At 32.4% G+C, this 72,089-nt stretch overlaps 3 protein-coding genes across 4 annotated transcripts; 2 read left to right on the top strand and 1 right to left on the bottom strand.

Moving 5' to 3' along the window:
• The first annotated feature begins 32,878 nt into the window (after nt 1–32,878).
• On the top strand, nt 32,879–36,683 carry LOC120075807 (BIIDXI-like protein At5g11420). The gene is made up of 3 exons (XM_039029482.2): nt 32,879–33,166; nt 34,669–35,166; nt 35,770–36,683. The coding sequence occupies exons 1-3, from the start codon at nt 33,091–33,093 to the stop codon at nt 36,300–36,302; spliced, it is 1,107 nt and encodes a 368-aa protein (XP_038885410.1). The 5' UTR covers nt 32,879–33,090; the 3' UTR covers nt 36,303–36,683.
• Nucleotides 36,684–42,081: 5,398 nt separating this feature from the next.
• Nucleotides 42,082–45,724, top strand: LOC120075377 (GTP-binding nuclear protein Ran1A-like). The gene is made up of 8 exons (XM_039028714.2): nt 42,082–42,183; nt 42,274–42,343; nt 42,700–42,756; nt 42,858–42,975; nt 44,267–44,356; nt 44,550–44,729; nt 44,819–44,896; nt 45,481–45,724. The coding sequence occupies exons 1-8, from the start codon at nt 42,181–42,183 to the stop codon at nt 45,548–45,550; spliced, it is 666 nt and encodes a 221-aa protein (XP_038884642.1). The 5' UTR covers nt 42,082–42,180; the 3' UTR covers nt 45,551–45,724.
• Nucleotides 45,725–45,738: 14 nt separating this feature from the next.
• On the bottom strand, nt 45,739–53,633 carry DNMT2 (DNA methyltransferase-2). 2 transcript variants are annotated; one of them, XM_039028712.2, is made up of 10 exons: nt 53,467–53,633; nt 53,264–53,374; nt 50,964–51,057; nt 49,862–49,980; nt 49,654–49,776; nt 47,063–47,396; nt 46,866–46,960; nt 46,683–46,748; nt 46,519–46,583; nt 45,739–46,011 (listed from the first exon to the last, which is right to left on the bottom strand). In XM_039028712.2, the coding sequence occupies exons 1-10, from the start codon at nt 53,539–53,541 to the stop codon at nt 45,930–45,932; spliced, it is 1,164 nt and encodes a 387-aa protein (XP_038884640.1). In that variant the 5' UTR covers nt 53,542–53,633; the 3' UTR covers nt 45,739–45,929. The 2 variants fall into 2 exon arrangements, with proteins under 2 accessions (XP_038884640.1, XP_038884641.1); XM_039028713.2 differs by having other exon boundaries at nt 50,964–51,019.
• Between the last annotated feature and the right edge of the window lie 18,456 nt (nt 53,634–72,089).

Genomic DNA, 72,089 nt, shown 5'->3' with positions numbered 1-72,089 from the left:
TCCAAAATTGATATCCCAACACAGCAAGTTGTCACTAATGAATCTATAACACGCCAGAAGTGTGGTAGACCAATGGGTTCCAAAGATAAAAATCCTCGAAAACAAAAAATAAATAATAGTTAAAAAGATTTAGTTGATGATGTAAATATCTATGAAGAAATCCTTAACATGACTAGTGAGAAAGGTGAAATACCTAAAGATAATAATGAGATTTCAATAAACTATGTCGTGATATGAAAAAGATAAAATCGAACTAATGTAGTTATTGACAGCATTTTTGCATATAATGTATTTTATCTGAATATGAGGATCATGAACCAAAATCTGTTGAAGAATGTCGACATAGAAAAGATTGGCTTCAGTGGAAATAAGCAATCGAGACATAATCAAATACACTTTCAAAACGTCAGGTTTTTGGACCAATAGTTTAAACATTAGAAAGTGTCAAACTTGCGGGGTGCAAATGGATATTTGTGAAAAAAAAAATGAAAATATGAAGTCACAAGATATAAAACAAGACGAGTTGCACAGATTTTTCACAAAGACCTAGTATTGATTATGATGAGATATATCCTCCATTGGTGGATGCAATTATACTAAGATATTTAATTGGATTGAATGTGTATGAAAGTTTAAATATGCATCTTATAGATGTAGTGATAGCATATTTATATGGATCTCTTGATAATGATATTTATATGAGAATCCCGAGGTTTAAAGTACCTGAAACATATAGATCAAATTCCCGATAATTGTATTCAATAAAATTACAAAGATCATTATATAGATTGAAACAATTAGAACAAATGTGATACAAGCGCCTGAGTGGATATTTGTTGAAAGAAGGATATCAAAATAATCTAGTATGTCAATCTATTTTTATAAAGAAATCACAGTCAGGATCTGTGATTATAACTTATATGTCGATGACTTAAATATAATTGGAACTCTTGAAGAGCTGTCAAAGACAATAGAATATCTTAAGAAAGAATTTAAGTTGAAAGATCTCGAAAAAAAACAAAATTTTGTCTTGGATTGCAAATTGAACATTTAACAGATGGGATATTTGTTCACTAGTTAACTTATATGGGAAAAGATTTGAAAAGGTTCTATATGGACAAAATAATACATTAAATATTCCAATGGAAGTCCGTTTATTGGATATAAAGAAAGATATATTTCAACCTTGAGACGATAATGAAGAACTTCTTGGCCTTGAAGTACCATATCTTAGTGCAATTGATGCATTTATGTATCTTGCTAATAATACAAGACTAGATATTGTATTTTTAGTAAATTTATTAACTAGATATAGTTCTTCTCAACAAAAGACATTGGAATAGAATTAGCATATACTCCATTATCTTAGATCTCAAACAGGTTATCTGTTCATATGGAGGAATTGTTATATTATGGTGATCAGTGGAACGGACCATAACAACCATTTCCTCAAATCATGTTGAAATTATTGCAATTCACGAGACTAGTCGAGAATGTGTATGACTTAGATCAATGACTCGGCAAATTCGTGAAACATGTGGCCGTCTTCTAATAAAAATCTTCCAACAATATTATACAAAGACAACACAGCTTGCATGACCCAAATCAAAGGAGGATATATTAAAGGAGATAGAACAAAGCATATTTCACCGAAGTTTTTCTACACTCATGATCTAGAAGAAAATGACGACATCACTGTGCAACAAATTTGTTCGAAGGATAACCTGTCAGGCTTATTTACAAAGGCTTACCAATCGCAACTTTTGAAAAATTAGTGCACAATATTGGAATGCGGCAACTTAGAGATCTTAAATAATATTTTCGTGAGGGGGAGTAAATATATTGTATTCTTTTAAAAGTATATATTATATGAAATATGTAATCTTTTTTCTTTACTAAGGTTTTTTCCCATTGGGTTTTCCTAGGGAAGTATTATAAATATTATAATATAGATGTCCCATGCAGCCATGTGTCAATTTCCATGTTATCTATGTTTCTTATCTATTCATGCTTGGTGCACATGTAAGATCACATCCTACTTGTCAAGTTGCCTATAAATAGTGTCATTTAGTGAATCTTGAAAATAATACACTTCAAAAAATCTCACTTTTAATTTCCATATTATCCTATTAATATAATTTTAGTTATTTTATTTTATTATTTTATTATTTTATTATATTTTATTCACATCCTTATTCCTATTGTACTCTTCAAATTTACAACAAAAATCACACCTTACTTTTAAAAAAATACCTTTTTAAGACCCCAATTTAGCACTTTAAAATCAAACCAAATTCAATACATTATTTCAAAATCTCGGAGGAACTAGGAAGAACTAAGATATGGAGTTCCAAATATGGCATTATTTTAGGGATACAAAAATATGTAAATACGTGTTTTATAGAATGAGAGGAAACTGAAAAACTAAAATAAAAAATTATAGATTAAAGCTTAAATTGTGATTAAATAAAATCCAGAGATGATAATTAAATTGATTAAATAAAAAGGTACTATAATTAGTGCGTAGAGAATTTCATTACGAAAATCCAATTAAATTTACTGACTTTAATAAATAAATAAATAAAAACATCAAAATGGATTTTTAAACCTAAAAATTAGGCATTCAAATTGGATTATTAGACGACAAGTTCGGGAGAAGTCATCAAACGTATAGAAACTAATTGAAAATTTTAGACATGTTTCAAAGAATTTTTAAAATAGAAATTTTTTTAAACTACCATTCCACTTTAGAAATTTTTTATAATTTCTGTAAAATTTATAAAGAAGAAATAATTAGGAATGTGTTGCATTTTGTCAAACATAGCTAAAACAACTTATTAACTAGGAAGTGTTTATTTTTGTTTTCCAAAATTAGTTTGAAATGGTTAAGATTTTGAAATTATTTATTTGAGCCAACAAATGGCGAAAATAAAAGGGAAAGTTAAGATTTGTAACTCGAGGAAAGAAAATTTCTTTTTTAAAAAAAGTCAAACGGTGTTTGAAGTTGCTGACTTGTGGTCCAATTGTAGCATTTCGGTCTTTATGAAAGACTCAATTTTGTTCCATTCAAAACCTATAAAGACAAGAAATTAATCCTATTTTTACAAATAGTTAGGTAGTACTTATTTAAGTGTTTAATTTTAAAAATAAGTTATTTTAGAAAAAATTAAAATATTAGATAACCACTCAAAATAATTTTTGAAGAGTATTTTCGATAATTTTTATCAAAAATATTTAAATAAAAATGAGTTTTTTTAAAAAAATTCTCAAGTTAATCGAAACGGGTCCTAAATCTATACTTAATCCCATTTCCTTCCCTAACTAACGTAGGACTTTGTTTGTATCTAATCAATTATTTGTGGACATAATTTTCCATTAGGCTTCTTCAACTCTTTGAGGTGGACTTGCCTTCATTGGTTTCCTTTTGATCCATTCGTTCTTAGTGTATTTCTTCTCTAAAACAACAACGATAACATATATGGAGTGCGAACTTAAACTTCTATCTTTTGCTTGATAGTGTATGTGTCTAGACTAGTTCAACTACATTCATGTTGACTATTAAATACGAAATGTTTGAAAAACAAAAGCAATTAAACAAATGTTTAAAAAAATAAAAATTTCAACGTATAACAACATGAACATAATTCAACATTAGTCAATAATTGGTATTTTTTCTTTTTAAAATTGGAGGTTCAAATTTTCATATTTCATAGATAAAAATAATTAAATTTATAATTTATTTAATGATGTTAAAACTTAAAATCGAAGTGAGAGAACAATTATTTACTCAAATGTTATAGAAGCATTTATATAAAGTCAAGAAGGTCACTCTTCCAACATTCATCTTATGGTCTTTAATTTTTTTAAATATATATACATATATATAAGATTTTTTAAAAAAATTATTGTTATAGTGATTTTATTTCAGTAGTATTGGCATGTGTTCCTATCCATTAGCTTTGAGGTTCAATTTTCTATACCTGTGATTGTTGCGTTGAAAAAAAAAAAGAAGAAATTATTTTTAAAAAAAAAAAAAACACACGCACATTCATCTTTATAGTTGGTTAGTAAATACCCAAACTAAAATATTAGGACCACTTAATAGAATTAAATTCAGTTTTAAAAAATAAAAATAAAAAAAGATTCTAATGAAATTCTGTTTTTCCTTTCTTATATTTTTTTTCAACCACAAAAAAGGAAAGAAAAATGGCTTAACTGCAAACTTGATTGGGCGCATAAATGTGTGCACGTGCAATTTGCCTTCTGTCATTTTCCTTTTCCATCTTCGTGGTTTTAAGTCAAACCAATACAGCCATCCGACCGAAGAGTCGCCGCCGAGAGCGACGGAGTGGCCGGAGTACTTCCGATCCGCCGCCACCATCTCCGAGCAAGTTGAATCTGGAAATTGACAGTACTGCATGTGAAAAATAAAGACCCATATTTTTCTTAAATAATAATGACCAACTGTATAATCTCCCTCCTTTGTCTGGCCACTGCTTTTTTTTTTCTCTCTCTTTTTAACCAGTTGGTTTGATTTCTCTAAATTATCCATCCCTTTTCAATTTATCATGTGTTTTGTTGTAAAAATAAGGGAGAAAGAAAGGATTTTTCACTTGATCAATAATATGGGTGTGAGAGAAGCTGACATTGACATATATATATAAGTTGGAATTTATAAATGGGAAATGTCAGTGGGTGGTGAGGCCAAATCTCTCAATTTATGGCTTTTTTTCCTCTTTACTGTCAATATATTTGCTGCTTTTTTCTTCTTTTTTTTTTTTTTGAAATTAATTAATGAAATAAATATTCTGTTTTATAATGTTAAAACTCAACCACTATTGTGGTATTGAATAATTTCTTCTATTATATGAATATTGATCTAATATTATATCAAAATTTCATACCAACTGTGAATCTGTAATTTTCGAAATAAATGAACGATTGTCCAGCATAATAGAGGAAAAACTCGTACCATTGTGGTGCTTGAGTACCAACAACACCGACGATCAAGTCGATAATCGTTTAGAGAGATAGAGAGTAGAGAATTCGAGATATATTTCAGCGTCCCTTAAATGTCACAAGCTCTTTCGATTGTATAGAAATAGGTTTTGTAACGACCCTTCGCTAATTAACTTTTTAAGTCATTAACCAAGTCATTATTAACTGTTGTATATTATTGAATTAATTTCATTAGTGACCCAAATATGTGCAAAAAACGTTTGGGCATAATCTTTACCTTCATAGGCTCGTGCCTTCTCAAACTCTATGGTCGTCCCTATAGATTTGCTTCTTTAGGCATTATGGAGCTTTATAGTTGACCTTGTGAGTTGATCTCCACAACTTAGTCAGATAAACTTAGGACTTGATGGTCGACTCAAGCATAATCTTTACTTGTATAGGGTCCGTTTTCTCAAGCTCTAAGATTGTCCCTATGGATCGGCCTCTATATTTAGACATAATGGGGCATTATAACCAGCCTTTTGAGTCGATCTTCACAATTTAGCCAGATAAACTTATGACTTGATGGTTGATCCTATGGATCGATCTCCATACTTAGTCAAATAAGTATTTACTTTTTCACCCACAAAATCTAACATCCACCCTAAATAGAAATATCGAAGAAAAAATTATGAAAAGATTTAGAACTATTTTACTTATATAATATATACATATATAAGAACGATATAGTATTTATCAAATCTCTTTTGACAAACCCCAATCAGAGCTTCAGCTTGTAGAGAGAGAATGTAATATGCCTCAACTATATATATTGTCTAGGGGGATGTATCTTTCTTTTGATTTGTTAGGCCCTTAGAGTAAGAGATTTTTTTAGCCTCTCACTTGAATATAGATAATATATATTTTAACACCTAGCTATGCTAGTATAATTTAAGGGATGAAATTAATCATAAAGCTCCTCGCTTAAACATAAAGATAAATATCACATCTATAATGAGTTCTTGTCCATTACTTTATGTCTAGTTAGCTATTCTACCTAACACGATCACATAAGAGCACTTGCTTGTACTAAGTTTGATGTGCTCATTTTACCTGACTTTTTTTTTAATGAATACATCAATGTCATCTAATTTAGTGTACTATTCATCTCATCCGTCTACAAAAAATAGTCGCTTATTCTATTAGATATATTTACATCTTGATTGTGAGATTGGATAAATGTTTTTTTATTGGACCACTCAATGACATTCAATTTATGTAAAGTACAATTTACTAATAATTATTGCTCTTACATAACATTTTATCTACCTTTTTCTGTGGTGAAAACTTCTATAATATAGGAGGTTGATGCTAAAGGATACAAATAGTCCAATCAAAATTCTTCTTCTTTTTTTCTTTTTTTCTTTTTTTCTTTTTTTTTTTTTTTTTTGTATTCTACGTCATAGTAATTCTTAAGTTGAAATTCAAAAATTTGAATTCTAAAAGAAAATTACATATGTTGATGTGTGATTTTGAGGACATTAGAACAATATGAAAAGATAAAATGGCACTTCGGACAAGCTCGATCTCATACCAATACACTCCAAAGATCAAATTAGAGTTATGTTTAGATGGGCGTAGTGAGAGCTTTAGATTAGATTATGTAATTTAATAGGGATATTCAAAAAATCCGATGACTTGAAAAAAATCGATCAATCCAACCCAATCTAACTCGTGCGGTTTGGATTAGGTTATCAATTCATTTGGATTGGTTTTGGTTCAAATAAATGAAAATTTGATAAGTTGAGTTAGTTCATGAGTTCACTTAATATAACTCAAACCAATCCGAATTTATTATTAATTCTAAAATATTTTTTTATTACTTATAACACAATCATTTATACCTATATTGATTTTAATTTTATTTAATTTCAATATTTTTTAGATAATTTATTTTTTCAACAACTCTTAAAAATAGTTTCTTTGCACTTTAGAAAGAAAATTTTCACTATATAAATTGAAATTGAATTGTTTATCTTAATTCAATATATGAAAATAATTAAATTAGATTTTTACATATTTACGTTTTGCTTCTTTTTAGAAGATCCGATTAACCCGAACCAACTCAATCCAAATATTTCATGATTGGGTTGGATTAGGTTCATCTTTTAATAAGGGTTATTTAGATTGATTATTTACCATCGGAATAATTGAGTTGGGTTGTTGGATCTAAAAAGTCTTTCAATCCAACTCAATCCAACCGAGAAACACCCCTATATTTTAATAAAGGTCGATTATACCTAACAATTGGTATTTGCATGGAGCAGATTTTCATCAACATTATCCCCTCTAATTACCATTGGACAAATCAACCTCCAGGACTCTCATCAAGTCAGTATAGTCCAAGACTTGCCCATACATTCACCTCACCATATCCTAATTAAGGTTCTTGGCTGTATCCCCAAGTGATTGAATCATATACAAACTTGTAGCTTAACCTTAATTTAAGTTTAAGTTACCTTCACATCTTAATTTTTATTTTATTTCAAAACAAATAGGCAAGTAGAGATTTGAATTTTTTTTTTTTTTTATCTATTAAATTATGCTCACTACCAATTCAATTGTTGGAAAGGTTAAAAATATCAGATAAGCATGAAAATAGATTGGAAAATAGATGGGATTTAATTAGAGTAATATATTGGGGGAATTTCCAAGTAGGCATAACATCCCATTTGGTAATCTTATCTTCAGACAACCTTACTTAATGCAACATGAACACGTGGGTAGTCGCATCGCCGCTGGATCTAACCAACAAAATCGCGTCGGTTGGCTTGTAAGTCATAAAAAGGCCTTAATGGGCCCAACTCACCCGGTTCAGATCTAACCCCAAAATTGTAAAATGATTATCAAGGCCCCCACCCACTTTGGGCCCGTAGGCCCAATAGTTCGGCCCTTCACCTGACAGCCGCCATTATTGGGATTCCTGACCTTGAGAGCTACGTGTCATTACAGTTACACGTGGCTCCCTTTCTCGCCTCTTGCTATTTCTAGTTTTAAGTAATTTAAGAAAGATTTTGTCCTTTTTATTTTTCTTTCACAATAAATATTATTTCTTTGAAGCAAAAATAAAATAATGGTTCAGATATCCTTTGGTATATAATCCTATTAAATTGTTTTATTTTAGTTTATATTCGTTCCACTCTTCAAATGTTTTGTCTCAATTGACATAATCATATTGAGTATGTATATTGCAAAGTATATCATTAATTTGTTAAAAAAAATATATAAAAAATCAAAATGATTATTTAATTTAAAATTGAGGACAAAAATAAAAACAACTTTAGAAATTTAGAGATCAAATTTGATATTTTGAAAATTTAGGGATTATAAATACCAAAAAAGAAAAAAAGAAAAGAAAAGTTGTAGATTTAAACCTAAAATAACAATAATAATAAATAAATAAATAGTCGGTGATGAGAGAAGTTGTGTACTCAAAATAGCAATAAATATGTGCATGTGTGGGGATTCCGAATCCACAGCAAAGGCACATGCCCATCTTCCATTCAAAATCAAATTGCTATCATATATTTCCCTAAATTTCCTCACAAATTTTAATTTCTATTTATCTTTTAATAAAGAATAATGATTAGGTGCAATCCATCTTCACCTAATTTATGCACTCTTGGTTTAGTATTAGAAGAAATAATTCAATTATTTAAAAAAAATATTTATCATATGATAAAATTTTAATGGACAATTATATATGTTGTAGAAAAATAGATATAATCCAGACAATACTCAATTTTTTTAATAAATTAGAAGAGTCAAATAGAGATAGAGAGAACAATGCATTTGATTGAAGAAATTGATCAAATCGATTGATTTGATTGATTACATCGATACAATCAGTTCCTTGATTTAATTCACAAAATATAAAATAAATAAATAAAACAAATCTCAAACTAAACAAATCTAGTTGTTTATAATTTAAAATTGTCTCTAATACAATTAGCATCAATATATTTTGATTTTCCTTTTTCTGTTGTTATCTATATTTAATTCCTTGGCCATCACTTTGGGGATTCAGGTCTCATGTTGCAATCATTTAAAGGGAGGGGCAAGGGTAATAATATATGGCAGGTTTCTCGTTTCAAGAAAATATAGCTCCGTTTGACAATATTTTATTCTTTGTTGTTATTTTTGAAAATTAAATTAACGGATACTATTTTTATCTCTAAATTTTTTTATTTATTATCTATTTTTTATTAACAATTTAAAAAATAAGCCAAAATTTGACAACTAAAAAAAAGTAGTTTAAAAAAAAAATATTTTTTGAATTTAACTAAAAATTCAACTATTGTACTTAAAAGATGCAAAACATTGTAAGAAATATGATGAAATATGCTTAATTTTTAAAATCGAAAACTAAAAACCAAACGATTATTAAACGGGACCATAGTAATTTTCTTTACATTGTCCAATTTTTTTAATCATATTCTATGTCCCGAATAGGGGATTTTAATCATGCATTTTATTCTTATACTACACATACTTGATTTTTAGTACGATAAAAGACGAGAATTCAAGTCACAAATCTTTTGTTCGCTAGTACATTAATATCCCATATACGTAATATGCAGCTTAAATACTTTTAAAATGTGTTTGGAAGTGATTCTTAAATTGTTAAAATCACTTTATTGCTTTTAAAACCATAATGAAACATATTTTTAATTCTTCAAAACTATTTTTGATTATATGAAAACTGCACTTAAATATATAAAATTTTAATATTAAATTAATATTGAGGAATTAAAAGTGTGTTTTATTGTGATTTTAAAAATGACAAAAGTAAGTATGACAATTTTAAAATCATATTCCTAAATATGTGCTAAATTAACCTACGTATAATTGTCAAAATACTTTTGTTTAAACCACTCCCGGACACCTATAAAGAATCTCAAAATTACATTAAAACAAGAACGATACTTCCCAAAGTCAATTGTAGTCATTAATAAAAGTTGATAACTATTCATTTTAAAAAAATCTTAAAATGTGGAATTGATTTTAATTATACTCATCAACTCTAAAGGTTTCAATTTAACATTCGAAGTTTCAATAATATTCTTGAAATCTTGGGGAAAAAATTTTGTCATTAAATTAAAAAAAAAATTGTATATATTTATGTATTACTTAATTGAACTGATCCAACTCATAAAAGAAGAAATACAGAAGATACGTTAAAAAATAAAATCATAAATAAAAAAAAGAAAAATTGAGTGCATGAGGTTGAAAATAGTGCAATAGTAATAATTATAGTTTGCAATGTATCACTAAAAGAAAGAAAAATAAGAAAAAAAAATTGATTATTAAAAGAGAATAACTCAACTGGCATAATATTCATAGTATAAAAATTTATAAGAATTATTTTGAAATAAACTTACTTTTCAAAATTCTAGAATATAACTAAGACTTAACATTGAACTAAAACTTAATAATGGGTTATTGTTTAATTGGAAAAACAACTTAAATAAATGGATAAAAGTATAGTAAAATAAATCAAATGACAATCCAAATTATAAAAATCAATCCCTCCAATGAATGTAATTCAATAATATAGATTAACCAACTAATTAATCTTGATTTGGGAATGTCTCTTGCAAATATAATGTCTCCATTTATTTGATTATTAGAAAAAATGTGCCCGAAATTGAGATCAGTGTCTGAGCAACAGCCGTGGATCACATGTTGTGTAGTCAGTGGAGGTGTATATATTTATTAAAAATAAATAAATAAATGATGCGCTCTACAAGACATGAAAACGACAATTTGATCCACCGTTTTGGATTTGGATTATTCGGATATGGCCATGAAATTGCAATGAAACGAAATACAAAGAGAGCCCACTTCAGTATAATTTTTCCCCATAACATATCACCATTGAATCTTCTCTCTATTTTTATTTACAAAAGACAAATTTTTACTTTAAAGCAAAAATACCTATTGCATTTTATTTCATTTTATGTTTTGAAAAATTTATGCTTTTACTCTTAGATTTTAATTTAAGTGCATATTTCAGGGTAGTTTTAAAGGTGTTAAAATTACTTTTATTATAGTAAATATGTTTTATTTAATTAAAATTAATTTAATATTTCCTTTTTATAGTTTAGGCATTATACAAACCGGACAATTATTTTACATGACAACCATTCATATTTTTAGTTATGCATATATTCAAATTTTTACCTAATAAAAAAAAGATAGAAAGAAGTAGTTATACTTTTTAAACGGAAAAACTCCATAGACCAAATTGAAACAAATCTTAAATAATTGAGACTACATTGAAAATTTTTAAATCTCAATGACTCGTTAGATTGAACTTATGTCTCTAAATATTTTCATAGCCCAACTACATATCGGGTGGAGATTTTGACTTATAATTTTATGGTTGATCATGTATTACTTAACTAGTTGAGCGATGCTCAATAAATATTCCTATATCTTTTATATGTATATATTTTGTTGTATATGTTTTTATCGGTGAATAGCTCAACTTACTATTCAATCTAAATGATGGTTATTTGACTTAAAAAAAATATATGCAACTTAAATAATGGCTATTTGTGTTTATATTTTTTTAACGTGTTTTTTAATCATTCGTGTTGACATGAAATTCTCACTCGAGCAAGTAAACATTGGCTTGATGAGATAGGTTTGAAGGCTAATTTGACTAGTACAAACAAGTTCATATCGTTGTGGTGTTATGCTCAACATGCTAAGTGAATGTTTATGTGATAGTAGTGCTGAGTTAGGTTTGTGTACTTTTATTAATGGAATGAGTCTCTTCTATTTATACTCTTCTCCACTGACTTGTATGTTAGGGTTTATATTGTGTCGGTATGAAATATCTAGGAGATGAACACGTACCTCAACTCGATTAATTTTTATCTTTTAGAGTTTTCAATATGTGAGAGTGAAGGGTTTTCTAACCTCATGATCAAAAGTATATCTTTTAACTAGTTGACCTTAAAAACTCAACCTAAATATCTTAACCACATACGTAAACATGTGCATGCATCCGCACATATACACTTATACTCTTAAAAATTTAACCTAAATATTTTAACCATATAATGGAATCTCTTAGGTGTCGTTTAGAGCGCCGAGTTAGTTATTATAGTCTGTGTTTGAGGTGGAAATTATTTTAGTCTAACTATAATAGTAAGTGTTTGGGGATGCATACTATTTTAGTATGGATAAAAAATAGTAAACATCATTAAAAAAAAGGAGAGAAATAATGAGTAGAAAATAGTAAACACGATAACAAATAAAGATTTCAAATAGTATTACTATGGTTAATTGTAGGTTATAAACAAAGGCAATCATAAATATAACAATCAGATCCAAAATACTAGCAAATACATCACAATGCAAAGGAATTTGTAAATACTACAAATTTTAGATATATCTAGAATTTATTAGTAATAGACCATATCGCTTATAGGAGTCTATGAGCGATAGGGTTTATAAAGGAAAGATTTTGCTATATTTGCAATTCTTTAAATTATTATTATACACTTAGTTATTAATTTTGAAAGTGCTACCCAATATAATTTTGGATATAAATAGTTATAAATACTATTATTATATTTAGAATTCTAAACATGGAATGGACGACTCAAATTGCGCCCACATAGCTTAAAATTATAGGGGGTTTTCCCCTCATGTTTGACTTATCTTTGGTCAAATAAAATCCCATTCTCAACAGGTCGAAACTTTTTCTCTCATAAAATTCCACTGAAAAAGGAAAGTACTTGAACTCGATAATTTTATTGTCCACTTTGTGCATTTATTTTATAATTGAATGTCATAGCCTTTTTTTCTTTTTCCTAAGAAGTTGAATGTCATAGCTTTAGACATAGCATTATTAAGAAAACAAAATTTAAAACCCATTTTTTCTTCTTATACCTAGGAATGTTTGGTACTTGAATATTTAATGATTTGTTTATCCTTAATAGTTCTTTTAAAATGAAAATCGGTTATTATGGTCCTGTTTGGTAACTATTTTATTTTTTGTTTTTATTTTTTAAAATTAAATCTATGAACGTTACTTCTATTTCCAAATTTCTTACTTAGTTATCTATTTTCAATTTAAAAAACCAAGTCAAATTTTAGAACTAAAAAAAGTAGCTTTCAAAAAGTTATTTTTGTTTTTGAATTTTAGCTAAGAATTAAACCGATGTACTTAAAAAAACGTAAATGATGGTAAGAAATATGGATGATATAGGCTTAATTTTCAAAAATAAAAACAAAAAATAAAATGGTTACCAAATAGACTTAATTTTTTTAAAAAAAAAATGGTTACCAAGCATGACATATTTTTAGTTTAAATATTATGAGCTTCAAATCATTCCATGAACAAAATTTAGGCTCATTATATTTGAAAAGTTTAAATTTCATATAGGCATTAAATTTCTCTTATTTTCCTTTTGATAAAATACCATCGTTATTTTTATACTTTGGTTTCTTTTTATTTTTTTAAGGGAAATTCTTATATTTTTAATTGACTAATTTTAATCTATACACTTTTAATAAATTTTAAATTTATTCATGGTACATTCAATACATCTTAAAATTAGTTTTATACTTTTAATAGATTTTAAATTTAGTCATTTAGAATTAACTTTTATCGAAATTGATTAAATAGAAATAATTATTAATTTCAAAATCTAGATATGAGAAATATACTTACTATTACGTGATATCAACCATGAATTTATAACTTGGAGAAAAGAGAATCTACTAAATAAAGAAAAATTGTTATGATACCGAAGTCGAGGATGAGAAATTCTAGAATGAAGATGTCAAAACTTTAAGGTATATCATATGAAGCTCTAATGATGTATTTATAAGATAATTGATTTAGGGTTCATCGTGAATATAATTAGCGCAATCATTAGTTGGCCTCAAACTCATTTAACCCCAGTCCATTTTATCTTAGACTTGTTTTTCATGATTTTTTCTGGCATTTGACTTATTTCGTCATGTCCAAATTCACCCACAATAATAATCATTTTCATTCAATAGAAGACACTGTGTGAATACATTTTCACAATTTATAATTGTAACATTACAGAAGACTATTTTTTTTTTCTTGAAGAAAACAAACAATAAACTAGTTTTAAGGACTAATTTAAATATTTGTTGAAATTAGAGGGAATAAAAGTCATTATTTTATCACATGATATTTATTCATCCAATACTCGTATTGCTTTCAGGGTAGTGGTTCCTCCATGGAGCATCAATTCTTCGACGTCTGTTTTTAAATTCTAAAAGTAAATAGATTCTCTCCAGATGTCAATCAAGAACAGTAAGGTCCTCCCCGACCTGTCCAAACTCGAACCACTCGATGGAGCGAATTACCATCGTTGGTCCCAAAAATTATTGATCTTCTTCGAGCAACTGAAGGTTGATTATATCATAACTATAGAAGCACTTGTTGTTACCAAGAACCCGTCGCTGTTTCTGACCAATCGAGGTAACCCTCTGATATCGATTCTGATAAATACGAGAAAGAAAACAAAACAGTATATGGCCACCTGCTCATCCATATGACGGAACCCATGTTTGATTTGTTTATGGTACAAAAATCAACTGAGGCAATCTGAAACACAATAGCGTCTCGGTACAGAGGAGATGATGCTGGACGGAAAAAAATACATCATCAAAAAGTGGCAACAATTCCATATGACTGACGAGAAACTTGTTGATCAAATCAATGAATATGAAAACTTGGTAGCAAACGATCTATCTAAAAGCATGAAGATGTGCGAAATTTTTCAAGAAAATGTATTACTTGAAAAGTTCCCCCATTTTGGATGAATATCGAAACCATTTGAAACAAAAAAGAAAGAAAAAGAAAAAGAAAACAAAAAGATTGGACACTCTAAGAGCTGATCAGTCACATGCGCACGGAAGAAGCCAACAGGCTAAAAAATAAGTTAATTTCTGAATACGTGAATTCAATTGGGATAACTTGGTTAAATCTTTTGTTGTTAACAAAGATAAGTTCAAAAATCACAACAAGCAACCTGAAAAGAAGAATTCCTCTCAAATGAAAGAACATCACAAACCTACTGGTGGGAAGATTGAAAATAAAAAATTAATTTGCTATGTCTATGGAAAGATTGGGCACAAATCCTACTAAATGTACATTATTTTCCCTAGATTTAAGATTGTTCTTAATGTGTTTTTTTATCGGATTTGATGTATTTGCTAGTGATTTCCAGGATTTATGATCGAGAAGTGAATTATAATCAAAATAAGCCAAAAATGACTAAATTAAGCTTAAAGGAGTCAAAACCGAGTAATGGATCAAATGTAATGAAGAAAAGAGAGGGAAAATGCAATGTTCCGAAGAACAAGGGAGCGTTGCAATGTTGGGTGTAGCATTGCAACACTACGACATGAAGCAAGGTTTGATGCAAAAAGGCAATAGCTACAAATATAGATGCAGCGTTGGAACACTATAATGTAGCATTGCAACGCTACAGCAATTATAGGACCAGTGTTGCAACATTACTATTGAGGCGTCGCAATGTTGTCTTTCCTTATTTAGAAAAAATATGATAATTTTGTTAAATATTTTGTGTTGAATTTCTCTTCCTCTATATAATTGGATACCATTCTTACCTAATTGAGGGAAGATTCTGACCGAATTGAAGGCTAAAGATCGAAACTTGAGACCTACAAAAGAGTTTATGCTTAAAAGTTAGAAAATTTTAGGGATATTTTGAAGATCGTTCAAGTTCCCAAGGTAACGATCGAGGGGAGCTTGGAGGATTCCTCGGTTCCCTTTTATTTCTCTGAATCTTATGCTTGAATTGATGTATGGAAATATAATTTTGCATACTATGAGTGACTAAACTTGTTTTTGGGGTATTGATGAAGTTGTTATGAATTTGGATTGAATCTAGTTCTTTTCATAGATGTTTGTTGAACACTTTGCTTCGTAATGGTATCATGTTTCATTCTTATTGATTGGCCATTGATAATTGTTAGGTTGAATATTTAATTGAGATATTGAATATTTTACTAGATCTATACCATTAAATGGTCATTAATTTATCATGACCGTAGGATGCGTTGATATGTGTCCCTCTCCCACTTACTATGAACACTTTCCCCATCCATCTTGTTATTGACCCATGCAAATGAGGTCGTGCCTAGGGTGACACGAAGCCGAGCATGAATCTCACGGTGTGAACTCTTGGGACGTGAGAGTTGAAATTTAATATATTGCATATACCAATATCCTCTCACTAAAATATTCTAATATTTTTAGGATTTTATTATACTTACTTCAAATCCGACTAATGAATTTATCTAAGTCCTTTTAATTTTGCTTAATATAACATTTATATTGAATAATTTAACAATATTTGATTTCATTTATTAAACTTTTTTAATAAAATCAATTATTTATTGTATGCTTATAAAATATTTGCCCAATTCACCTTCCAGGCCGGTTCCCAATAGAGGTGTTTTGTTTCTATAAGTTTAAATACCCCTCTTAGACATAACATTTCTTAGACATAGGTCCCTTATGACTAATTATTTTATACAATTAATCTTTTAATTAAATTCATTTTAATCTTATTAAAATAAAATAAAAAGATTAACCTATTCCTAATCTCATTAGAAAAAACATATATCTAGCTTGATTGATTTAAACTATTTAAAATTAATTTGGATCTATGTTTGCATGCAACTCTTGATTATAGAATTTAAACTATCTCATTAAAACTATAACACTTATATTTTAATACTTTATTAAAACCTATAAATTTGCATTTAAAGACCTCGTCTGAATACAAGAATTAAATTTATCTTAGTAATGTCATGCTCAATGCAAATTCGATTTTCATTTGATAAATATAACAATTATATAAATCATTCATGAAAACACAAGCATTCACATACATCATTCCACTATTTATTATAATAGTTTTAATATATAGTATAATACATGGACATGCTTAGGTTAATCATACATCACTAACATAACACTTATATCATGATGCATGAGCATGTTAATTTAACCATGCATCTAAAAATATAAATCTTATATTTAATTATGATGCATGTACATGTTATCCTCAAGGTGTGTATTTTTTAATCTATATGACATACAATATGTAATATGAATTCAAAAATAATTTAAACATACATCTAATACATAATTAAATTAAAAAGCAAAAATTAGACCGATTTTGGCACCCTAATGTAAAAAATAATTAATTAAATTAATATAACTATTATATTAATTTAATTAATTAAAAAATAATTAAAAATATATAGGAAACTAGGTAAACAGCTTCAGCCAAAGGGTCTCGTGCGCGCCGCCTGCTTTCCATCAGCACTACAACATGATGCGTTGTGTCTGTCTGTCAGCATTGCAACACTGCGATATCAATGTTGCAACGTTGATTGGCAGAATGTTGTTGTTCTCCTCGTTCTCAAATTCGAACTTACCCCGAACACCTCTATTTCTTCCTGATCTCCTCAGCAACTGTTGCTTTTCTGATCGACACAGACTTACAAACTCGAAACAAGAGTTAAATTGCCCAAAAAATACATTGACCCTTACAGTTTAATCAAATTAAAAGTCATCTAGTGCGAAAATCGAAAACATCAAATTTTGCAAACCGACATTCATGAAGGAACTCTTATTCAAGAGAACCAGTAAGCGGAAGCAAGAACTTTCCAAGCCCATTGTGAAATAATATAAACAGATTTACAAACATACAAGAACAATTATGCATCTTAAAGAAAATTACAGCATGCTTTCTTACTAAAACAAAAGGAATTGAGAGACATACCTTTGAAAAACTCTTCTTCTGGAAATCTCTCGCTCTCGTGAGCAATCGTTCGACAATATCTCGCTCTCGTGAATAATCGTCTAGCAACCTCTCGCTACACGAACTGTCTGATCCTCGAACAACAACCCTTGACACTACCACTCGGCAACCTTGGTATTCTCATAGTGAGAATCCATGAGGTGTGGGCTCTATGTGAATTTGGTAGAGGGAAGGAGGAAGTATATGATCGAACTACATGATCAAGTGAGTGGGAGAAAGGTTTTGTCTATCGTATAGACAATGGGTACTTGACCATTTAGTATCTCTCATTCTTGTGAATGATCGTCTAGCAATATCACGATTGATCGTTTAGTCTCTCGCTCAATTGTTTAGAGCCGATTGTCTAACAAATATTGATCAATCGCTTAGTCTATCACTCAATCGTTTAGAGTCGATCGTCTAGCAAATCTCACTCGATCGTTTAGTCTCTCATGAGGGCTATCGTATAGTCTCTCATGAGCAAACTATTAGTCAAAACAAAAATGAAGCGATCGTCCCATAAAATGAAAACACTTTTCATTTTATTCTTCAGTTATTAAAACTGAAATAAACCTCCTACTTGCATGGTTAATGGAGAAAATAAATAACCAACTAAACAATTATCTCATAATTATTTTTATTTATAAATAAATATAATAACTAACTTATCATATTATATTTATAACCTATAGTTTTAATATCACGTCATATGTAATATTTAAACCATAGTTATTTTCTCTTTTATTTAATATATATCATATTTATATCAAATCCTCTAATTAATGTAGCTGATACATCAAATCAATTATATCACATATAATTGAACTAATTTAATTATATTATATATAATCAAATTCTCTCTTATTAATTTGAACACTTCAAACTAACCCAAAAACTGATTCTCAACTTGAATCCATTGAGCTACCAAGTGGACCTTATGGACTTGTAGCTTGAAGCTCCAACGATATGTGAATAACTGACTAAACTCTTTAATCACGATATCCATCATCCATTAACTATCGGACACTCTACTAAAGACCAACAGCTACACTCTTCGCACTACAAATATATTTCTATGTCCATTGGTGAAAGATCTCTTATAAAAGATAACCATGAGCGGAAGCACGATCAATCCAAATCCATTATGATAGAAATAAAGGCTTTCACAAACATACAAACAAGTTATGCATCTTCTAACATATTACAGCATGCTTTAGAAAATAAATACAAAAGGAACGAGAGACATACCTGTGAAGAACTTTTTTTCTAAAGACCTCTCGCTCTCGTGAGACTTGGATCAACAACCTTTTGTTGTTGCTACGATCGTCAAGCCAATCTCTCGTTGTCGCTTAGATCACAAATAGTCTTCTCCAAGAATAAGCAACCTCTTGGACACTATCACTCGGCAACCTTGGTATTCTCTGAGTGAGAATCTAGAAGGTGTGGGGATATGCTCCCCGTCCCAGCCTTATTTTCGGTTCGGGGACCCATTTTGGGTCCTCAGTTTGACCTCGTCCCCAGTCAAACTGGGGATGGTACCCACATGGATTTTTGCCAACCCTAGGTGTGGCGCAACATTGTTCAAGCCCTGGAATCAACCCTCAAGGGAGAAATTTATCTACTTACCCTGACATTAAGAAGGAGTGAATTTCATCTTGTGTAACCGTGTTCCCAACTCCCCAATCAGACGAATCTCCAAAATGGTATGCTTATTAAGTCGGCGATCTTGCCACTCTCACCCATAAAAATCAAAGGACCGTCTTCATAAGCAAGAGTTCACAACTCATTCAAGATTCAGGTCATGTCACCTATGGTCATCGTGGTGAAATGTTAGTCTCTATTATTAATGGTGTTATATAATGAGACTAGTCATTTCGTGGTCCGGTCTTATTCTTTAGTATAAAATACCTCATTCATATATCTCTACATGAATGATCAGGATCGGATCATTTGTAGCACTTTACAACAATTATAACATCTACAAATCGGATCGTATTCGTAGTATCACTAGAATAAGGTATCCAGCCTTATCCATCTACTACAGACCATTTAGGTTATCACTTAAACACGATACATTCGTATGTTTCTACATACATGTTTAAGTTACAGATGATAACCTTGGATGTTAGTCGATTGGTTTGTGGGTTGATGCTACTAAATGTCGAATAAAATATCTTATAGTTTATTAAATAAATAAAATTGTTAGTACATTACAATTACAAACTACATGACCCATGAGATTTAGGGCATCAGCTAGTGCTTCTAATTCTTCTTACATAGTTGAATCTCTTGATATGTGGCATGGTAGATTAGGTCATGTGAATATTGCACTGATTAAGGAACTTAAAGAATGAAGACTAATCAATGCATTTGAAACACGTAAAGTTAGTAAATGTTTTGTTTGTCTGTAAGCAAAGTTTATCGAGAAACCTTTTAAAACTATCACTTATAGAAGTACACAATTTCTTGAATTGCTTCATTTTGGATTAAGCTGTTTTCAAAAACACCACAAGTAGAGGTATGAAAAATTACTATATATCTTTTAATGACGATTTCTTTAGATATATTAAAATCTATCTTTCAAAAACAAAAGATCAAACAGGTAGTATATTTTTTTAAATATAAAGTAGAAGTATAAAATCAACTAGATAAGAAGATTAAAAGGTTAAGGTCAGATAGAGGTGGTGAATCTTAAAGAATTTTGTTAATCGAACGACATTATTTATGAATTTACTGCACCTTATTCACCACAACAAAATGGTACACATAACGTAAAAATATAACTCTTAAAGAAACGATGAATGCTATGTTGTTAAATTCTGGATTGTCTAATAACATGTAAGGGGAAGTTGTGCTTTCTACTTGTTTTATTCTTAACAGAGTATCTCACAAAAAACTGGATAGACACCTTACGAACTTTGAAGAGGTTATGCACCTAATCTCAATTACTTGAGGGTGTAGGGATGTTTGGCTAAGGTAGCATATTTTGCATTTAAGAAACATACAGTTGGATATAAAATTTTTGATTGTGTATTCATTGGTTATGCTCAAAATAATGTTGCATATATATTTATGTGCTTGAATGATAGATCCATTTGTGAGTATAGGTATGTCAAATTCTTTGAACAAATATTTTCAATGAAAAAAGCAAAACTTGAATTAGATAGAACATTTAATTATGAAAATGTATCTATTTTTATGTCTTCTTCTTTAAATAATATGCATAAAACTGAAAATAATAAAGTCTCTAATATTATGCTTGAAATTGAAGATGTTAGAACATCTGATAGAATTCATGAAATTGAACCTAGAAGAAGTAAGAGATAGATAACTGAGAAAACTTTTAGTTTTGATTTCTTGACTACTTTTTTAGTTGAAAGGCCAGATGTTATTGATGGGCAGTTTGCATATATGTATCTAATAGATGAAGATCCTAAAACATACCAAGAAACCTTAAGTTCTGTAGACTCTAGCTTATGAAAGGAAGTCATTAAGAGTGAATTAGATTCTCTAACCATGAATTAAACTTGGGACTTAGTGGATCTTCTCAAAGGAAATAAGCATGTTAAGTGCAAATTGATTTTCAAGAAGAAAATAAGACTCGATGGTTCAATTGAAAGATACAAGGCTAGAAGTAGTAGGGTACACACAAAAACAATGTATTGAGTGCTTTGACATGTATTCCTATGTAACAAAATCGCTACAATTAGAGCCTTGATTGCACTAGCTGCCATCCATGGACTTCTAATTCACCAAATGGATGTAATAGCAACCTTTCTTAACTGTGATCTTGAAGAATAAATTTATATGATACAACCTAAAGGCTCTACATTTGCTGGTTAAGAAAATAAAGTATGTAAGCTTTAAAATCTCTTCATGGTCTTAAGTAAGCTCCCAAACAATGGTATAAAAATTCAATAATACTTGAATAAACAATGGGTTCAAGGTGAATTCCTCAGAAACATATGTTTATTCAAAATTGTTTGAAGTAGAGTGTGTGATTGTATGCTTGTATGTCTTTGGAACAAACAAATAGGTAATAAGCAATCCCAAGTTGTTATTATCGTTGTATTTTGAAATGAAAGACCTAGGGGAAGCTGACGTAATATTTGGTGTTAAAATTAGGAAAACTGAAAATGGTTATTCTATGTGTCAATCACACTACATTGAAAAGTTATTAAAGAAATTTGGTTGCTTCGATGATCCTCCTGTAAGAACACCTTATGATGATAGTATAAATCTTAAGAAAAATAAAGGAGTTAGTGTGTCTCAATCTAAATGTGCAAAGAACATAGGTAGTGTTATGTTTCTAATAAACTATACCAGACATGATATTGCATATGTTGTGAGTAGATTGAGTAGATATACACATGATCCTGATAAAGATCATTGGGGAGCTCTTCATCATCTGTTGAAATATCTTAAAGATACAATAGACTATTGTTTTCATTTCAGTAAATTCTTTGTTGTGTTAAGAGGTTATTGTGATGCAAATTGGATAATTGATAATGACGAGGTCAATTCTACTAGTGGATATGTGTTCTTACTTGGTGAAGGAACCATATCGTGAAGTCTGCAAAACAGATGTGCATAGCCAAATCCACTATGGAATTTGAATTTATTGCTCAAGAGTTAGTAGGACAAGAGGTTGAGTGACTTAGAAGTCTACTAGGAGATGTATCATTGTGGGGAACATCAGTACCAGTTTTGGTACATTGTGATTAACAAGCTGCCATAAGAATTGCCAAGAATAGTGTATATAATGGCGAAAGAAGGCATATCCATCTTAGACATGGAGCTGTGAAACAATCGTTAAAAGGAGGAGATATTTCCTTGGAATTTATGTGGTCTGAGAGGAATCTAGTTGACCATCTAACCAAATGACTAATAAAGAAAATAATTTTAGAATCTTCAGTGAACATGGGACTTAAACCCTTTTAATGGTTCATAGCCCTCTATCTAGGTGGTCTATTGTGATAAACTTGATGCTCCATAGTTCTTTTTCTGGGAGGTCTATTGCAATAAACTTGATGATCCATAGCCTTTTATTTGAGTGGTCCTAATACGGACTTGCTAGTACAGACTTGATGGATAAAACTAAAAACTTTAAATGATTTATTGCTCTTCCTTTAGGTGGTCATGATATGGACTTGATGGATAATGATGAAATCTTTATAGCTCAGTATCTGAGTGGTTTATCTTTGACAGACTTGATGACCTTGGTTTTGGTACAGACTAGATGGTGAAATCTTCATAGTTCAGTTTTGAGTGGTTTGTCTCCAACATACATGATGAAGTATTTGACGTGACAATAGAGGTGTGACTGCCTTCTATGAAAGAGTTTAAGGATCTCTTTCAAGAACTTTCACAGTGACCCGAGGTTTATGTGCATGGCCTTAATTAGCACACTCTATATCGTGGAATCAAGGAAAAAATACTTGGAGTAAAACGTGTTGTGGGGTCTAAACTAATGTTATTGAAAGTTCAAGAGGTAACTCACTTTCTCTAATGAAGTTGTTGCTCCGCTTCATTTTGCATTAATTCAAATTGTTAGATATTGGTGTTTAAGTTTGATCTCCTATCTTTGCTCATAACAATTTCTTCAAATAGTTTTTTTTTTTTTTTTTTTTTTTTTTAATTTTGCTATAACAGTCATTTATGGGGATTGTTGGAAATGACTCTTGGGCTTAGGCCCATAGCAAGAGTTAAAAGAATTCCACATTGGAGAACTAAGTCATGCCTTAAAGGGTATAAATACCAAAGCATGTTAGAGGTATCTCCAAAGTGTGGTGGAAGTATAACTTTTTCACCACATGCGCGCCGCCGCTGTCATCCGATCGAACAGGATTTTTAACCTAAAAATTAAACATTTTAATGTTCTCTGGACTCTATTAATCTTACTTCAAATGTTATGTTATGGGCGATATTTTCCCTTGATTCCAATTCATCTTCCGATGAGTGCATGCCTAACTTTGGATGTTGTGTTAACTTCGTGGAGCAACAGGCACAGCAATCAACATCAAGGTCACGTCGTAATTGCTTTTGAGATATTTTTATATTATATAAGTTTGAGTGTTTAATTTTAAAATTTGTATGAGTTTGATGGACCAATTTTTATAATTGAAAGATTAAAAGTATAATTACAATTATGGGGAAGGTTGAAAGTGTGAAAGATTTGGAGGGTAAGGATGGAGTGTGGAGGGCGGTGGTTGGAATCGGGTGGTCCACATGGAGAAGGTAGAATGGGGAATTTAAATGGAAGAGGCCCAGTAGGAAGCAACCACGGACTTATGGAGGTCTCTATGTTCATGGGATTATGTCATTTTCAGTACACTTTCTGGGCCCCACCACTCCTCGTGCTATGTTCCTTTGTTTTTCTTTAACCTTCAGATCTCATCCTTCTTTCTTCCCCCACACCATTTTTCCACATAATTCCACCTCCCGAGATCTGTATTTTCCTTTTCCTTTTCTTTTTTCTTTTTTCTTTTTTTCATTTGTAAATAATACTCAGTTTTGGGCCTTTTGCCACACTCTAATTTGCTCAAAATCGTCTCTGTTTCTTTTTTTTAAAAAAAAAATGGTATTTAATCACTTGTTTTTTATTTTAAATTTTTGTACTTAATACATCTCTAAATTCTAGAATGCAATTTATCGATTGTTTATTTTTTTTAAATAATATTTTCTCCCCATTTCTTTACCATGATGGATAAAATAGATAAATTCTTAAAGATATTTAGAAAAAAAAATTTAAAAACTACATTTTTTTTCTTTAGTTTTCAAATTTTAGTTTTTTTTTTAAGAAAATAAATAGGTAAAATAGGTATTACAGATTTAATTTTTAAAAACAAAAAACAAAAAATAAAATAAAATGGTTGTGAAACTCAAATGGGGTCTTTAACTTTTTCAACTAATTATCCATAGAATTTTAAGGCTCTATTGATAACTATTTCGTTTTTTGTTTGATTTTTTAAAATTAAGTCCTTTTTTTTCTATTTGTTATTTTGCATCTTTATCAAGTACGATGGTTAAATTTTTAGTCAAATTCTAAAAACAACTTTTTAAAATATACTTTTTTTAGTTTTCAAATTTTGGCTTGGTCTTTTAAACTATGGGTAAAATGTAAATAATAAATGAAGAGATTTTCAGTGGAAATAATGTCTATAGACTTTATTTTTAAAAAAAATAGAATACGAAATGATTATAAAACGGAGCCTAACTTTTTTATTTTATGACTGATAAATTCATGATTTATTTAACTTTTTAAATGGGTCTTTTAGATAACAATAATTAAAAGTCAAGGATTATGTTGTACATAAATTTAAATTTTACATGAAGTACATCAATCAGTTTGAATTTTTTTTTTTGAATATATCGATAATCTATTAGAATAAAATTAAAAACTCATGAATTTATTAGATATTTTAAATTTTGTTGGCCTCATAAAATATAATTTAAACCTTAAGAATCTACAATACACATATGTAGAAAATTAGTAACTAGAATTTTAAGAGTAGAGATTTAAATATTTTAATTTGAGAGAAGAAATAACGTCGTGACAACTGAGTTATGCTCGGGTTGAGAGAAAGATGAATTCTCGTATAACATAATATATATTTGGTTTTTAGTACAATGTAATAGAAAAATGAGGGAAAGAAATAGATATTAGGCAAATTAAACGAGTAAGTCATAATATTATATTTTATAAGCAATTTAATTAAATTCATCATATCATTTGTCAATCTCAACGTAGTACAATTGACTATGATACATGTCAACCTCGATGAAGTCAGAAGTTCAAATTTTGCTATATGATTCGAGAAAAATAAAAGTAATTGTATCAGTCCATTTTATTTGATTCTCCTTTTCTCTCTTTCAAATATATGTATATGTTGTTTTTGACCAAATGTAATTGTGTCATTATTTAATTATGAGTATGTTTGGATTATATTTTCACGTGTTTAATTTAAAAAATAGTTATTTTAGAAGAAATTAAAGTGTTTGATCATTAATCAAAATAGCTTTTCAAGTGTATTTTAATCAATTTTATCATAAGTGTTAAAAAAATAGTGAGTTTTTTTTTTTTTTTTTAAAAAAAAATACTTATTTCTCAAGTCAATCCAAACGAGTCTTATATTTGTAGTTCAAAGTCTTGAATTATAAAAATTAGAATCCTTAGGCTCCGTTTGGTAACCATTTCATTTTTTTGCTTTTGTTTTTTAAAATTAAGTCTATTTCATCCACATTTCTTATAATAATTTATATCTTTCTTAATTACAATGGTTGAATTCTTAGCCAAATTCTATATATATATATATATATATATATATATATAAATAAATAAAATTAAAAAGAAAATAATTGTGAAAACCATTTTTTTAGTTCTAAAAAATTGGCGTGATTCAACTAGGAGATTTCTTTTTCCTATTTACTTTTTATGGACACGTTTTCAAAATCAAACAATGTTTTGAAGACTAAAAAAATGGTATTTTTAAGTATTAAAAATTGACTATGAATTTGAGTATTTTATTAGAAGATATATAAACAATGGTAAATAAATGGCGAGAAAACAAGTAAATGAAACCTAAAAATTAAGGTTCTGTTTGGTAACCATTTTGTTATTTGTTTTTGTTTCTGGAAATTAAACTTATGGACATTGCTTCTATCTCCATTTTTTTTTTGTTATCTATTTTTTACCAATGATTTAAAATATCACTGATGTTGGTATATCAGATCCATCATTATCTATCATTGATAGATGATTACATTTTACTATATTTAAAAATATTTCCAACCATTTTATCATTTAAAATAATAACTTGTAATTTTTAGCTTAAACTTTTTTATATATATAAATATAAAATTAAATAGCTATCAAACGAGGCATTAGACATTAACTAAATAATCATGGAACAAGCATTTGATGTTAAAAGAAATGGTAGATGAAATATTTTTAATTTTTTGGAATCTAATTTTTAATTAAGAAAAAAAAATGTTTGCAGGGGTTAAAAATAAAAGTTGAATCAATCACGTGGATACATTACCAAAACTTTAGTTTTGGAAATAGTTAATAAAATCAAGACTCCATATAACTATTCAAACCTCGATGATTGCGATCAATCAATGTACCGAAACTTTATAATGGAATCAGGTTTGAAACTCCAACTTTTATTAATTGCAAATAAAATTTCAGTGGGGAAAACAATATTCAAGTAGTTAGAATTTATAAATTTGAGAATTATTTATATATTAGTTTGTGATTTTTGTTAAAATCTTAAATTCATTTGCAAATTTAGATGTCCACTGGTGATTAGCTCGCCAGGTGATAGAATTTTTAAACTATATACTGATTTTTTGCTAAATATTTCCCAATGAATTACCAGCGTGGACTAAAATAGTCATCAATACAAAACTTATGAATTAAAATAAAAATAAAATAAAACTTAGGGAAAATATCAATTATATCCTTTAACTAGGCTTCTTTTAATTTAAAATATGAAGTTTTGTAAATATATTAAATTTACACTTTCCTTTGGATTTTATTTGAAAAATGTTGTGCAGTATGTATAATTATTTTAATTTAAATGTTTATAACTGAATCAATTTAGATTAATAATAATAAATTAGTATTTATATTACCAATTAAAGTTATCAATGCATCAATGGTTAAACGTGTGGGGACCTTTTCAAATGTCAGGATTTTCAAATAGAATGCACAATTAGAATTGATACATTGATTATTTAAAAAAAAAAAATGATAACTTGGAGTTCAAATTGATTTGTTTAGTTAGAAGTTTAATTGATAAAATCATAAATGTCGCCTAATTAATGTTTATCCAAACCAAACACAACAGGGTATAAATTTGATACAATCATGAAAATTCAGATATCTTTTGGTAACCATTTAATCCTGTTTGATAACTATTTGGTCTTTTAATTTTTTTTTTCTTTAAAAAAAATTAAGCCTATAAAACTACTTTCACCATCAAATTTATTCATTTGCTATCTTCTTTTTATCACTGCTTTAAAAAACCAAACCAACATTTGAAAACTAAAAAAACTAGTTTTTAAAAACTTTTGTTGTGTTTTTGGAACGGCTAAAAATTGAACAATAGTATTTAAGAAATATGCAAATCATTGTAAGAATGAGGAGAAAATATGTTTAATTTTCAAAAACCAAATGGTTACGAAACGAGGTCTTAGTTTTTTTGTTTTTTGTTTTTGAAAATGAAGTTTATAGACACTACTATTAACTCTAAATTTCTTCTTTTGTTATCTATGTTTTGCTAATGGTTTAAAAAACAAGCCAAATTTTGAAAACTAAAAAAATAACTTTCAAAAACTTGTTATTGTTTTTTAAATTTAGCTAAGAATTCAATCATTTTATTTAAAAAAATGCAAATGATTGTAAGAAAGGGAGAGATAATAGGATTAATTTTTTTTTTTTTTTAAAAAAAACGAAATGGTTACTAAACAAGACTTATTTATTAGATCATGTCTTAATCAAGTAATACAACCTCTAAAGTGTATGATATGAATTGATATTTATCCTGAATTTTAAATATTAAAACCAGATCCGAACAAATGGGTATAAGACTATTTTCCAGTCTCCTTTTTATTGAATGGTTTAATCAAGTCCTTTAGAACTCAATGATACAAATATTTTAAACTCAACAAATCTAAAATCGACATTTTTGTTCAATTAAGAATTTAAAATCCGTACACATTTTTAAAATATTTTATTTTATTTATTCTAAAACGCAAGTTATATAAGAGATCAAATGACAGGTCAATCAATCCCACACATAATTAAACTAGACATCCTTGATTAATATAGTTACACAATTGCTTAAAAACGAAATAAAATAAAACACTATTGTATATTGAACTGATTAAAATAAGTCTATGATTAAAAAGAACCATTGCATATATTATTAATTAAAATTTAAAAATGCAATTATTCCTCGATTAGTGCACATGGGTTGCTATCTTATTTACAAACACTTGAAATCTCATACCTCGTTTTTTAAACTTATTATGTTGGGGGGATCGTGTAGAACCCTTTGATGATTAAATTGCTATCTATTAGTGCACATGGGTGCTTGAGCTAATTAGCCACTGTATTTTGCTATTCATAATTTCTTTAACCCAAATTACAAAGTTCAAATTTATTTCATATTTCATGCATAATGAGATGATTGATTTAGTCATTTGATTAGGTTAATTACTTGCTAGTTTAGCTTTTTCGGTAGCCTTTTATCGTTGAATAAAAACCCACTCGTATTCATTCGACCAATTAAAAAATTCTTCAATATGATGACGACTTATGCATGTTGATAAAGAAAGTTGTGTTTCAATCCAGATAAATTTTAAAATTTCAAAATCATTGTAACTAAATTAAAACTATTGTTATGATTGATTTTGGATCAAAGGATGTATAATCAACATGAAATATGAACAGAAGCAATAGAGCCAAGATAACAATAGGTTTCAAATAAAAAATTACACTCTTATAATCAAAATGGGCCTCTAAGAAAGGGTTGGCTTCGCCTAACATCGAGGTTGAGCTTAATAAGTACCTAATGAACACATGCCCTAACCTAAAACATCATTTAAGACCAAAATTGGCTTAGAAAAATGTGCTCAACCTTGGTCTTACACAATGAGACACGCCCCTCACATGCCCCAACTCGATGAGTTATAAAATAGTTAGTTAACGTAGTTTCAAAACTCTATTAGGGACAACCTAAGTATTTATACCTATAAATAAGCTTTTTCTCCACTCTTAAACTATGAACTTATTGTACATTTTTAGAACAATAATTAAAGTTTCATCTGCCATTACATTTTTTTAATAGTAAAATAAAAAGAAAAATACTTAGATGCAATCTGAATTGTCCCACATCATATTGCACATTATTAAAAATATGTCATATGATAGATATTGTCCAAATAAAAATACGTCATGAAATACATGTGATTAGGTGCAGCTTGGACAATACATAATTATTGCCTAAATAAAAATGAGATGTGGGGATTAGACATTTTTCGACCTCGAGAAAATGAGTATAAACACTAAGTTGTGCTCATGTTGACTGTATACTTTTTTTCTAGTGAAATACACACACATACAATTCTGATAATCTATTATTGATAGATAATTACATTAGATCATTTACCGTAAAATATTTATAATGAGTTGTTATCTTTGACGTTGTTATTCTATTATTGACATTTGATTGTAAATATACGTGTAAAAAAGATATTCAATGTTTTATATATAAATAAGAAATGAGAGAGCATCTAAAGTTTACATGGGTTATCTGCTACAAGTTACAAGTATTTGAATTTGAAAACAGGAAAACACATGGTCAAACAAAGTCAAACATATAATTTTATAGAATGAGAGAGAGTTCAAAGTTAGGTGACATTTAGAACGTTAATGACATAAGCTGAATGCATAAATTCTCAATAGTGAGTGGTATCGAGATTTTTATTTTGATGTTATATCTTCCAAAAAAAATGTTTATATTGAGAAATTGAAGATATTTTAATTGGTTGAAGTATATATCTTTAATTAAAATATAGAATTTTTCTTTTCAAGAAATTAAAAGGTTTGAGGTTGGAAATCATCATAAATAAATAATTCTTTTTGTAATATAGTTTTTATTTATTTTTAGCTATATTTGAGAATTTAAACAAAATAAAATAAATATTTAAAAATATTTATTAGTAAAAAGTTTCAAAAGTTCTATTTTTCTAGAATAAATGGTAAATATTTTTGGAATTTTTCTATTTATAAATTTTTTTCAAAAAACAATACATCAACATTCCATTCGATATTATTCTATTTTTTTTTTTTTAACATTTTTTAAAAATTATTTTTACCTCTTTTTTTAGAGACATGTAGAAACTCTGAGCTATTATTATTATTATTATTATTATTATTATTATTATAATAATAATAATAATAATAAGTTGGGTTATACTTGAAAATGTGTTTAAAAGTTTTATAACATAATATTATACCAAATATATATATATTTGTAAGCTTAATTTAAAAAGAAATAACATAATGCTAAAATCAAAACGGTTACTAAAAAATTGTTTAAATAATTACATAGTTGAACAATAATTAAATAAATATGTAACATAGAAGTGATAGAAATTTATTTGATAAAAATGAGCTTCGATTGGCATATTACTTGTATTATCAATATTAAAGTTAAAAGTTCGATTTCTCCACTCCACATATTGTAAAAAATATATATATAGAAATTTGTTAACTCACGAAACGAAAGCAAAAAAATTGTTGTAAAAGTTTCCGTTTTTCTAGACTTATTTAAATTTGATTTTTAGCTCAATTATTATGGATATAGGAGATTGAATTATCAATATCTAAAATGATAATTAATATCTCATAGAATTCACAATTAAGAATCAAAATTGTCGGAACTATACATAAATTTGCTCATAGCTTGTTTAAGGAAATTGTTTTTCAATATTTACCTCAATAGGGGGACGACTCCTTAATTGCCTATCACTTCAACTTGATATTCTAATAACTATGTGGGGATTTACAATATTAAATAATTTGTTATGAGAGGACAAATTCTAGTGTGTAAACATATTAGATGTACTAGAAAATTCTCCCTTAATTTAAGTGGGGGTAACTTGCATTATTATAGTTACAAATAGTACCTATAGCAACCTGTTGAGTTGCATAAGGAATAAAGTGGAGAAGTCGGGGTCGTAAAGAAAGAAAATGATAAATAACGAGTTCAATTTCTAAATTTGAGAAGTTTTATTTGAAGAAATCATCACAATGGTAAAGGCAATTTTAATCTATTTGATCGGGGAGAGTTGCAAAAATACTTTAAATTTGATTTTTTTTAAAATAAGAAAAAAAAAAGGCTGTGAAATTGAAAATTTGGAGGGGGTGATTGGATTTATTAAGAGGGTGACAGAGGAAACCATGTGATTAACAACAGGCTTTTGTCCCATTTCCATCCCATCCAATGACACCAACACTTCTCTCTTCCTTTTATTTATTTTTAATTTTAGGCCATTTTACAAAAAGATAATAATTAGATGAACCAAGTTTTTTTCTTCTCTCACTCAAAACAAAAAAATAATTAAAATATTTCAAACAATAAATATGAATAGTTTGCCATATGTCAAATCATGATATGATAATTTAGTGAGATGCACAAAGATAGAGGTGCTCCCCAAGATACACATAAGTATTTTTCTTTACAAAATTCACCTAACATGGTAATTGGAATTCCACTTTCAATTTTTTAATTATAAATATTGTTCTATCAAACTTAAGCTAATGTTAAAATTAGACAATCGAATTTATAGTAGTAGTAGAAATTAGATTCTTAAGATTTCATTTGGTACCATTTCATTTTTTTATTTTTAAAAATTAAGTTCATTTTCTCTCATTTTTTACAATAATTTGGATATTTTAATTTTAATAGTTGAATTCTTATCCATTTAAAAAAATATATATTTTTTTTAATTTTCAAAATAACTTTTTTTTTTCAAACATAGATAGAAAATAGATATAAAGACATGTATTTAAAGTAATTAAGAGTATTTGTAGACTTAATTTTTTTAAAACCAAACCAAATATCAAGATCCTGTTTGTTAACCATTTCATTTTTTGTTTTTAGTTTTTGAAAATTTTATTTATGTTTCTTATCATGAATTGCACATTCCTTAAATACAATGATTGAATTTTTAGCCAAATTCTAAAAACAAAAATAATTTTATAAAAGTTACTTTTTTTAGTTCTCAATATTTGGCTTGATTTTTTAAACCATTAATAAAAGGTAGATAATAAAGAAAAAATAAAAAATTTAAAGATAGAAATAATATTCCTAACTTAATTTTTAAAAACAAAAACTAAAAATAAAAGAGTGATGAAATAAAACTTTAACTTATACTAAATGATAAAAATTCAACCTGGAACCTAGAGAATTTCTACCTTTATATGAGTTTGTGGGTATAAATGAAATTATAACCCTACCGTCTTGGAATTTGGCCTTAATTTTACTTAAACGAAAAGGACAAGTTCCTGAGATTCAGATTTAATAAATGGCAATTTCCGTAATTCTACGCCAACCCGAAGGGCTTCCTTGTATCCTTCCATGCATATAACCTCCCTCTCCCCCTCCTCCACTCTCAGCATCTCTCCGCCCTCTCTCTCTATCTCCTCTCTCTCTCTCTCTCTTCCCACAGAGAACTTCCAACAATGCAGAACGCCGCCGTCATCTTCTTGTCGGTGCTTCTCTCCGCCGCCTTCCATCCCGCTCTCAGCCTCGTCGACGGTAAGCCTCCATACTGCCCCCGTTAGCCTCCGATCACACACTCACCGGAATATTGCGCTTTTGTTCCTTCTATTTTTAAAATGATTTGAATCTACAAATATTTGTAAAAGGGTTTTTATTTTAACCTTTTTTATTCCCATCTGTAGAAAAAGGAACTTGCATATTAGAGAGTCTTAAGTTGTCCCATCATAATTTATTGCATATTATTTTTAAATTTTATTTTTTTTGCTGTTAATTTAACTTTAAAGTAGCTAGAAAAAGAATAGTTGCCATCAATATTGCACAAAGTATTTTTTTAAATTAAATTATATATTTAATCTCTATAATTTGAAAAAAGTTGCTTTGATGAAACCATTTAAATGGTCTTAAAGAGTATTTATGGTTGCTATATCCAACTATAAATTATAATAATTAAATTCTAATATACTTTAAACCGCGAGACTAAATTTTGAATATAACTTTATTTTTTTTCAATCCTAAACGGGGCTGCCTACTTTTTATAAAAACATTTTTCTCGTGATGTGACGTATTTTTAATAGAATATTTGAGTAGATTTGTTAAAATTAGGAAGTCCTAGTTCTATTTACTTTGTAGGTGAGCAAATATAATTCTTTACTTTCTACGATAAACAATCTTTTAAAGCAATTTTAAAAAAATTAAAAGGCGGTTTTTAAAAAATCCAAAGATTTGATTCCCCCGTTTGCTAATGCTATACGTTAAGTAAAACAAAAGTGAAAATGCGGAGTATAAATTAATAATGTTCTTTTTTTCCTTTTTCGTTTTTCCCTTGGGCGTAAAATTTACTTTCTATGGATAACGACCAATCCGACCGTGCTGGGAGTCCAGTCGGTCACGTGATAGCGAAATATCTACAATTCGAGACCGACACGTAAAAGTTGTATATACAAAATTTGTTCTTATGGACGGTTGTGATTCATTTTAGTATTGGGCCCCACCGCTCCGCTGGCGCTTTATAGGCTGATGGGAGCAATTGGGAATCCCCAAATCCCCCACATGATTGCTGAATTTAACTTATTTTCTTTTCTTCATTATTAAATTATGCAAATTCCCATTTCCAACTCCAACGAATTTTTTTCAAAAAAAACGTTTGAATTTAATTTATTTTTTCTTTCGATAAATTTTAAAATTTTAGTTTTAAAAATACTCTTTAATAGTTTTATTTTATTCAAATAAAATGAAAATTGATATGAGTGTAAAAATGGAAAGATATACCTAATTACTAATTTGCAAATATGATTTTAACTTAAGGATGGACCTTCCTCTTATATATATAATTGTAAATGATATTTATACCCTTTTTAATACAATATTTTATAATAGAGTTCAAAATTCAAAATAAATTTCAAAATTTAAAAGTTAAAAGAACACTTTTGGAGAGACATAATTGAAATAATATTCAAAATTTAGGGATATTTTTACAGGGTAACTTTTCTTTTTTCTTGTAGTTAATTTAACAGAGCCTTTTTTGTTCATTTTTTTAGGGTATTTGCCAAATGGGGATTTCGAGAGAGGTCCGAAGGCGTCGGACATGAACGGAACGGTGGTAAAAGGACCATATGCAATACCGGAATGGGAAATTTCAGGCTTCGTGGAGTACATAAAGTCAGGGCAGAAACAAGGCGACATGTTGCTGGTGGTGCCGGAGGGGGCGTTCGCCGTCCGGCTAGGAAACGAAGCGTCAATCAAACAAAAGATCAAAGTAGTAAAAGGACTTTACTATTCGATCACTTTCAGCGCCGCCCGAACCTGCGCTCAAGAGGAGCGGCTCAACATCTCTGTAGCGCCCGACTGGGGGGTTCTGCCGATGCAAACTCTTTACAACAGTAATGGCTGGGACTTATACGCTTGGGCCTTCCAAGCCACCTCCGACGAGGTCGTTATTCTCATCCATAACCCTGGCGAGGAGGAAGATCCTGCCTGTGGCCCTCTCATCGACGCCATTGCCATTAAAACCCTCTACCCTCCTAAGGCCTCCAATGGTGAGTTTCTGTTCTGAAAACTAATGGCTGAATCCTTGAATCGGTCAATCAAATCTCTAACTTTCGAGTTATGGTACAAGCCTTATGCGAATTGAGTAGCTCAAAAATTTATCTAATTATTTTCAGAGCAATATTTTAAGGTGTATGGTAATAAATTGAATTAAATATATGTTTACATAATTTGTATCATAAGTAAAAAACACACTCTTTAAATTTAATAATAAATTATAAATTTAGATTTATTCGAATTAATTTAGATTATTTTAAAAGAATTCAATCGAATAATTTGGATTGATCAGATTTTTCAGATCATTTGATTTTTTTAATATTGCTTGATTGGTAAAGAAATAGGGATTTGTTTTAGGAATATTATATTCTTATGGAAAAATACATGTCAAATTTGTTGTGTGATAATCGAGTGCATTTAATACCTTCTGGAATTCAGTAGTTGCTTGAATTTATTGTCTCTGTAACCATGTGCATATTGGTTCATTGATTGCTCTGTTCCATTTCCAACCTGTTTTTCGATACGTCTGTTCTATTAATATAATTCTTGGAATTTTCCATTGATTTGATTTGAAATCGTCGTTTTGTATTCAACAGATAATCTGGTGAAGAATGGGGATTTCGAAATTGGCCCATACGTTTTCCCAAACGCATCATCAGGAGTTTTGGTCCCACCGAACATTGAAGATGACCACTCTCCGATCCCCGGCTGGATGGTTGAATCTCTCAAGGCCGTCAAATACATCGATTCCGACCATTTCTCCGTCCCCAGCGGGAAGCGCGCCGTCGAGTTAGTCGCCGGAAAAGAAAGCGCAATAGCTCAGATTGTTCGTACGATCCCCGGAAAAACCTACATCCTCTCGTTCGTCGTCGGCGATGCAAGCAACTCGTGCGAAGGATCCATGGTCGTTGAAGCTTTCGCCGGGAAAAACACACTGAAAGTACCGTACCAGTCGAAAGGCAACGGCGGATCGAAACCGGCGGCGCTGAAATTCACGGCGGAATCGACGAGGACGAGGATTATGTTCTTGAGCACATTCTACACCATGCGAACCGACGATTTCTCGTCGCTGTGTGGGCCGGTGCTGGATAAAGTGAAATTGTTGAGCGTTCGAAACCCTAAGGCGTGATGAAAGAGGAAGAAATTCGATGGTGACTTAGTGGAAGAATTTGGTTGGGGATTTGAATATAATAGTAGTAAGAAAGTTGAAGTTGATCTTCTCTGTGAGTGGTTTTGGTTGTAATGTTGAAGATGATGAAGAAGAAGAAAAACAGGGGAAGAACTCTGCTTTTGAAAAGAGGGGTTTTAGCGGAAAAATTAATAAATAAATATATATAGTAATTAATACGATATATATAATTAATATAATATAAAGCGGATAGGGTTTTTATATAATAGTGTGATTTTAAGGGCGGGCGGCTTTCTGTAATCGTGATGTGGAAAAAAAATCGACTTAAATCGATTTTTTTTACTTACTTTTTAATGAACAATTACCATATTTCATGAATAAGTTTGCCTTTTCTCTTCTCTCTCCATTGTTTAAAATTTTAAATTCTATTTACTTGGTACCATTTTACTTTAGACTGCTCAATTTTAAATTAGTTCAATAATAATAATAATTTTCATACAAAAAGTTATAATATGTTAATATGCCTTCACAATTTATAGTAAAAATGTTAATAAATAATAATTAGTTTATGAAAACAGTGATAACAAATTAATAATAAGATCAAATTTAAAAGTTTAATGAAAAATATAATTTATAGTCAAAATGTTAATAGATAATAATTAGTGTATAAAGATAACAAATTAATAATAAGACCAAATTTAAAAGTTTAATGAAAAATATAATTTATAGGGAAAATGTTAATAGATAATAATTAGTTTATGAAAACAGTGATAACAAATTAATAATAAGACCAAATTTAAAATTTTATTGAAAAATATATAACTAAACTGAAAATTCTAAAGTAAATGGATTAAAATTGAATAAATATAATTAAATAATATTTTATAGAAAAATAATTGAGTGTATTTTGAGATGCATTTATTTTTTATAATCTAACCAATTATGTCTTTTTGCACACAATAAATTACATTTTTATATCCTATTTGGTAATTATTTTTATTTTTTGAAAATTAAACATATTTTCTTCTAATTTTTTAGAATAATTTACATAAGTAGATTTTTTGAATTCTTAATCAAATTTTAAAAATAAAAATATTTTTTAAAAAACTAGAAATAAAAATAATATCTATAAATTTAAGTTAAATAATTAGCAAAGACACCTAAATTGTTGTGTTACAGCAGTTAAGGAAAGAAAATAAAATCCGTATAATTTAGTTTGGCCCCAAATGCTTGATTTTTTTTTTCCTTTTAAAAAAATGAGAGGAGAAAAAAGAAAAAAGAAAAAGAAAAGTTCAGATTTCCTTCACTCTCTTAATTATCTTTCTGATGCTGTGCTCTGGGGTCCACCAGTCACTGTTTCCGCTGATTTCAGATTACAAAACAATTAATTTTTATTTATTTTATCTGATTAAAAATTTAAAAGTCGAGAGAAAATGGATCTTGAATAAATATGATGAATAAAAGAGGTCCTTAAAATTGTCTAATATTAGATCCCAACAATTTGGATATGCAAATTCTTTAAGGAAATATTTGGCTGCACTTAAAGTCTTAGTTTATGTTTTGGTTCTAGTAATAGGGCGTATAGCTTGAAGGTCGGATTTTAAAGTTTGAATGAAAAATAGTATAGTTCTCATGGTTTCTAAAATGGGTAACTTTATGGTTTAAGATAAATAAAACTTTTTTTTCAATAAAAAATTTAACCAATTAATCAGGTGGAAGTTGTCGAATTCAATTACATGCCATTATCTAGTCATTTTGAGAGACTTTAGGACAAAGAGGATAGAGGTGTTCATAAATTAGGTTAGGTTTGGTTGAAAGACTTTTTTTTAGACTCAACTCAATGGTCAAATTTTTCAACCCAAATAACTCTTATTAATAAATGAACTCAACCTAACTCAACCATTAAATATTTTGGTGAGTTAGTTCGGATTAATCAAGTCATTTATTTAAAATTTTGTTCTAAAAAGAAGCAAAATGTAGATATGTAAAAGTCTAATTTAAGTATTTTCACATATTGAATTAAAATTAACAATTCAATTTCAATTTATATAGTGAAAATTTGTTTTCTAAAGTGTAAATAAACTACTTTTAAAAGTTATTGAAAAATAAATTATTAAAAAATATTAGAATTAAATAAAATTAAAATCAATATATGTATAAATAATTGTGTTATAAGTAATTAAAAATTTTATTTAAAATTAATAATAAATTCGGATTTGTTTATATTATATTAGGTGAATCCTTCAACAAATCCAACCCATAAAATTTTCATTTATTTGAACCCAAGGTTGGGTTGGGTTAATCGATTCTTTCGGGTCATTGGATTTTTTTGGACATCCCTAAAAGACGGGAAATGTTTAGTAACCTAAATATAAGAAATTAATAAATTATGGAACCGATGGATTTTAACTACAAACTCTTTGACCAAACGACAACTCCACTCCTCCCAACTCTTATTTATTCCGTAAGATATGCATGCTCTTTTCACGAAAATAACTTATTACTATTATTATTGTTTTACTATTTATGATTAAATGGATAGATATTCCATAATCAGTTAACATATAGAGTGTTTAGAATAAGGAATATCGTAAGATTATAATAATCACTTCTTGCAATAGAAAATATTATTTCGAAATCCCCAATTAGCTATCATTAACACTCTTTCAAAACTCTCATTTATTACGGTATTTACTATTTACTACTTTACATTCATTATTTTTTTAATTCTTTGCTACAATGTTCATTATTTCCTTCTAAAATTAAAATAGTTTACTCCTAAAATACATACTATTATAATCCAAACTAAAACAATTTGCATTCTAAACACAAACTAAAACAATTTGCATTCTAAACACAAACTATTATAACTTAATTATAATAAATTATAATAATTAACTCTTTGTCCAGATATCTCCAGGGGTTTTAGGAATGTTTTTTTTTATAACTAATTGAAGGTTTGGTTAATTTTGTATTGATAGATGAGATTGCTAATTTATTTTGGCTTTGTTTGCCCTTAGGATCTGTTTGTTAGATTAATAATCTATCACTATAATGTAAGATTTCAAATTTTTATTTTCTCTTCGTGCTTTTTTAATGTGGGTGTAGTTTATTTGGAAATGAATTTATAGACATGATATTTAAATCTAATGACGGAGATTATGGTTAAAAATGACGTTGTGACAACTTCAAGTATGTGACTGTTTTAATGTTACAATTAATTAAAAAAAATGTTTTGATGGTTTCAAATATTATAACATTAGTTTTAGATATATGATATTTTCTTATAAATTGAGGATAAAGATTTCGGTTTTGAGGTAGATAGATTTTTCTCCTCACTATGGTTACAACTTAATGTTTTAATACACTAGATCATTATAGATCTAAAATTAATTTTAGATAAATAAAAAAAAATATTTTCTTATAAATTGAGGACTGAGATTTCGGATGTAGATAGATTTATTTTCCTCTCAATTTTCATCTGTATTTATTTAATTCAATTCCTTTCTCGTATGAGTGGACTTGTGAGATTGGAGGTTGTGTAAACCTAGGAGAGCAACCGACAATTATGATTTAGTATCGAGTCGGATCGATTTTTGCTTTCAAGGATTTGAAATTACAATCTGAAGACAAATTCTTCTACTCAAATATGTTGAATATACTTTGATTTGTGGTGTGGTTCCACGAATTAAATTTTTCATATGGTATGAGAATTTGATAATTTTATTTCTTCGCTATATTTGAGCATGATACTCGATATATATATGATAAGTATATACTATAATATTTTGTGAGTAACAAATGACGTGAAATAAGAAAATAATATTATTATTGTCATTGAATTGTCTTTTATACTTCAAATGAACTATTATTGTGATAAACTTGAGCAAATCTAGTTATCATAAATGAAAGTAATGTTCCATATAATATAGTTTACAAAATTCATGTATGATTCATGTCATAAATTGTCATATTATTGTTGGGAATGACTTGTCATTATAGTGACTTCTACCTTTAAGTTTGTGACTGTTTTAGTGTTACAATTTTTAATAAAAAATGTTTTGACGGTTACAAAAATTGTAACCGTTTGATGGTTACAACTCTAATGCTTTAATACGCCTACCGTTTACATATTTAAAGTGTTTTCCTATAAATTGAGGACAAAGATTTTGATTTTGAGGTGGATAGATTTCTTTGATCTTGTCTAAGTATTCTTTTATTATATTCCTTTCTCCGACGAGTGCACATTTGAGATTGGATTTTGTCTAAACTTTGGAGAGCAACCAACAATTGTGATTTAGCACTGAAGTCATGTCAATTTTTACTTTTAAAGCACTGGATCTTCTTTGATACAACAATGATCCATATTTAAAATTACAATTGTTGAGATACACTGTTTATCGTGCGAATTCTTTTATAAAATGATAGAAATAATCAAATATCTATTACATGATGAAACCAATAAAGTTCAAACAAGATGATAGATATTTTATGATCTCATTAGTTTATATAAACGGTATATATTTTCTAATATTAGTATGTCAGTATGTTATATGATTTTTTTCAAGTTACACATAGAATATAAATATGCTACTGTTGGAAACAAAATCCAATGGGTGAAAATACAAAATTTAAAGCGTGGTATCTACGAATTGTTTGAAGAATACCAACATATTTTGCTTCTTAAACACAAGCATGCATTTACCTAATTTTAAAATTTAGTATGGCGATTAGGTAATTTAAAATAATTATGCTTGAATGAAAAATTTTGGACCAATGTTGTTTTTCAAATTAATGATAAAATTATAAAACATTAAATTTGGGACTAATTAAAAATTGACATGTGAAATTGAAATTAAAAACAAAAACTAGCCGATTCTAGTGATGCCATGTATTCTCATTTTGACCTAAATCGAATTAGTTGGGTCCAAGGTCTAGGTCTATAGATCAACCAAATCCAAACTCATAAACTCACCTAAAAATTCTATAAATAGAAAAGTTTTCTATCATTTGAGGGGTCAACAACTTTCCACTTCATGAAGTCTAAGAGAATTCTCCCACAACAAGAAGATTCCTTGATTCTTGATGCCGAACACTTCTTAGAGATACAAGTCTCTTGAAGATGCAAAGTCTTACAAGACTTCAATTTCAAGAATATCATGCACTTTGCTACCACATCCACATCAAATCTACACCACAAATTTAACTCCATGAAACATGTTTTTCCATAGACTTTGTGTGAATCATTATAATGTGAATTTTCAATTAACTTCAGCGATAATAAGAAATTAATAAACAAAATAATATATATATATATATATTAAAAACTAACACTAAAAAACAAAAATTGGACCTCCATAAAAATCTAATGAAAAAAATGTAATCTTTTGAAACTCAAAGATCATATACAGTGCACTCAAAAACTCTAGATAAGGTATAACATTTTAAAACATAGCTATCAAATAGAAATCCTAATAAAGCTTCGGACAAAAAGATATTTTCCCCAAAATTAAACATAAAAATATAAAATGAATTGTTTTATTATTAAATTCTTACTTTAAAAAACTTATGCGGAAAGGACAAATTCGCATATCCAATTTTCAAAGCCCACCAATTGCAGGTCCAGGCCCAGTATGAGAAAATTGCCACGTGTAGGGCTGAAATTCAAGCGGACTTTTGAAGCGGGACTTCAATCCAAGGGTGCAGAAAATCGCGTCGAATAAAAGCCGAACCCCTTCCCTTCACCGAGTATAAATCGCCTCCCACGACCGTCGTTTACACTGTGCTTGCCTTTTTCCTTCCATTGCCGATCTCCGTCCGTCTAAAATCGCACTTCTCTTCATCTTCTCAATCATCAGTCGTATACAGACATTTTCCGATGGTAAGATTTCTTCTCTCTGCTCTCTATTTTTCCTCAACATTCGATAGTTTTGATGCTTCTACTGATTTTCGGTCTTATTGCTTTGCTCAGGCGCTACCAAATCAGGCCACCGTAGATTACCCTAGCTTCAAGCTTGTAATTGTCGGAGATGGTGGAACAGGTATGGACGTAGATTTATATAGTTTCAGTTTCTCGTTATCTCTTTCAGCTCAATTTGCCATGCCTGTGTAGTTTTTAGGAACCAGAACTGTATGATGCTGTTCCTCGGGTTTTTGTACCCTAACTTCTTTAGTAGAATAGAAATCACGTCTTCTTCCTGCGTTTTTCTTAGCGTATGAATTCGATTGGAGATTTTGCTGAAAACTGGTTATCGGACTAGGCTTTAGAAAGGAGTAACATGCTTCATGTGTAACCTGTGATTAGAGATTGTTAGATCTATGCATTTCTCTATTTACGTATTTTTGTTTGTTGTGATGATGCCATTAACCTCTAACGGAGGATTTTGTCTTGATCCAGGGAAGACGACCTTTGTTAAACGCCATCTTACTGGAGAGTTCGAGAAGAAATATGAACGTAAGAATGAACTTTGTTGTTAATTATTGCTTGTCGTTTAGTGAATGAGTTTTGTAAGCATGAAGTAGTATTAATATTTGGCTTGACTTGACTATGTATAGCGACAATCGGAGTTGAAGTTCATCCACTGGACTTCTTTACGAACTATGGAAAGATAAGGTTTTACTGCTGGGATACTGCCGGTCAGGAGAAGTTTGGTGGACTAAGAGATGGTTACTAGTAAGTGTTCGTGTGTTGTATCAACCGCTTTTTGATTCACGGCAATGATTTCCACTCTTGATATGCTGGTATATGTTGTTGGAGCGATATTTTCTCCATGTGGTCTGTTCACTGTGTGACTACTTCCATTGAATTTACGTGTGATTCATGTACAAATTTTTTTAGTCACCATGAAGTAGTCTATATTGTTCGTTCTAAAGTTATTGTGTGAGTCTTGAGAATCTGTGTTTTCGGTTTGAGAGGGATTTGATTACCGAGTATGTGTATTAGCTGAAATTTAGTTGTTCTTTTTGATCTTGATTTCTATTAGTTTCTACTATGGAATGGCATTATAGTCTGCTCTATCCAGTTCTTCTGGGAGCCTAATGCCTAGCTCAGTACAATGGGTGGGACTGTGGGAATGTTGTGAGATGTTTGTCCCAAGATGCCTTTTGAATTTCATCAACCTTGCTCACTAGTTCATCATGATTTCTGCTTAAGATCAAATTTCCGCTACTCTGATGTTTCTCTCTAGCCGACTTTTTGTTTAACGAGCGTGGTTATATTATGATTTATTTGGCATGTTCATGTTCAACACAAATAAGCAGTCTCAAATACTTCACTGATTAGTTTGATTTTTTTTTTAATTTCCTTCTTTCGTTCACATGAAAAAAATGAAAAATATCAGAGAATTGAAAAGATGTTAATAGAAATACTTAATTTGTTCATCATATTAAGTATATAAAGTGATTAGACATCCTTAATTTTGAGTTGTTTTTTTTTTAATTTTTTTTTGTAATCAATCGTCTTTCGAGATTTTGTCGTGGATATTGGAATTCCTTCATCGTTTCCCCACGTGCTCATTAGCTCTGCAGAAATGAGCATTTCTTATCTTATCACCCATTCATGTTGTATTTTAAATATTTGATATTAGAATAGGAATGCAGAATTTATGGTTAACCGTTGCAATATGTTGGAAGCTGAGTCTATTGTGTATTCCCAAGTTATATTCAGTTCTCTTAGAATTTGATATGGTGTCTTGTGACTTCAATTAATTGATGGTTTTTCCATGTCTGTCCTATACTCTACTTCAGTATTTTGTGATTTCAATTAATTACACTTGCTGCCACGTCTTTTTTGTCTGGCTTACTTGTGACTTTCTTGTTGCTTTGTTGACACTTCTTCAGTTTTATCTGTTCTGACAAGTTTAGCTATGTATCTGTTTTTGTTTTTTACTTACTATTACTATCCTTCGGTTTTATTTGTTCTAACAAGTGTATCAATTCTTTTTTCTCTATTTTGGATATTTCAGTATTCATGGGCAATGTGCCATTATAATGTTTGATGTCACTGCTCGTTTAACATACAAAAATGTCCCAACATGGCATCGTGATCTCTGCAGGTATCGTCTTTCTAACCCTAAGTCTATGAAACACTTGAAAACTCAGAATTTATGTGAAACTATTTTTCCTTCTACTTTTGATATGCGTGAAATGAAGAAAAATAGCAAGTACATGAAGGGACAAAAAATTCAATGTTTTTCATGTTTTTTTTTCATTGTGGTTGGTCCTAACGTTGGCTATGCTTTGCATTAGGGTTTGTGAGAACATACCCATCGTATTATGTGGAAACAAGGTGGATGTGAAAAACAGACAGGTTAAAGCAAAGCAGGTGACCTTCCACAGGAAGAAAAATCTGCAGTATTACGAAATCTCTGCAAAGAGTAATTATAACTTTGAGAAGCCCTTCTTGTACCTTGCCAGAAAGCTTGCTGGGTAAGTTCAGTTGTTTGTGTTAGTTTGACTTAATTCTGGTTAGTTGTTAGTGCTTGACAAACGAATTCGTCTTTTATTGTAACTTGCAGGAATCCGGAGCTTCACTTCGTCGAATCACCTGCCTTGGCTCCTCCTGAAGTCCAAATCGACTTGGCCGCACAAGCACAGTAAGTAACTTGCACCTGATTAAATATTTAGTCATCTGCACTTGGAATTTGCATAGAACTTAGAAGTGTAGGATTTTGGTTACTCATGTGGGTTTAGGTGTTATGACAATTATTTACTGCTTAACAACTAGGCCAACCCAGCTCCTAAAATTGGCCCTTCTAAGCTAAACATATCTTAGTATTAAAAAAAAGAAAAAAAGAAAAAAACTCGACAACCAAATTTAATAGGATTTTTTTTAGACGGGAGAACAATCAAATAATCTGAATCAGTTGGACTGAAAAACAGCCTAGTGGAAGAATGGGAAGTTGGTTTGTAGTTTTTATTAAAACAATATTGGAATTTCCTAATGAAATTCTTTCTATTTTTAGGGTATTTGTTTATTCAATTAAAAAATAGGGAAAGGGTACATTTTATTTTTCTTGTTCAAAGAATAAAATAATCCATCTTTGTTTTTGGACACTAATGTGAATATTAAAAAAAAAAAAAAAAAAAGGAAAAAGAACCACCCGGTGATAAGTTTATTTTATAGGATATGTCTTCGTCAATTTCTGATGATACATGTTTCTTTTTTTATGTGTCTCAGGCATGAAGCAGAATTGGCGCAAGCTGCTGCACAGCCTCTCCCTGATGAAGATGACGATGCATTTGAGTAATATGGGGGCTTTTTATAGGTGTGCTTACAAGGGTTTATAGTGATTGTGGTTGTCTAGTTGGTTGTTGGTTGTGTAATTCACTATCTGATGTGTCATAGTAGGTTTCGTTTGATATATTACTACTGTTATCGATTACAATTTTGATAAATGAAGCATTTGGACTTTTTCTTTAAATATTAGTAATATAATTTGGAACAAGAAATAAATATATTACCCTCCAAAGGTCAACTAAAATGGTTTAATACATAATTTAGTAAAATTTGGAACAAAGCGTATTGGTTGTAATCTTTGGTTCAGAGTCCTTTTTTGACCTTCGTACCGTACCCCCGTCTCCCCATTTTTGTGCTCTTGGCACTGAGAAAAGGCATCGTCTTTTTTATCATGGAGATGAATCAGCAAAGAGATATCTGAGCAAGGGAGCAACCACAGCAATGCTCAAACTGTTCCCCAGTAATGCATAACTGCAAAGAAATAACAAATCCCCAGATAGTTTTGTATCAAACGTTCTATTAATTTCTATATTTAGCTGTTTCAAACAGTAAGAATAATCTCAAATTAAATCACAAAACTACTGAACCAAGATTCCGACTTTGAAAACATCCTTGATGTTAAATCATTCACAATTAATTTTAATAATTTAAAATTTACGTCTAGAAATGTAAAAAATATTAAACCAAATTGATCTTTGAAAGATTATTGGGGTGATTTTGAACCTGATTTTCCTATTTCGAACTTCCGGACAATCACTTAAATTCTCAACTCGAGAAATCTAACATAGCTAATCAGTGATTTGATTTGACATCATCAGAATGATGAATTGTCAGAGCCTTTTGAAATCAGTAATTACCTCGCACGCTTTTAAAAAGGTCAAGAGGTCGTGTTCTTTAAACAGGAAAACTGATCGTCCTGACATCCTAACTACTTACTATGAGAGGCCTGCAGGGTCCATGAGAAAATGAAATACATACCGTTGTCTAAGGCCGATATGTTCTGGAAATTGAAAATCTTCCGGAAAGGAGTGCAAGTTAGCAACCTAATATTGATAAAAAGAAACAAAAACTACGGATTAATGAACAGCATCAACTTGAAGTTGAGAACTAATGAAAAATTTTAATAGAAAATCATCATGCACCTCTCTAGGGGTAAAATATCTGAGCTTCTGCTCTTTCAGAGAATGAGCCTTGCCCATCCTTTCAGCCTGCATTACAAGTCAGCCACAAAAGTACAATGAAAATTACAACTCTGTACTTTGTACCCCGTACAAAACGTGCAAGACTACATATTTGAAACTATTATGTCGAGGATAAAATTTTACCTCAAACGGTGCCAAAAGAGAGCCCGTACCCTTCACATATCGGTAGTAGCTTTTTGTGAAACAGCAGCATCGCCTTGAGTCGGGATATACAATATCTAAATTCTTTTAAGGATCTAGTCCATAGTCTACATTGAGTAATGGTGATGAGACAATACAGATCATACTATAACAATTAAACATACAAAATGACTGGATACCCATGGCACTGCCCCATCTATCTATCAAACTGGACGGGACAACATACTGATTTAAAGATTCAAGGTCTTGCTCATCCAGATCCTTGTCTTTCTCCAATGCAACCTCTCTGGGGATACTACTGGCATCATGAAAACTTAACTCGTTGTGATGGTTGGAATTGTCAAGAAACCTACATATCGGCTCACAAGAGAGCAGCAACTTATCAGAAGTCGCTTGCGATCCATGATTTTCAATGATTTCTATGTTGGCATCATTCTCGAGTAATGGGCTTGGAGACCAAAGAAGTTGACTATTATATAATTGCTTCTGAAAGGATAAAGGCTTCCTTTTAGCCTGCATAAGTATAAGGATACCATAAAAATTTGGAGGCTACAGTTTAGGTCAGTAATAAAACACATCTTTCCTAAAATATATAAAAAAACAAATGTGATAAGATCTGCCTTGAAACACTTAATTCACAGACAAGTAATAAGGTGGATTCATAATATGTCATGAACCTACAGTTCAACAAACGGAGTGTAAAATGAAGATACATCGATTTCTCTCCAGCCATAACCAGAGAAAAGCCATGGTGAAGTTTAACTGCAATATTTCCTTTTCTTTGCAAAATGGATGATCAATATGAATAGATTCCATCAAAGTCAGAAGAACTCCAGCCATGGCAATGGGTAAATAGGCCTTGATTCATTTGGTTCCGGGTTTGAGTGATCTCAAGAGGGAAGAATCCACAAGTACCTCGAATAACTTGGCTATCTTGTAAGTTTTCATCATTTACATTTCAATATAGTCGATTGTGTTTGGGTTCCTATAAGGGCACTGTACAAAGAAATGCATCACTGATTCTCCACTATGATAGGATTGCTGTGATCGTATCTTTAATGGCTTTAAACAAAATTTATCCCTAAAGTGAATCAACGGATGGTTTAGAAAATCTTAACCCTATTAAAAGTAAAATATAATGATGAGCAAGTAAAAGCAAATTTTAACCCTAAAGTTTAGGAAATGGTTTTAAACAGTCTTTGGATTGTTGTGCTTACATAGAAAAATGATGAGCAATTAAAACCTTTAATGGAGCATCATCTACGTCTATTTTCAGTGCATGGCAAAACTACTATTTTCTCTCCACTTTATTGGATCATGCAGTATCTTTACCTGCTTATTCATTAAAGACCCAGTCCCAAAACAAAATACCACAACACCAATATCTGCTCCTCCGCCTTGTTCTGTATTATCTCCGTCTTCATTGTTGTTGAAGTAGGCATAAACTAGTAAAGAACCAGAAAATCCACAACATCAGGAAACAGAGGAATAGAATCTCCACCCCTCTTCTTCCTCAACAACCTCCATGCTTTCCTTCGTTTTAATCTTTCGTGGCAGTTGTGATATTGCATTTGACAATTTGTCTAGCCTTGTTTCTAACTTAGACTCATGTGGGTTAATGGCTAAAAGTAAGGCACTTATCAAGACTAAAAGTAAGGCACTTATCAAGATAAGGATGGTGGTGGCACAATCAAAATCCTTTTCTTCAGTTTTGATATGGGAAGAATTCAACAGTTTCAATATTTGGTCAGTCAGTTGGTGCCATCAGGACAGAAGTAGTCACACGGGCTATAAAAGTGCATCGAGTGTATGCCAAACCATTAGCTGAAGATGTCCCTGAGAAGCGGGAACCTTTTCTTTTTATGCCCCCTTCTCTCGATTCTTATTCTTCATCTAGTTTGCATGAGTATTCTCCCTCGGAACCCCGCAGTCACAAAGACTGAAAACTCCACCCTCATTGCGGAAAAATTGTGGCACCACATTCACCTTTCATGTGGTTGGGGATGGGTGCATCGATATGCAACTTTCTGTAGCAGCCGTGGAGAAGGTGGGAGGAGGTGGGAGGAGTTAAAAGTTCCTATAGGGGCAACATCTAGTGCCTTTGTTTGGATGTTGATGATAAGGAGGAGGAGGCTATGACATAACATGAATGGTACCCAAAAAAATCACTAGAATTTCAAGTAATTAAAACAATTGCCTAAGAACTAAGAAGCCAGTTAAATTTTATTTAATGTCATCAGCAACAGAAATTGATCCTATGACCCTTTAATGTTCTTTTCCTAAACTTTCCAGGTAAAAATACTGCTTTTAGGACTTAAAAGATGCATCATTTTTCCAAACATCGAAAACTAAATGGTGTTCTTCCTTGAAACATGTGATGTGATATTGATTTTTTTTATCCGTGTTTGGTCCAATATGGGCACGTCTATACTATTCTCATGAGACAACCACCTAACCCAACTACATTTGGTTGACAAGGTAATTCGCAAAATTTAAATGTTAAGTAGGTAACTAGCATGGCTTAAACCCACTCTAACTGAACCCTTTATTATTGTTAACCCATGCTGGTCTGTACGGTTGAGGTTATAAATCATCAACGACAGAAAGTTAAACTACATCGCCACTGAAACTAGCAATGTTTTCTAATGGCATCAAAAGCTCCATGAAATTGTGATATTGGGGAAATTAAATAGGAAAGGAAACTGCTAAACAATAAAAGGATGAAGCCAGGTAAGAATGGAGAGAAAAGGAAGTGAGGAAAGTATGCTACCAGACAGAAGTACCGCGGTCTGGAATATGGGACACCAAATTGCATTGGGCTTAAAATAAACTCCTGTCTAGAAAAACCAGCCTTTTCCAATATCTCGATCATTTTTGTATGCGTGTCAGATGTCTGCAACAAAAAGGAAGGCATCTAAAGTATGATGAAGAATCAGTCAAATAAATTTCAGTGCAACAGATGAGTTCAAGCAAAATACCTCAAAGCCAACAACGTTTTCCATGAATAACATTACTGGTGGCCTTGATGCTTGTAGCATCAACTCAAGAATTTTGAGGAATGAAAATGCCCGAGCATCGCCAGATTGCTTTTGTAGACCTAATTATATGATCAATGATGCACAAACTAGAAAAAGCTTAGCTCCAACATTCAACAAGCTTTTTGGCTACAACTTATAAATCAATGAAATTCTATCTAGGAGGTACCTTTTACAACACTATTACTCTAGTACGGATAATAGATGAAAAGCAAAAGCAATTAAATGCAGGAATATATGAAATAATTGATTGAAGCATGGAAAAAAATGTGCAGCATCTCCTTAATACAATAAAAGAATTTCGATCTCATTTCATGATTTTATATATTGCTTACAGATATATTTAGATAACTTGTATAAAAGATATTACATCAATGAAAAAAGTATATTTTATTTTATAAGATTTTACTTTGCACTCTGCTTGTCATGAATCTCCCGTTTATGATTAAAACATTATTCCTGTCCCACCATACTCAAGTGAGAATTTTTTAAAAAAAAAATGGAAACAAAACTTTTCATTTTCATTGATGAGATGGAAAGAGACTAATACTCAAATTACAAATAAACATAGTATATAGGAAACAAGAACTAGAAGTAGGGGATCGGCAAGCGGACCAAGATATTTCAATTAAGTTGAGACATCCCTAATAGTAGTGCCCTCATCATATCCCAAAAAATACAACTATTGAAAGTAGGTACAATATGACATAATGGTATAATTAATTTGAAGACATGAAAGCAATCCAATTGAAACAAATATCCTGAATGGACTGGGAACATCATGTTGAGGCTAAGAGAATTGGAAAACATTTATCATAATTCATGAAAAATTAACTAAGAAACTCAACTTTGTATAAAAATATTGTGGAGATTGGAATATGAAGTCTAATATATAACTAGTTCAGTTCCAAAGCATGCTCCCCAATGATAGTTGACAAGTAGAAATTTCTCATTCTATCACCGTGCTTTATAAATAATAAAGTTTATAATAAACTGCAGACGATATAAATTATTTATTTACTTCTCAATCGTCTGTAAAACATACCTTGTCTAGTATATGGTTGGCAAGGAGGTGAAAGAAGCCAAACGTGAGCGTGGTGGCTGTCGATATCAGCAGCAGTCAGACTTTCAATATTACCCTATCCAAATAAAGTGCTTAGAAAAGAATGAAATGGGCAATTTATTTGAAAACATCACGAAGTTTATCCCAATATTATGCAAACTGAAGCAGGTTAAAATTAAAGCAACACGGCACGTTTGGATAATGTCGAGCTGTATGCTCTGTTTTGTTCTTGCCAAGAAAACAGCCTCATAAATGTTAGTTTTGATTCCAAAAGGGGATAAAACTGAACAAATCATTTGCACTACATCAACATTTACAAACATTCATATCATCTCTTTGTCCACTTGAACGGAAGTATAGAAAGTCAATTTATTGCAACCACAGAGGCTAGAAGCAGACAAGTGGTCTAATTTAGCACAATCCAAGGATAAGGAGAGGGAAAAAAGTTCTGCACCTGTCAATTGCAGAACTCTTCAGTGTTGTTAGAAAGAGTGGGCAAGGCAAGCCTAACAAAGGTCTTGCTCTTACCTTGCCTACTACTACGAACAGCTTTCCCTATTTCTCAAGTTCCAAATAACACACATTCTAACAAAACTATGTAATGGAAAGTGACATTGGTCCTTCGTCATTTGAGGTGAAACCAACAAATTAACTTTTACCATAAAAGGAATAATTAAGAGACCAAAATCTCTAGTTTCTTATATGAACTAGGATGTTCTCCCCTTACCTCCAAGACCAATCATATTCAAGTACCAAGCAACTACAACTAACTTTTGATTCTCACATACAAATAGAGGTGAACTCGAATTGAAGAGGGAAAATGGTAAAGATCTCTATGCGTGGTGTTTGATGAAGCTACTTGAAGAAAATGATAAAATTTTATGTCAAATAGAAATTTACTATTATAAATTATTTTTACTAAGCTCCTTAGTCTAGACTCCAAACTAGATTATAGATCCAAAAACTAAGGATGCTGGACCTATGTCATTGGGAGAAATGAGAATTCAAGGGCTCTCCATGGTTCAATTTTTAATCTCTAAGTTTTTCGTCTTTTTTTATAGCTCTTGTTTGCTTTCTGAATCTTACCATTAGCTAGACTAAGCACATAGGGTCGCTTTTCACCATAACTAAACTTATAAGGAAAACCCAACACTCTTAGTTAAAGAAAAGTTATGCAGGCAAAATGTAAGAATTTCTTCGCGATCCTAAACGTCTGGAGTCCAAATTAGATAATATATTCAAGAATTAAGGATGGCAGACCAGGAAAAATGAGAATTCGATTGAGAGCTACCATGCCACGTCATTGTAGAATTCAAGGATTCTCGTCCGTTTTCTAGACTCAAATTTTGTTTCCTTCTTCAAGCTCTTTTTTGCATTCTGAGTCTTACCAGTAGCTCAACGCAACCAAGCACAGAGGGTCACTTTTGACCACAACTTGTATAAGAAAAAAGCAACACTCCTACTCAAAGGAAGTCTTACATGAACTGTTACATGTCCTTGTACAAAGCTTATAGTTTGACAATTCAAAGAAAAAGAAAATAATCCACCACGCTAGTCATTTGAATTAGAGATTCGAACACAAATGCTTCACATAGCTACCATATTCACCACTACGCTGTGAGTTCATGCTATCATCAAATTGTAGTCTTATCACCAAAGAGATACGTCCATCAGTCAGAGGGAGATAATTCCCAACGAAATAGAGAAAGCTTGGTTTCAACATTCAATAAATTCAACTTCAATCTACTGCTTAAACCACGATAAAGAGGAATTAGCATCTCGTTTCTCAATGAACAGAGTAGTTTCGTTATCTATACTGAGAAGCAGCAAGACTTTACTCCTCCGACAGAGAAATAATGGAATCGTTCTCCATATTATAAATAATAAGAAGAAAACAATGTCAACAAAATTCAGGACGCTTTTGCTTTGGAAGTTCAAACGGAAGTCCACAACTATAGGCATCTGAATCAGATATTCCAACAAAAACACTTCATATAGCTATCGTACTGCCCGCTTACTTTGTGAACTCATACTAGCTATAAATCGTAATCTCTCCTCTTATCACTTCCAAAATATATCGCTAAGTGTGCAGGAGGTAATTCTTCACAAACTAGAAAATCTAAGCTCCAACATTCAACAATTTGAGATTCGATCTACTTAAACCACGACTGGGAATAATTTATTTAATTTCGTTGTTTCTATTGAGAAGCAGAGAAAATATACACCTGCAATAGAAAGCAAATCGTTCTCAACACGAGGTAGAGAAGAAGATTCTGCGATACCTGGTACGGACGATCACCGAAATTGTGCTCGTAAACATCGTTTGCTTTGTCGTTAATATCAAAAGCTTGTACCACTTTCGCAGCGATGCCGGCACTCAGCAGCGAGTACCTCTGTTAGAATTCAATGCACAAACAAAGCCTCTGTAAAGATATGCGCCTGAGATAGAAAGGAAGGCAGAGAGAGACGTAAGGGAAAAGAGTACCATGCCACCAATGCCGCTGTAGAACTCGAGTACTCTCCATGGTTCCTCTTGCAGCTTCGGAAGAACCTTCTCCATTTACGTCGGTTATTCCGCCCCGCCGGCGCGGAATCTTTGTGCAGTAATCAGGCTAAGGCTTCCATGGATTGTGTAACATTTTAATTATACTTGATGAATAAAATTATATTTTGTAAAGGGAAATTTGCACCGATGACCCAATTTTTTGGTCCAAAATGTTAAATGACCCATTTTAAAAAAATAATGTTAATTGACCTTCTGCGGACATCATCGTCATTCCAAATTACATAAATTACCCTTACACTAGCCTCACGAGGTAAATCTCGCTATCGTCTGATTAAACGCTCTCACTCTCGCTTGAAATTCCCTGATTTGATATGATTCCTCGTCAGTGTACGAATTATTTGACAATTTTCACGACGAAAGCCTCAAATCAAATCAATAATATCAAAACATAATACAATGGTGATTTCTTTAAACTTTAATCTCTATTTCAAAGGTGATTACTTCTCTGGTTTTCGACGGTGTTTTGTTGAACGAAGATTTTTCAAATTTCCAAGACGAGGCTTTCTCGTAAAGGAACAACTTTTTCATAAAGGTGAATTATTTTGAGTCTGTTTAATTATTTTTGCTGTGTTATTTATGGAAATGTAGCATTACAAAATTTTGTATTGGGAGAGAGTAAGAAAAAGGAAAAGTAAGAGAGAAAGGAAGAGTAAGAGAGAGAGAGAGAGAGCGAGAGAGAGCGAGAGTGCACTTCAATTGCTTGTACAGCTTAATGACAATTGTTTTCTTGCTTTGTAGGATGACAGAAAAGTATCTATTTATACGATTTGGAGGTGATTTGAATGAGAATGAAAGTTCGTATATTGGGGGACAGTTGAAAGGAATCGTTATGCCTCATACATTGAATTATGAAGAACTTAAATCTCGCATTTACAGGGTTACAAATGTCAATTCTTCAGAGTTTGATCTTATCCTCAAAGTTAAATATAAACTTGGATTTGAAGCCCCTCCACAATGCATAATGAATGATGATGATGTTCACTTCCTTCTTTTGCAATAAGAGCTTAGTAGACTTCAGATAGTTGTAACGTTGAAGTCTAATCAGGACGAAAGGGTTGGAATGGGGTTTGGAAATGTGAGTTATGATGATACGGCTGTGGATACGAGGAATCATATCAGTTTCGTCGGGAAGAGGATGATATTCCATTGTTTACCAACACTGTACCATCAACATTCAATTATATGGATTGTGGTCCTTCAGTGGATATGAATGAGCAATCAGTAGGATTGAATGAAATGGATCATGATCATGGAAATGTGTGTCGTTCTATAGCAGCTTCAGTGGTTTCACCATCTGTGTCTTCAAGTCATAGGACAAAGTTGATTATGCCTGACACCTCTTCATGTGGGACAGAGGACGTTGAAGTTAGTCAACTATTTTTTAGCAAAAAGGACTTGAATAATGAGATTATCTATTCTGTCCATCAACAAAAAATTTGAATTTAAGGTCAGGAAATCAACCAAATCTTTGTTCACTGTCAAATGCATTGGGGAGACATGTAAGTGTATCCTTCGTGCAGTTAAAATGGAAGGGTCTGATATATTCAAGATCACAAAGTATTGCAGTTCGCACACATGTTCCATTGGAATTTTGAATCACGACCACAGACAAAGCAACTGCTATGGTTGTTGGTCAGCTCATTAAAGATAAGTTCACGAGAATAGGACGTATTTATAAACCTTGTCATATCGTTGAGGATATGAGAAGAGATTATAGCATGAACATAAGTTATGATAAAGTGTGGCGTGCAAGGGAAGTCGCATATGATCTAACTAGAGGTACTCCACAATACTCATACTCCATACTACATGCTTATGGAGAAGCGCTAAAAATAGAGAATTCGGGTACAGTCTTTGAGATCGAACTTGAAGATGAGGTGCATTTCAAGTATATGTTTATGGCATTAGGGCCTTGTATTAGAGGTTTTGCAAGTTGTCGGCCTTGTATTATTGTTGATGGGTCGCACTTGAAAGGAGAATAAAAAGGCACCATGTTGCACGGAAACAATCAATTATACCTACTTGCATATGTAATAGTGGACAATGAAACCGATCGATCATGGAAATGGTTTATGTCAAACTTGAAATGCAGTATCAGAGAACTCGATAATCTGGTGTTTGTGTCTGATTGAATGGTATTTATCGACAATGTTATTCGTGCATTTTTTTCCACAACATTTCACGGATTGTGCACATGGCATATAGAACATAATCTAGTTACAAACTTTAAGGATAGCACGGTTGTTGGGATATTTAGAGATGCAGCAAGGGCATTTCGCATGACAGAGTTCTAGACAAAATGGGATGAACTCCGCAGTTTTAGAGACGGTGTTGTCACGAAATATTTGGAAGATATCGGTCTTCAAAGGTGGGCACAGGTTTACCAAATAGAACGAAGATATGATAACATGACATCTAACTAGGGGTGAAATCGGTTTGGTTTGGTTTGGTTTGATGGCCAAATCGAACCGAACCAATTTAATTCAGTTCAGTTCGGTTTCAAGAATCGGTTTAAGCTTTTTTCGACGAAGAAGAAGAAGAAGAATTGGCCTGGTCGATGAAGAAGAAGAAGAATCAGCTTGGTCGATAAAGAAGAACCAGACGGTCTGGTCGAGTCGTCGACGAAAAAGAACCAGACGAAAGAAAAACTCTGGTACATATCTGATTTTGTAAGGCGGTCTGGTAACAAAGACGAATGGCGGCGGTCGACGAAGAAGAACAGCGGTAGAAACCCTAGTTGGTACATATCTGATTGGCGAAGGGGAAGGCAATTGCGAAATCGATAGCGTGAGCTGTGAGGAGGGTGGAGGGCGGCGCTCGAGTGCTGAAGGTGAAGTGAGTTTAAATTAGGTTATTTATTTATTATTAAATAAATATTAATATTATATATATATTTATATATAAATGGTTCGGTTTGGTTTAGAAATCTATTTTCAATCCTTGAACCGAACCAAATCGTTTAAATTTGATTCAACAACCCAACGAACCGCATCGAACTGAAAAATTCGATTTTGATTATAATTCGGTTCGATTTGAGCAGATTTTTTGTCCACCCCTACATCCAACAATGCATAGTGTTTCAGTTCCTTAACTAAAGAGTATCGACTAAGGCCCATATTATGTTTGATTAACATGTTAGAGGAATGCTCCAATCATGGTTCTACGAATGGAGGAATTACTAGGCATCTCGAACGACATTGCACTCCGACTACTGTGAAACCCGATTGGCAAGTGAGGCCAATAAGGGCAGACGATATTGAGTGGAGTCTATTGATTGTTATCAGGTACACGTATGAGATAATCGATTGGACGGTATTGTCAATCTTCACACGAAGGAATGCACGTGTAAGGAATTCGATTCACTTGGTATCCCGTGTTCACATACAATTATTGCTGCCAAGGAAAGAAATATACCCATCCACAGTTTTTGCAGTTGATTTTATACAATGGACTCTTTAATGACTGCGTATGCAGAGCCTATAAATCCACTTAGCCACATATCTGAATGGAAAAGACCTACTGGATACATAGAAAAGATTATATTTCCTCCGAAGTTTGTGCCACAAGTCGGGTGATGGAGAGTGAGAAGAATGCCATCCATAGGAGAATTTTACAGACAAATGAAACGTGGTCGGTGTGGGAATTATGGGCATAACCGCCAAAATTGTACTGAACCACTTACAATCGTGCGATGTGCTGAAAATGCTAGAAACCGAGACACAAACACCCCTCATCCAGTTTAGTTTGTAACTAACTTGTAGCATTTCATTTGTTATAAATACCATTGATCATTTTTTCATACGTCATACTTGTAACATACTTCATACCTTTTCATACTTGTAACATACTCCATACTTTTTCATACTTCAGACTTGTAACACTTCATACTTTCATCTTGTAAACAAAAAACAATAATAAGCTGAAGTATTTATATAATAGCAATCTTCATACTCTCTCAATCTTCATACTCTTTCCATCTTCATATTCTCTCAGTCTTCATACTTGTAACAAAAAATATTAACTTCATACTCTCTCAATTTTCATACTTGTAACAAAAATGGATAACTTCATACTCTCTCAGTCTTCATACTTGTAACAAAAAACAATAACTTTGTACTGATGACGGGAAATTAGAAGTCAATTTTACTCGACAACTAAAATCCCGTGGACGCGGTATGCAATGCATGTTCCTAAGATATGTGTTGATAGTCATGCGTCGATGGTCATGCATTGGAATGAAGATGCGTTAATAAATGTATGCGATGACCATGCATCCTGTCACAAGTTTTCTTGCGCTCACGCCAAGTATAATGCAAACGCAAGTTTCTCGGGTAATTCGAGGTCAAACACAGGGACTTGTAGCTGTATGTATACGGTAATGTGCGTGCGGCGGTTTGAATAAAAGAATGGAAGGGAGGTTGCTAAGTTAACCCTACTCCTACTCCTATCTAACAGACAACGCAAGGAGAATGTGCATGAGACGTAGAGATACGAAAACACTTGGCATGAAATAAATGTATGGAAAAATAGATAAAATGTAGAGATGATTTCATTGCAACCCTTAAGAGTGACCGCAAGGGCAACCTTAGTCAATGCAAACCATGCGATCATGCTACACACACTAAAAGCCTAAATCTAGGACGTATGCGGTGTATATGCATAAATGTCGAGATGACTGCATATCGCCACCATATCCTACTTCTTGGACGCATACAATCCATACTGTAGGATGCATACGCTGTGTGAAGCAAATGGAGCTTATCCTTAAGTTCCCCATTCTTGCCTATGCGTTCCAATTCGCTCTCCCGAGTCTTAGATTTATGTTTTAGACTTCTCTCCCAAGTATGCCTAAATGATGAACGATGCACTCATAGGACAAGGGAACTGCATGAACTTTGCTGACTTAAGATTGTTACTAGCCCTAGTGAACAATGCATACATTGCTTAATGCGTCCAACCACTTACTCTCCCGAGCAGTTGATTGTTGCTGACTTCACTCATAGACAAGCAATGCGTTAGCCTATAGACAGGCGTTGCAACAACTTCACACTAAGAAAATAAGATTACTCACACACTCGCGCAACGCACACCTCTCAGTGGGTTGCTACATGCTTCATATCCTTAATCCACATGACTAAGTATGCGATACCCAAGCAATCCCACTAAATGTTGCAATGAAAGTAAAGATGCTAAGCAAAGAAGATGGAGATGGAGTCGAAGGAACAGAGAAATGCATTGAAAACAAATTGTATTAATTCCTTAATCACAAAATGTCATATAATACAATATAAGAAAAGAAAGGAAAATGAAATGACCGGCTGGAAGCAAAGACTTGCTTCCAACGGATGTGCGTCAAGGCTGGCGGTGGTGCCATGGATGGGTGGAGGAGTTGACTCTCTTGAGATATAGCTCCGGTCGTCACTCGGAATGGATGAAGGAGGTGAAGAACTCTCAGCCATCTTCTCACGCAGTTTGTCTGGATCACGGGGAAAATCCCCGGTCTACAAGGATCATCCCTGGATAACTTGAATTTCTGCTCATCGACTTCTATTTATAGAGCTTGGGTTGCCGACAACATTAATTGGACTGCTCTGAGTCTGACATTCGGTGCGTTAGTCCTTTCTGAACCTCTGCTACTAATGGGTGGTAGGTGAAATGTCAACATCATCTTTTGGTTTTTCTCGAGGTAGATGCGTTAATGCATTCATTCTACCAACCTTGCGTTGATCCCAATAGAATGCGTTGTCGCGTAGCCGCAATCATTCAATGACCGCATTCGCTTAATACCGCAACTCTACATGATGACCGCAATCGCTTGACGAGCGCAACTCCCATGCGATGGACACATATGGCAGATTACCGCAACATCTATGCGTTGATTGATGCATTTGCCTTTGCGATGGAGTGTTTCTCTGCATGCGGTCATCTATGCGGTGGTCGCGGTGGTCCGGTTTCCGCGTTGCGTCCATTTCCTGTTTTGGTTACAAAAATAGAACATCGAACGCATAATAACGCAAAATAATGGGTTAGTTGAGATTCAACATGTTGATCGACACAAGCTCATTTTCTCGTAAATTTCTATCATGATTGCCGCATATTCTGCTTAACAACCTTCATAATTCTAAGTAAAAAGCCTAAGATGACATGCATTTCTGCATGTCATCACATACTCTCTCATCTTCATACTTGTAACAAAAATGGATAACTTCATACTTTCTCAGTCTTCATACTTGTAACAAAAAACAATAACTTCATGCTCTCTCAATCTCGCTCTCTCTCAGCATTTCGCTCTCTCTCAACATCTCGCACTCCCAATCTTTGAACTTTGAACCTTGGACCATATAATGTTCTATATACCATTGATACAATAAAAAGAGCAGTAGCTCAATTATGCATGTTCTGATAAAATTATGATATTGAACTTTGAACTTTGAATTTACATAAAAAATACATGTTCAATTATACAATGAAAAGAGTAGTAGCTCCATTATACATAAAAAATGCATGTTCTGATAAAATTATGATATTGAACTTCGAACTTTGAACTTACATAAAAAATATATGTTCAATTATACAATGAAAAGAGCAGTAGCTCCATTATACATAAAAAATTCATGTTCTGATAAAATTCTGATATTAAACTTTGAACTTTGAACTTACATAAAAAATATATGTTCAATTATACAATGAATGTTTTTATATACATAAAAAATAAATGAATGTTTTTTCATACATAAAAAATACATGTTCCATACACATAAAAAAATATGGAGTGTTTGCCCATGGTTGACACGCTAACTGCATCCTATATTCACTCATCTTTTCTTGAGTGATTACGGATGGATCAACACCAGTCACCAGGTGTTCTAGTAATTTGATTGCGAATATGCCACAATCAAGCGACACGTGTTGTATGTCGACGTTCATAGGTCGCGAGATTTTCCAACAGGCTATGGATAGGTCCGACTTTGAACGATCCATGTTACAGTAGTGAAGTAGGGATGGTACTGTGACCGTCAATGGCTCTAGCCAATTCACCAGCCTTGTCATTAATGTTATGATAGAACTGAATCGAACACGAATATGTGGCCTTTGTTAATGTCCATTTCAAGGACCATCCAGTGGTCACTGATATTCATCACCGTATAAACGAAATCCACATCTGCCCATTTGACATCGAATTTACCGGTGACGTAGTCCTTATACGTGTCTTCATCTTCCCATGCTAGGGCAACCTCCAGAAGTGACTTATTCTTTATTCGTTTAATACCCCGCCACGAGCATTAAAGTGACTCTGTCAAATAAAATGAGAAGTTAAGTAAAGAAGTAAAGACTAGGAAACTTAGCGAAATGAGAAGTTAAGAAACGAAATAACAAAATTTACTGTTATACTAATCGGCAAGATGGTGAACTTGTGCATGCACATGTCGAGCCGAGTATAAAATTTATCTTTCATAAAATAAAATAAAGTATTTATGGTCTGCACGAAAAATTAATATGTCAGTAAAAGTACAAGATAACCAATATATAAAGATGTAAAGACTAGGAAACTTACATCGCACTCGACCAATGAATTCAGGGTAATCAACTCCTTGACGAATTGCTTGGCGAGTGGTTTAAAGGAGTTTTCTCGAACCTCATTGTCTGTATTGTCGTCTGAGATCCAACCCATCATTTCTGTAAGGATATTGTGTGGAACATTGTGTGCTACGTTATATGTGACGATCACTCTGGATAGTGACGTTGCTACACCTGGGAGAGGATGCTTAACCATACTTTTCTTCTTTACTTGGGCTGGGGGTGTATATTTATCAATAGGTTTTCTTTTACGACTAATTCTTCGAGATTCCTACATAAACAAATAACAAAACATTACTCATCAAGAAATATAAAAATATAAACAAAGATTACTGATCAATAAATTACTCACCAGTGGAACTCCTTCTGTGGTCTAACAATCTCATAAGTGTCGGCCTCTGGGATGCCAGACATGTCAGCCTCTGTATGTGGCATGGTGAGTAAGGTAGACATGTTGGGCTCTGTTTGTGGGACGTTGGCCTCTATAGGTTCGACGTCAATTGGTGATGTCGTGGTAGTATCGGGTTGTACAGGGCGGTGGGAGTAGGTGAAGTGGTGGTATCGGGCTGTAGAGGGGGGATGAGATTGTCAGAGGCAGTCGCATCATTGGTATCAAGATCCCGAGATGGGATGGGTGACTTAGTCGTCTCCTCATTCACCGTGGAACCCTTCAATTAGTAAAGTAAAATGATGAGTTCACGAACACGTAAAAACTAAACATATAAAGACATAAAATGATAGTAAATGCAAACCTTGCACATAGACTACAACAATGACAGGATGGCCGATAATTGCCCTTTCATGTCCATTATGTTTTCCTCCATACTGGATACACGACTATCTGAACCTGATATACGACCATCCAACCTCAATAGCGAGCTATCAATGGTTCGAAGGTACGAATAAATAGACTCGTCGAGATTGGCTCCCTCCCTGCGGCGGGAAACACATTCAGGACACTTCTCATCCACAGGTCGCTCTCTACAGGAGTCCGCAAGATAGGCATCAAGTTGGTTCAATTCGTCCTCCTCGCGTACGTCCCCCATCACATCATGGAACATATCATCACTAGGTGTGTATGTCCCTCCTCCCACCCTTCCATATTCAGCATCCTCATGCTCAGAATACTCGGGTTCATCCCCTCCCTCCACCCTGACAACTTCATCATTGTCATCTCTATGATGATCATCGCCATCACTTTCACTTTTAGGACTACCCCTATCACTAGTTGACCTATTGCCACTTTCAGAACTATCATCATCTGCACCTAGCTCAAATATAGGTCGTCTGTCCACTAGGGTATCCCGAAACTCCTTTTCAGCGTCTGACATAACAGTCTCTCTTTAATCTTTATCTGCATTAACAACCCAGTAAACTAGTTAGTGTCAATTTAACGACCAGATAAACATATTATGCATAGAGTAAATGTACATTGTTAGACTCGAATATCTCTCTCTCGAGTACTTTGAAGGACATTGAGTGGGAGCATGACCATAGTAATATGCGGGGTAAAGCCACCTTGCTCCTTCGCTCTGCAATGTTTCCAGCTATTAATGAAGCTAGGATCTCGTATGTCCATACCTAAATAAAATTAAAATATATTAAGAATAATAGTAATGTTAGATCAAACGACACGATTATTATGTTAAGTAAATTTACCTGGAACGCTTATGGAAATCCACGTAAGGAGTACTTCACAACGTAGCTTTTATTTCCTTTGACCCTCGTTTTGTATAGACTGGTCTTATCATTCAACGCAGTCTTTAGGGCATCCAATGTTCTCTCCCAAATAATGGTATCCCAATCAAGACTATTGTAGTACTCCAAGTTTTGAACGTCCTTGAAACGTTTGAGGTCCACTGCATTTTTCTATTTGTTTTTTCCCATCATTGCGACCTCAGTATAGTAAACTAGGTTGATCTTCACAGCATCATCATCATTTTCAAACTCCAAGTCCTTGTATTTTTCTTCAAGTTGACGGAGGTGTAAAATGTCCTTCGTCACTTGATTACCAAAATACTTGATAGTAAGTTCATACGAGGGCTGTTGGTTCTAATCAGCTCGTGTTGGGGATTGCCACAAACCAGTCATCAACAAAAGGACATCCTTTGAAAAAGTAACAACCTTCCTACAAACAGAGAATGACATTGAGTCTGATCTTGTCCTCTTCACTTCTCTCAGCAACATGTGATGGATAATTGGGTTGTTAAACACCATGTCAACGTCTACAAATCGCCAAAAACTGTTCTCTTAAACATGTCCAACTGCCTTGGCGTAAGCTTCTCTTTTACAATTTTGTTTGCATTAGCAATATGGGCCAAGTTGGTTACTTGACCGGAAAATCGGTCGACTTTGGGTATTCTGAAACGTGTTGCCATCTTAAATCACTCCTGCATGAAATAAAGATTCAATCAGTAGACTCCTTCAGGAAAAAAAATGTAAAACAACATTCTGTTTAAATCTCGCTGGATTCCCTCTCGCTAGACTCACTCCCGCTGGTGTCGCTCTCTCTAGTGTTGCTCTCTCCGATATCACTCTCTCTGGTGTCGCTCTCACTTATCTCGCTCACATTCTATCTTTTTACTCGTCTTCAACCACATAACACATCGAAAACCAGAAAAACAAACAAAAAAACCATAGGTTCACTTATCTCACTCACATTCGCTCTCTTCGGTGCCGCTCTACCAATTTTACTCTCACTTATCTCGCTTACAAACTCTTTCTACTCGTTCTACCAATTTTACTCTCACTCATATATATTATTTTGGGTTTAAATTTTTGGGACAAGTGGTTTGGAGATTTAAATTTAAGTTTGGAAGTCGTTTGGTTTAGAGGTTTAAGAGATTTACTTTTTGGAAAATGGAATAAAATATGTATTTATACAATAAATAAGTAAATATGAGAGGGTTATTGGAGTTGTTGGGATTAGGGTTTTAAAGGGGTTTATTTATATGTTAGGGCTACCTCGTTAAGCATGCAAAAAGAGGAAATTTGGGCCAATGACCTAATATGTAGACTCATAATGTCAATCGACCTTCTGCTGACATTATCACGGTATGAGATTACAAGAATTGCCTCTGATAATCGTCTCGCTCTCGCTGTCCATTTTTCTTCCATCGCGATGTGATTGTTTGTCACTGTACGATTATTTGACAATTTTCACGAAATCTGTCTACAACTTAAAATCGTTAACACACATCAGAATATGTAACAATGAATTCTTTAAAATCTAAACTTCATTTGAATTGTCATTTTGTTGAATGAAGGTTTATTGAACAAGGTTTTTCATAGCGAAGATTTTTTAGAACCAAACGGAGTTTTCAGAATGGAACAGACTTTTCTTGAACTTGGTTTCATTGGTGTTTGTAGAAACGTGGTCTCAAAAAAGGTATGTAAATAGAAATTTTAAATAGCACAACGAAAGAGGTGTGAGAAACAGCGACAGCGAGAAAGGTGGGGAGAGAGAGAACAACAGCGAGAAAGGTGGAAAGATCGACATTGAGGAACAGTGAGAAAGTGAGATTGAGCAACAGCGTGAGAGCAAAAGCGAGATTGAGCGAGAGCGAGATACAGCGAGAGCAAGAGCACTTGGGAGCGACAGTGAGAGAGATCTATGTGTATTACTATCTACTTAATAAAAATGTTCTCTTGCTTTATAGAATGACAGAAAAGTGTGTACTAATTCGATGTGGAGGTCATTGGGATGAGAACCAAAATTTATATGTTGGAGGCGAGTTAACAGGAATCGTTATGCCTATTACCTCGAAATATGAGAACTTAAAGCTCACATTTTATATTGTTGCAAATGTAAGTTGCTCAGAGTTTGATGTTGTTATGAGAGTTAAATATAAGCTTGACTTTGAAGCCCCTCCATGGTACATACGGAATGGCGGTGATGTTCACTTCCTTCTTTGTCGGGACGATCTTTCTAGAGTTCAGCTATATGTAACGCTAAAATCATACCACGATGAAAATGTGAATATGAGTCATGATGGTATAGGTGTAGACAGACAATACGAGGCATCATATGAGCTTAATCGAGAAGAGGGTGATATTCTATTGTCTATGAACACTCAACCATCAACATTATCAATCGACAATGGCAGCATTCATGCAGTGGACTTGGAAAAAGAAACTTAATGTAACGGACCTGTGCTTGGTAATGAGATATCAGCGGCTTGAATTTTATGGATTGTGGCCCTTCAGAATAACGTGATTCTTTCGTGGTTAATAATGAAAGATCAGTATGATTGAATTCTATGGACTGTGGTCTTTTAGAGGTGCATATACCTGCAGTGGCTGTTATTGAGAGATCAGCAAGATTGAATTCCATGTTTTCATGTCGTAGAGGGAATTGATTGTACCTGACACCTCTTCGTCTGAGACAAATGTTGAAGTTGGTCAAAAAAATTTTAGTAAGAGTGATTTAAAATTGAGATTGTCTATTATGTCCATAAACAATAATTTTGAATATAAGATAAGGAAGTCAACTAAGTCTTTGTTTACTGTCAAATGTATAGAGGATACTTGTAAGTGAAGCCTTTGTGCAGTGAAAATTCCGGGGTGTGACATATTTAAGATCATGAAGTATATGTGGCCGCACATATGTTCTATTGGAATTTTAAATCATGAGCATAAACAAACAACGGATGTGGTAGTTGGTGAACTAATCATAGTAGTGAAGAAGCGATGGTAGGGTGTAAGTCAACGGTTCAAGGAAAGACTCCAACTTCTTCTTTGATGTCATGGACAGTAGTGAATCAAATACGAACATCCGACCTCTATTTAGGTCAAATGCAATCAACATCCAATGTTGATCGATGTCTGTTGCCGTATACACGAAGTCTAAATCTGACCATTTGACATTGAATTTACCCATGACATAATCCAGTAACGTCTCTTCCCCCATGCTACGGCAGCATGCAAAGTCGACTTGTTCTCAATATGTTTGTAGACCCCATCTCGAGAATTTAGGGGACTCTACACGGCGAAAAAAAACATTAAAAATACATGATAGTTAACCAATGTATTCCTATTCAAAAGTGCAGTAAATGGTTATCGGTATTCCAATTGGCCATTGTAAAGCTAGCCATACACATGTCTGGTCGCCTATAGAATTTATCTTTTATGACCCGAAATAGGATATTTAGGGTCTGCATCCAAAACAAAATATACGTTAGGAAAGGGAGTAAACTGTATGTACTTGGTAAAGAGGATAAGAATCGTAAACTTACATCACACTCAACCCATGAACTTGGTTTGATCAACTCCTGAAAAAAGGATTTGGATAATGGCTGAACTGCATTTTTTCTCGAACCTCGTTGTCCATATTCTTATCGGCAATCCAGTTCACCATTTCCTTGAATATAGCAGCTGGAACCTCGTGCTCTAAGAAGTATTGGATCGTCACTTTAAACTGTATCGTAGGTACCCCAGGGAGAGGGTACTTAATAGTTGGATGATCCAAAGGATGTTGAACCTTGTCCTTCTCTTTTGTTATTTTCTTTTTTGGTTCGACGGGAGGTGTGTATTTATCAACGAAATTTCTCTTATGTGTTGTTTTTCTACTTTCGACCATAATCTACAAAAATATAACAAAATGGTGAACATGTTGAATAACAAATATGAAGAAAGAAATTTTTGAATCACATAATGATCAAACTTGTGAATCGAGATGTAGGGTGTTAGAGGAGGTCGTGATATCAAGCTGTACAGATGAATTGAAAGGTAGAGGTGTGTTAGGTGACTTAGGTGGAGGTGGGGTAGGTCACTTATGTGGGGGGTAGGTGACTTAGGTTGAGGTGGGGTAGGTGACCTACGTACAGGTTGGGTGGGTGACCGAGATAGAGTCGAAATGGGGGACATGATGGCATCGTGGCCTGTTTGTGGAGTGGGAAACCCCATCACCTCAAACACCGTGGAACCCTTCATAGACTATAATAGAGACAAAATAGTTGACAATTGTGCTTTAATGTCTCTCATGTTCATCTCCAAGTTTGATACACGACCATCCAAGCTCGATATTGAGTTGTCAATGTTCCGTAGTTACGAATATACATCAGATTCAACGTTGCCTCCCTCCCTGTGGCCCGAAATCTCGGGGACAGAACACTCCTCCTCAGGCTTAGGACTACCAGCACATGATGGAACATATCCTCGCTAGGGGTGTAAGTAAGCTAGTGGATGTTTTGGTCCCCATTAGATTCATCGTCTCTCACTCCACCTTCTAAACTACCCTGTTGTTCACCTTCCCCACCTTCTGAACTATTCTCTGAACTACTGCCACTCTTTAAACTACTAGAGCTCCCTAAATTCTCAGTGTTAGAGTGTGTTTGTCTTATGGCCCGTCTATCAATTGGGGTGTCCCAAAACTTCTTATTAACATCGGACATTACAAGACTCTCTTTGACTTTTGTCTACATTAAAGAACCCAGTAAGATGGTTAGTGTATATTTAACTACCGAATAAACATATTGTGGCTACATAGATTACATTTACATTTTGAGATTAAAAAATGTCTCTCTCGAGTGCTTTGAATGACACCGAGTGGAAGCATGACCACCATAATATACGAGGCACAACTACCTTGCTCTTTCGAGTGGCAACGTTCCCTTCTATTGATGATAGGATCTCGTACGTCCACAACTAAATCCAAACAACTCAAATTTATAACTATGTTAATGTTAAACCAAATATAAAGTTAAGTTAAGGAACATCTACCTGGAATTCCTGGGGAAATTCACGGAGCGAGTACTTCACAACATAACTTTTATTTCCCCTCACCTTCTCATTGTATAAACCAACCTTGTCATTCAGTGAAGTTTTCAGGGCATTGAGTGTCCTCTACCAAATAATTGTACCCCAATCAAGATTGTTGTAGTAATCTATGTCTTTAACATCGTCAAATAGAGTACAATCAACAACATTCTTCTGCTTGTTTTTACCCATCATTGCAACCTCTGTGTAATATATTGGGGTAATGTTAACAACATCATCAGCCATTTTTAAATACCAAATTTTTGTATTATTCTTCAAGTAAATTTAAATGGAATGTGTCTAAGGTTAACCGATTACCAAAGTACCTCATCAAAAGTTCTTGTGAGGACTCCTCACTCCGTACAACTCGTGTAGGAGACTGCCACAAATCAACGATCAATAAAAAGTCGTCCTTCGAAAATGTGACAACCTTTCCTCTGACAAAGAAACTAATCGAGTTCACTCCTGACTTCTTCACTTCTCTCAATAACATATGGTGGATCAGTGGGTTGTTGAATACAAGTTCGGTGTCTACTAAGCGACTAAAAACTGTTTTCTTGAACATGTCTAATTGCCTTCTCGTAAGCTTCTGCTTTACAATCTTGTTGACATTGGCAACGTGGGCCAGGCATGTTACTTGCCCGAAAAACCTATCAACTTCACGAATTTTCAAAGATTTTGACATCTTAAATCACTCATGCATTGTATGAACATTCAATTTATCAGTTAACAGGTTCATACTAAAAAATCACTAACAAAACATGTTGTTAAAGTCTCGCTCTCTCTAATTTCATTCTCTCTTATATCGCTCTAGCTCATCTCGCTTTCGCCCGTCTCGCTCTAGTCCATCTTGCTCTTGAAAAACTCGTCCACTACCTTGTCTGAATCTAACTATATGTTCTTCGTCCTCAACCAATGCAGAACACATCGAAACCCAAAATAAAAATACAGACGCGACCGATTAAACCCCAAAAGCAATTATGAACGTGATGACCGATCAAACCAAACCAACCTAAATAGACGCAACACAACATTGAAGACAAAAATTACATTCACTAACCCAGTAGAGAACTTTGATTATGGCAGTAGATGGACGATGGTTTTGCAGAGCGAGATTGAACGACACTTGCACGATAATTTTGAGCGGAGTGGGACGACCGTTGAGTTTGAGCGCACGAATATCGTATAGACTAGAGGGCCATTTTTTGTAATCTCATACCGTGATGACGTAAGCTGAGGGTCAATTGACAATTCTTTAAAAAAAATGGGTCATTTGGCATTATAGGCCGAAATATTAGGTCATTGGCTCAAATTTCCCAAAAAAGAAAGAAATAAAACTCTTTCTTCTTCTTCGTGAAGCACCGCCGGAAACCCCCCCTGTTTTTTTTCTTCGTTTTCTTCTTTTTCATTCGCATCGTCGGAAGTTGCCCATGCCCAGTCGCACCACTGCGTCAGCCTCGTCGGCGCTAACCCGAAGTTGCTCGCTGTTCAGCACCTGGCGTCGTCGCCCCAAGCCGCTTGCACACGTCAAACCAACCCTCGCTGTCATTCGTCTGTATTGTCGACCAGCACATGTCGTGTTCAACCGGAGGACGTTGAGATCGAGTCAAGCATCGTTCTTTCTTAATTCATTTAGTCGCCAAATTTATGTGTTTTAGGTAAGCTTTGGGTTTTGGAATGCCCATTAATATTGGTTAAATTCTTTTTCTGTTCTTTTTGGCCGAACTAATTTACCAATAATTTTTTTGAGGTTGGATTCAGGAATTTGAGATTTTGGTTTTAGGACGTTGCCCAGCATAGTGGAGGTTTGATTTGGATTGCTTAATTGAATTGTGGTGGTGGTTTTGGAACAAACCACGGGTTGGATAAGTGGTTTAAATTTCTGTTGTGATTTAGAACTCGAGGTTAAGTATTAAAAGTCAATTTGGGTCGTGCTTTAGGATTCTCCTCAAAGTGTATGGAACTTGGTGGTTGGTGTGCTTGAAGTGAATTTTTGTGTCTAAACTTGAGGTAAGTGATCTACTACTGTTCGCCCTCGAACCAAAGTATGTGTTAAGTTGTGGTTCCTACGTTGGCTTGGAATATTGTGACATACTTGTTGGTCAGTTGGAAATTTTTGGAAGTTTACGTTTATGACATGGAATTTCGATATTATGTGTTATTGCAGTCTTCGATTGATGGATTATTTATGAAACTCTTTTGAAACCTAAGCATGATTTAAGACTTCGATTGTATGTTTATGCCTATGTGAGACTATTAATGACTGTTAGCACTTTTATTGGGCTATGCACATCGCATGTTGTGATCCTTCGAGACCACATCTTATGCTTATGTACGGTGTTTCCTTGGGATCACCACTTATGTGCCTTCCAGGGTCACTACTCATGAAAGCGCGCCTTCGGGTTGCCCTTTGTGCCTATGCCTATGCCTACTGCAGTTGTGCACTTAAATCTCGATGGGAGAGTTAATAGTTCACCTACTGGCCCTAGTAGTGGGTCGTTTACTGAGTATATTTATATACTCATTCTTTTCCTTTCATGTTTTTCAGGTAAAGGTGGAGATAGACCCGAAAATGACAAGAGGGATCCGTGACCCTGACCATTTAGACATGTTATTGCTTCCACACTTAGGGTTCATCTGTCAGAACTTGATTTAGGAGTTTAATATTTTAAAAAAAAAAAAATTGGACATACCCTTATTTCATTTGTTAATTTGTTTAATTGATATTTATTTTAAATTTTAGGTCAAGGGTACCTCGAACGATGTTTTCAGAATTTTTCTATTATTTAGATTTTATTTATTGAAATAAAGATTTTAATTATTTTATTTAATTTTTCCTCGAGGATTTTATCGTAAAGCCTATGCATGCACATAGTAGCGTCTTAGAAACATAATAGAAATTTGGGTCATCACAGCACCACATAGGGAGATTTATGCCAGCAGACAAGAGAGAGCGAGAGGCCAAGAGGTTGAGAGAGCGAGATTGAGCAAGAGCGAGAGGTCGAGAGGGAGCGAGAGTGACCGAGACCGAGAGAGAGCAAGAGACATAGAGGGAGTAATGATGTGTGAGTGAGAAAAAAAGGAGAGAGAGGGAGTGGGAGTGATACTAAGAGGGAGAGTGAGAGCAAAATATTTTCTGCGTGAACATGAGTATATTTTGGTAATTTTACCCAAATTTGATGTCAGCAAAGGGTCATTCGACATTTTTTTTTCAAGAATGGATCATTTGACATTTTTTGCCCAATTTTTTAGTCACCCGTATAAATTTTCTAATCGAATGAGTTCGTTTAGTTTTTTCAATTAAAAAAATAAAAGTAAAAGTATTTTGGTGCAAAACATACTATTTGGTCAAGTTTTGGGTTAGTTCACGTTTGGATCAAGTTTTGGGTAGGTGTTTTATTTCACCTCAAAATACAAGTAGTAATGCACGTATTGTTAAAGAAAAGGTCTTACCATTTATAGGATTTTTGAGTGCTGAGTTGATTATTATAATTAATGAGTTATAATAGTCAGTGTTTAAGATGTAAACTATTTTAGTATGAGTTACATTAGTTTGTGTTTGGGGTGGAAAATCTAGTACTACTATAGTACCAACTCCTTCCTTTCATATTATTTGACACGTCATTAAATGATTTATTTTGTGAACCTCACATAATTCTTAAATTCTACTATCATGACAATCAATGAATTGAGGTAGTATAGAAAGTTTTCGATACTACCGTAGTATTAGAAATGTTATAGTATTTGGGTATAAAGTATTTTTATTTAGATAGGTGATGACATGCAGAAATGCATGTCATCTTAGGCCTTTTATTTAGAATTATGAGGGTTGTTAAACAAAATATGCGGCAAATATGTTAGGAATTCATGATAAAATAAGCTTGTGTCGTTCAGCATGATGAATCTCAGCTAACCCATTATTATAAGTTATCATGCGTTCAATGTTCTATTTTTGTAGCTAAGGCAAGAAGTGGACGCAAACGCAGAAGCCGGACCATCGTATAGACGACCGCATGTGGAGAAACTCTCCATCCCAAAGGCAAACGCGTTCGATCAACGTATGGGTGTTACGGTAATCAGCTGCATGCATCCATCACATGGGAGTTGCGCTCGTCAAGCGATTGCGGTCATCGTGTAGAGTTGCGGTAATAAGCGGATGTGGTCACTGCATGATTATGGCTACACGATAACGCATGCTAATGGGATCA

This window comes from Benincasa hispida, chromosome 4, assembly GCF_027475165.1.
Source record: "Benincasa hispida cultivar pf3 chromosome 4, pf3_genome.v1.1, whole genome shotgun sequence".
In the NCBI taxonomy this organism is placed as follows: Eukaryota; Viridiplantae; Streptophyta; class Magnoliopsida; order Cucurbitales; family Cucurbitaceae; genus Benincasa; species Benincasa hispida.
The sequence above is the reverse complement of the archived record's forward strand: the minus strand, read 5'-3'. Positions and strand labels throughout refer to the sequence as shown.

What these genes read in the sequence shown, in the direction of transcription:
- LOC120075807 (XM_039029482.2), top strand. Translation starts at nt 33,091, where the DNA reads ATGCAGAACGCCGCCGTCATCTTCTTGTCGGTGCTTCTCTCCGCCGCC. An exon ending in CGCTCTCAGCCTCGTCGACG is followed by an intron (nt 33,167 to 34,668) that starts GTAAGCCTCCAT and finishes TCATTTTTTTAG; the next exon opens with GGTATTTGCCAAATGGGGAT. An exon ending in CCCTCCTAAGGCCTCCAATG is followed by an intron (nt 35,167 to 35,769) that starts GTGAGTTTCTGT and finishes TGTATTCAACAG; the next exon opens with ATAATCTGGTGAAGAATGGG.
- LOC120075377 (XM_039028714.2), top strand. An exon ending in GTTCGAGAAGAAATATGAAC is followed by an intron (nt 42,757 to 42,857) that starts GTAAGAATGAAC and finishes GACTATGTATAG; the next exon opens with CGACAATCGGAGTTGAAGTT. An exon ending in TGGCATCGTGATCTCTGCAG is followed by an intron (nt 44,357 to 44,549) that starts GTATCGTCTTTC and finishes GCTTTGCATTAG; the next exon opens with GGTTTGTGAGAACATACCCA.
- DNMT2 (XM_039028712.2), bottom strand. Translation starts at nt 53,541, where the DNA reads ATGGAGAAGGTTCTTCCGAAGCTGCAAGAGGAACCATGGAGAGTACTC. An exon ending in TCGGTGATCGTCCGTACCAG is followed by an intron (nt 51,058 to 53,263) that starts GTATCGCAGAAT and finishes TTATTTGGATAG; the next exon opens with GGTAATATTGAAAGTCTGAC. An exon ending in GACCGCGGTACTTCTGTCTG is followed by an intron (nt 47,397 to 49,653) that starts GTAGCATACTTT and finishes ATACTTATGCAG; the next exon opens with GCTAAAAGGAAGCCTTTATC.